The following is a 51892-nucleotide window of genomic DNA, read 5'->3' on the forward strand; positions in this document are numbered from 1 at the left end:
AATTAGACAAGATGGATGGAGCAAAGAAGTGCAGGCCAACAGGAACCGGATGTAGATCTCTCCTGAGAGACACAACCAGAATACAGCAAATACAGAGGCGAATGCCAGCAGCAAACCACTGAACTGAGAACGGGACCCGCGTTGAAGGAATCAGAGAAAGGACTGGAAGAACTTGAAGGGGCTTGAGACCCCATATGAACAACAATGCCAAGCAACCAGAGCTTCCAGGGACTAAGCCACTACCTAAAGACTATACATGGACTGACCCTGGGCTCCGACCTCATAGGTAGCAATGAATAGCCTAGTAAGAGCACCAGTGGAAGGGGAAGCCCTTGGTCCAGCCAAGGCTGGACCCCCCCCCCCCCAGCGAACGGGATTGTTGGGGGGAAGGGCAATAGTGGGGGGGAGGATGGGGAGGGGAACACCCGTAAAGAAGGGGAGGGGGGTAAGGGGATGTTGGCCTGGAAACCGGGAAAGGGAATAACAATTGAAATGTAAATAAGAAATAGCCAAGTTAATAAAGATGGAGGGGGAAAAAAGAGTAAAAACAAATGGCCAATGGAAGGCTTCATAGCCTTCAAAAATGAACAGTATGCTGTGGGCCCTATCGGTCCAGTTCAACTGCTGTGTCCGTTTCTTTTCTCTGAGCATCTTCAAAGTCCTCAGATCCCTTTTGGGTGTTGGAGATAGCAATTTGAAGCCAGATTGCTCTATAGTGGGACCAGCTATGGAGTCCCCAAGTCCTTCGGGTGTCTGGTTGCAGTTCCCTAGGTTGGCCGCAGGGGGCGAAATCTGCGGCGGCCTGGCAGGCGGGCGGGGGCGGGAGGCGCCGCTCTCTCTCGGGTCAGACTCTCTCCTCCCGGCTCCCCAGCTCCCCGGCTGGCTCCCAGGCTCCCGGGCTCCCGGGCTCCCAGGCTCCCCGCGCCCAGCGGCGCCGGAGCTCTTCCTCTCCGCCTAGGCAAGGCGGGCGGGCGGGCGGCAGGCCGCAGGAGGCGGTGTCGTGGAATCCGCTGGCAGTCCGCAGCCCCGCAGAGCCTGGAGGCCGCCCTGATGGAGCCGCGGCTCCCGATCGGAGCTCAGCCCCTGGCAGTATCCGTCTGAGAGAAGGGGGGAAGGGGAAGGGAGGCCATACAGGCGTGGGGCGCGGGTTGGGGTGCAGCATGTCCTGGGGCGAGCGGAGTAGGGAAAGGGGACCAGGTCGGGAGGGGAAGCTAGGGGAGCTAAGGAGGGCAGACGGTGTGAGCCTGTCCCCGCGTCACCCCTCTTTAGCTGCGTTTGCAAAAAAAAAAAAAAAAAAAAAATAGAGACCCTTGACCAGTGCCTGCATATGGTGGCGGGTTTGGAGATGAAGGGTCCTCTCCGGGAGCCCTGCGTCCTGACCCTAGCCCGGAGGAACGGGCAATATGAGTAAGTAACCTCCTGACTACCACGGAGGAGAGAGCCTTCTTCTATAAACCTCCTTGAGCCTGAAACCGCAGGGAGCCACCCACCTTGGCCAAGCGGGCAACAGGTTCACAGCTAGGTGTGGAGACTGAGCGAGCCCTGCCTGAACTGGGGCCTCCCACCCCCAACTTCTAAGCTGCTAGGTAACTCCAGGCCCTGAGGCTCAGTGGATGGACTCAATGGACAGGGAAGCAGGAAGCCTGGGTTCTTAGTTCCTTCACCCTGTAACTGACATGTGTTGTGTAACCAAGTTAATCAGGCTTTTCTGAGCCTTGGTTTCCTCTTGAGTTAAATAAAACCAAAAACTGTCTTATGGCTTTTGGAGATGAAACTGGGGGACTACACAGGCCAAAGTGGCTTACAAGTAAGAGTGCAATGGAAATACTATATTGCTAATGTCCCATTCGACTGGCTCTTCCAGTCCCCAGATCCTCTTTTTCATTTGCTTGAAGGTATATGCATTAATTCACTAATGTGTTGGCGCAGGGCAGTCACTGTCGCACTGGACCGGACTGTTGGAAAGCAAAGTTAATGAAATGTGTAGAAACAAAATGGCATTTGACATTTTATCAGTGCATGTCACCTCCAACTCTCCCTTGGATGATGGCAGCTCAGTAAATACTGTTGACTGATTGAGCAGAAGATTTTTTTTTTTGATAAACTATCGCCACAGCTGCTAGCCTTGTCCCCTTGCCACTAATGCTTCATCTTAAAAGTTTCCATGGTGACCATTTCATATCACAGTGCTCTATCGCTGTATCTGTACAAGCTCCTTCCCTTGGTTCACTGGTGTCTGGGAGTAGATTTTCCCCCCAGTTTAGCAGTTATTGATCACTTAAATCCTACCGTCTATTAACATTAGGTTCTGCATGAAAAATTGTTTGTCTCAGGGTCTACTTTTAAATCCTCTGTCTAAAGCTGTGTGATTCACAAAGAAGAAAAAGCCCACTAGCCTGGCCTGATCTTAGCTGAAGCTTTGGGTGCTATGATAACTGATTGTCACCTAGTTCAATGAAGTGGCTCTTTCCTAGATCCTGCTTGGTCAGTCATGTCGATGTAAGAAATTCATGTTATTTTCCCTAGACTTTATAAAATCTGGGAAGACTATTTTACTAACAGTACATTTAATAAAATAGTGAACTGAAAAATGCAATTCCACTACCATGTGGGAAAGGTAGAAATGTGTAGAAGTGTAATCTGCACAAACCAGTAAATTCTGTGTATCTTGGTTTCTTCTTGTATTAAAAACCCAAAGTTTTAATAATTGAACAGCATAGCTACACTGTTGAAATAACCACCACAGAGGAATTTGTTCCCCTGGTTGAGTGGGTTTAGAACTCTAGTAAGAGAGCCAACAGCTAGTCTTGGGAAAAGTAACTTGTTCTGTCTAAGCTCTTATACTAGAACTTATAAGCTTGGCAAGGGGAGGGCTCTTGCCTATTTCCCCACAGAGGAATTAAATCCCTGTGTTTTGAGTCCATGTAACTAATAAGGGTATAGTAACAAGTAACTCGGTGGCTTGATGACTGTCCCAAGCATGTGCCATGCCCCTTTACAGGTACAGACATTGAAGTTAAGTCACTTACTCAGAGTTACACAGCCACGTGGCTGAGATCCAAACCCAGGCGACATACTTAAGAATTCCACAGAGAAAATGTCTACTTTTGTTTTCGAAACAATGTTTCTCTGTGTAGCCATAGGTATCCTGGAACTGACATTGTAACCAGGCTGGTCTCAAATTTAGAGAACCGCCTGCCTCTGCCTCCAGAGCACTGGGATTAAAGGCGTGCACTAACATGCCCAGAGGAGAACTTCCTTTTGAGCATTCACTGGAGACCCCTAATATATAATACCACTTAAAAGCTCCACAGGGTTTTTTTTTTTCCTCTTAATGTCATCTCTGACCTAGATTTCCAGAACTTTTTAAATTTGGACTTTTGTCTTAGAAGTTGAAGCCTATCACCATGTTTGGCTCTGTGGTTCTGAATATAGAGACCAAAATGAAAAGGGGGAGGGTTGTTTTTGGAAACAATGAAATGTTAAAAGAGTATTTATTTCTCCAAGGAGTTTCATTGAAAAATTCACCTCTGTTTATGGTGTGATTAAAGTTGTTCACTTATTCAACCGGTTATCATTGAGTATCTGTTAAACTGTAGACAAAACTGAATAGGGTCTTCACTCTCAAGGAGTTCCAATATAATAAATATAAGTGCTGTTTCCATGTTCTATTAGAGGGCCAGGCTAAGGGGATAAGACTGCTGCTTCCTCTTGGGAATATTTGGAGAAAGCTTCACTGAGGAGGTGGGTGTAGGGAAGAAAAGATGTGTTATTGATTTAAAAAAAAAAAACCTCACTTGAATAGTGCTTGAAGTGGAGAAGCCAGTTAATGTTTAGAATGTCTGTTTACCAATTAAGATATACCTTGATTCTGGCCCACTAGAAAGTAAAAAAACAATTCCCAACATGATAGTGTGCATCTGTAATCCATGCAATTTGGAGTCTGGGCAGGAAGATCATATATTTGAGATCAGCCTAAGCTATATAGTGAGTTATAGGCCAGCCTGAACTACAATACTGGAAACCTATCTCAAACATTAATGTTTAAGGAGTGAGTAGAAGTGAATTTTGGAGTCTTGCATTTCATACTTGGGAGCCAAATTCATTTGTATTTACGTAAAAATACCAGCTTAAAGTTAGACAGCAGAGGACATGCACAAAGGGTGTCAAGGCAACCCATTCAGGAATTTTGCTACATCCTCAGCTGCTAGTGTTCTTTTGACTGGCCCAGGAGTGACTCTTCTTGTTCCTTAGTAACTTACATGTGTGTGTGAAAGTGGCAGCACCCATCTTTGGTCAAAGACATGCAACTGAACCTGAAAAGCTAATGAATGAGTTGTCTGATTCATTGATTCATTGCACACCAGTGTCTTAGATATGCCAGGCTCTACACTAAGCATTAGAATTACTATGACAGAAAGATAGCCACAGTCCCTGCCGTCAACAAGTTCACTTAAGCTGTAGGTTCTTCAGTCTAATGGTCATACAGTGAAGGTATGTAAGTGCATGCTCTTAAGCCTGTGCTTAGGACATAGACTATTATACGCTCTTTATGCATGTAAGGCAGTTTGGATGTTCAGGTATTGATCACCTTTTAGCCCTTGAACAACGTCTAGTAATCATGATGCTCAGATCAGGTGGACTCACTGCTGCTCGTTTAATAAACACAGATTATATTTGTGTAGCAAGACAGCAGTGCTTTGTTGCTAAAGATTAGTCATGTTCGGCAGCTATTTGTTGATATATTCTTCTGTGTTCTAGGTTAATAATCCAGTTGCATGGGAAGGAACAGCATGTTCAAGATATCATTCCTATAAATAGCCACTTCAGATGTGTTCAAGGTACTTGCTTTAATAACTTAGCTAGTTTTATAAGGCTTCTCCTTGGCCATTAATGCAGAGTATAATGTCGTACATATTCAAATTTGTCACTGCTTATAAAGTGAAATATATTACGCTTCACAGAAAAGTTAGCACTTCTAGCCTACCATTGAAAAGTGTTGTGGTTAAAAATGCCGAAGAATTATGTTTTAAAATACAAATGTATTTATCACCTGTTTCCCTGAGGAGAGCTGAAGATTTCTGTAAGTAATCTTTGATGCTGATTGACATACATGTGGATTTAAAGTACTATCTTGGGCTTAACCAACATTCTATCTGTTATAAAGGATTCACACACATTCAGCACATTGTTTCCAAAGTACTAGATTTAAGACACCTTGGCACCATGAAGTATCAGATTGTGCTGGCGCACAGTCAGTTATGTTGGTTCTTAGGCCTTGACATTTGTGAATCATAGCTCTGGGAAAGAAGTACTTGACTTTCTGTCCTTACATTTGAGGACTGAACATAGAAAAATCATGTTTCATTTGCTACATTCAAAAACTGGGAGAGCTATGTGGGAGGTACTGCTTCTGCGACCTCACTTTGTTCTAGAAAGGAAGCTGGACTCATCCTATATAACATTTTTCTCTCGCCCACTTGCTACTGTGTTATGAGTGTTTGCTGTGTGCCAGTGGCTGTACGCCCTTCCATTTTATGAATGGCTCATAATCTAATTATTCCCTCTGGTTGACATTTGGTTTACTGTTCAGTGGTATAAATAGTAATGGGATGAACATCTCTGTACATAAATCTTCCCACATATCTGTTATTTGCTCAGGATTTAGCCCTCTGAGTGAATAGAGTCAGTGTGCATGAGTTTTAAGACAGCATGCTGAAAAGAAAACACTGTATGTATTAAGAACTAAAACTACTGAGCTGGCCAGAGCGGCTCACACCTATTATCCCAGAAAGCCGAAGCAGAGAAATGGGGAAAGAGCAGGAGGAAGAGGAGGGGGCATATTGAAATGCCTACAAGGAATAGTGTCTATAGGATATGGATCAGCAAGTCAGCTATTGAGTCTCCCCTGTGTGGGAGAGAGATACTAAACAAGGCACCCAGTGCCACAGTAGGTTACTGCACTCAGTGACTTTGCAAGTGGAAGCCTTCCACAAAAGAGCCAAAGGCTTTGCTGTTCTAGCATGTATTTCTAATTTGCTACTACGTCTGGGGTCTCACTTCTATTGTTTTTTAATAAGAAGGAGATGGCCAGTTGCTAGACTCCAGTGGAAAACAAGTACACGATCGTTTCCACCATGACAAATTGAAATGTTATGCCCTTGAGTTTTCACTTCCTTTCCATTTCCTGACTTGCGTATCTATTTGGAAAGCTAATCACTCAGAGTTTCCCAGAGCTAAAGAGTACCACAGCAGAGCAGTGGATATAGACTGTGTTCACAGCCCAGTTACTTCACCCTGCAGTGGATAGTAGTGAGACTCCATTCTGCTAGTAGACGACGACGACGACGTAGTGCCTTACTCCTTATTTCTTTTGTACCTGACTAATAGAACCTGTGGTAGAATCTCATGTGCTGAGGGAGCAAGAGAAGTGTGCAACTTCCCATCTCATCAACAGAGATCCTGGTGATTCCAGCACAGAATCAAGAGTCAGACGTTAGGCTGTGCTCAAATCTGGGGAAGTCGGAAAGGAAAAGATAGGTTGAGTTCAGATACTTGGGGCAGAAAAAAAAAAAAAGGAAGTCCAGGAAGACCAATGTGAAAAAAAAAGAGAACTCTAAGCTTGCAAACTGCTTTGTGCTGTCTTCTGTCTTCTCTTTTTTCCATTGACACATAACATTTGTATGTATTAAGGAGTACAGTGTACCAATTTGAAACATGTAATGATCCAGTTGAGATAATAACATTTCTTTGTATTGGGAGCCATCCAACTCATCTAGTTCTTTTAAGATCTGTAAATGGGTGATATACCTTAGTTACCCTGCTATGCAGAAAAACACTAGAAACGTAGTCCTCCTAGCTAACGGTACTTAACTATCCATTCCTCCCTCCCCCTCCATACCTACTACTTCCTACTAGTCTCTGGTGCTTCTTTTCACTCTGAGCTTCCACATGTAAGTGAGAGCATGCAATATTTGTCCTTCCATGATTGATTTATTTCACTCAGCATAGTGTTCTCCAGTTCCATGCATACGGCCAGCAGGACCTGATTTCATTCTTCTTGTCCTTCAGTAGTACTCCTCTATGTATTCTATACTATATCGTCTTTATTCATCGTCATCACTTCAGTTAGCGACTCTCAGGAATAGTGCTCCAATTAAGACGGAGCTTCATGCTGGGTAGGAAACCTCTTAGACCCACAGGCACTCGCTGAAGCCTAAGAGCCAAGAACTTAAGTATACTCCATTCTTAGGGCAAAAGTCCAGATCAGGAGATCATTGACAAACTTTCAGAGACTGTATCTGAGTTGAAAGATAAGTCAGTGAGAATAAGTCTGCTTGGAGGCTTTTACTCACTTCCCTGGCTTTCTAAGATCTGAAGAACACCGAGAGCTAAGCTTTCCTTCACGTGCATGAACATGTTCCCTACTATTAAGTCACCATCCCTTGCTTTTCTTTGAGGAGCCCCACTTGGGTCCTTGATCGGTTTCTTTCTCTTTCCGTTTGTTGTTCTTGTTGATGATGATGATGTTGTTTTGTTTTATTATGTTTTTAAGTTGAATTGCACATACTCTTTATAGCCTGGGGCTTTTAAAATCCTTTTCTTAAAAAAGCGTGCCCAACAAAAACAAAGGATTCTTTAATGAGATCTAAGACTCGGGGTAACTGAGTAATGCTGTTACTTCGTTATGAAATACTGTTTCTGTGGTAATGAGTGGTTTTCTCCACTGTGATTCTGTTGTGTTTTTCCTCCTTTCAGAAGCAGAAGAAACTCTTTTGATTGATATTGCTTCAAACAGTGAGTATCTTTCAGAATGGCGCTGGTTTTCATTCTACAAATATTGACTTTATTAATACTTTACATTTAAGAGACTTTCAGGGGTGTATTGTGTATTTTGCCATCTCATCCCAAAGTCACCATTTTTCTTAGAGCAGCCCTAAAAATTATCCCAAATCTCTCAAAGCCATTCCAGCTGAGCCTAAGGAAACACAGGTGGCTGTTAAGAACCTCTCCAAAGCTGAGTGCGATAAGCTTTGCTGAGGAGCTGGAAACTACTTGAAGCTGCAAACATTGTCTATGCCAATCATTTCGTTGCTGTAGGACGGATTAATACGAAGAACTAGGGAAATGCTTAAAGTGCTTGAGGTTTATGGGTCATTCGTTTCTATATTAGTTTGTGTGTGTGTGTGTGTGTGTGTGTGTGTGTGTGTGTGTGTGTATGTATGTATGCAGACAAGCATGTGCATTCATGAATGAGTGTCCATGTATATGTGTGTCCATGTACATGTGTGTACTACAATAGGTAGTATTTTTAGGCGGAGTGCACCTTTGGTAGCTCATCAATTAGGCTATGCTGGCTGGCCAGTAAAACACCAGGAACCATCTATCTACCTGTTTCTGCTTCCTCAACTCAGATTACAAGTGTGTACCGTTTCCAGCTTCTTTACATAGGTTCTGAAGGTAAAACTCAGGTCCTCCTGTTTAAATGCCAAGCACTTCACTGACTAAGCTATCTACAGACATATTAGGGTTTTTAAAATGTGTATACATAATGTATATGAATATATATTTAAAATAAAAATATAAATACATTCTTTTCCTCCTTCCCTATCCTGCCACCTCAGCCCCTCTAAAGGTCACTCCTTCCCAGCTTGCTTCATGACCCCGCCTCAAATGGATAGCCTCTTTTTTAATTATTATTGTTATATATTAGTGTACATGCATGCATGCATAACTATATAAATACAGCCTACTGAAGGTTTCAGTTTGTGTGTATATGGTTTCAGAGCTGAGCACTTTCTATTGGATAATGTATTAGAGGCTCATCTCCCACCAGAGGCAGATTCTCCCTCTCTCAATACTCACTATTTGCCTATTCTGTGGTGGTTGCTGCTGCTGTTGCTGCTGCTGCTGTTGTTAACAGTATACAAAGTAATAGGTTCCATCATGGCCTCTTCCAGCATATCTTTTTTTTTTGGATTCTCGTCCCATACCAGCCTACCTCCTTCCTTCTGACCCCCTTCTTCTCACTGTTCCACCTTCTGCCTACATATCACATAGTTCTTTTACCCTGATTTCCCTCTCCTCAGCCTTCCCTTAAGCTATCTTTTCTTCTCTCATGGCCCCTTTCCTAGCCTTATGACCGTACCCCCCTACACATATATACACACACATTCACCCATATACACATTAAAATGTAGGCTCTGCATATGAAAAGAAAACATGCAGCATTTGCCTTTCCATATCTGAGATACTTTGCTAACAGTGTCATTATAATTTCCAGTTACACCCATTTTCTTGCAGGTGTCACGATTCTGTTTATCTTTGTGGCTGAATAAATGTTATCTTCCGACTATTATATTCTAGAGTCTACTCCCACCTTGTTTTTATGTTTTTGTGTGAATTAACAATGTTTTCATCTATTCCTTACATTATTTTGAAAGGCACAGACTCCATTAAATTGCTTGTTCTTTTATTTCTTTTCCTTTTTGAAATAATTTGTGCCCTACTTAAGCCCTGTTCCCTCAAGGCTTCCATTCATCAGAGGGAACATGGTCTTCTTTTTGCTGTTTCTGTCCCTTTTTTATGCATTTAATGCAAATCACTGACTTTCTGTGCAAGACGTTCTTTGTTTATCATCGAATTGTACTGTTCTCTGGAGAGGAGAAAATGGGCACTTGATTGCTACTGCGGCTACTGTTCGGTTGCTATGGAAAGTGTATCTGACCATACAAATCTAAATCAAATGGTTTACCTTATCTCTTGCTTGATCCTTGGATAAGCAGAACCTGCCATTTATCTTGGGGCTACAGGTTGCATATAATTTTGTTTGGAGATGGTCTCTGCCCTTAGCACTATTAATGTGTACTAAATGGTTTTCTAGTTTGGGTGTATTATTCCTCTCTTAATCATAGAATATGGAAATCTTAATGACTGCTCCTAAACTGTTATGTAAAGTAGCTGCTAATTCTGTTGCAGGTAGCTAAGAGAGAAAATAACTTAGAATCTGTGTTGTTTTGTACTTAGACAAAAGACAGAACCAGCAGCAGGCTGGAGACATGATTAGGTTGATTTGATAGAGTATTTGCCTCGCATCCAAAAAGCCATGGTTCCATCCCAGCACTCTATAAACTGGGTGTGGGAGCACACATCGGTAACCTCAGTGCAGTGCAGGCAGAAAGATCAGGAATTCAGGTCTATCCTTACATTACACAGTGTGTTCCAAGCTAGCCTGGGCTATATAAAGTACCCCCTGTCTCCAAACATGTTTCTGTTTTTGTTTTAAGGAACATAGGGTCAGGGAGAAATTTCCGTGAGTAAAAGCACTCGTTGCACAAGACTGACAACAATCTGAAATCTAGAAAACGGTACCCTTTATTAATGGGCAAGACTGATTTTAATATAAATATATATTGTCTAGATACTAGTGGTGAACATCTTGAAAGTAGTTTTCCTAGTTCTAAAGTTAATGCATCTTAATTATGTATAATTGTGACAGAAAGTCTTGAAGTATCAAATTAAAATTATTATGTAGAATGGGAGAGATGGCTCAGCAATTATGAACAAGTATTGCACTTGCAGAGAACCCAACTTCGTGTTCCAGCATCTGATTCAGATGGTGCACAACTGCCTATATACCTCCAGCTCCAGGGGACCCAACACCCTCTTCTGGACTCTGCAGACACCTGCACTCTTGTGCATGTATGTTCATGCACACACACACATGTGTGCATGTACATACACAAATACAGTCTTTGAAATTTAGCATATAATCTTGAGGTTATACTGTAGCTAACATTTATATGTATTTCCTATTGTGTTAGTTTGTATTTCATATCATTGGAGTCCTTCTACATAGATTTTGTGGGAGGGTTATAAGGCCAAGAATTGAACCCAGAGGCCTGGTACCTGGCAAACATCTGTTCTACAGCTGAGGTATATCCCTACTGCTTTTTTTTTTAATAGTTTTTATCATAGATTTTCACTTAGCACTTTACCATGACATTTCCCCTATGACATTTAAAATCATTTTAAACATAATTTTGTGGTTGTTGTTTGAGACAGGGTTCTATCTCTCATAGGCTAGCCTCAAACTCTCTATGTAGCCAAAGATGACATTGAACACTTGATCCTCCCTCTACCTCCCTGGTGCTGGGATTGTTTTGTTCCACCATGCCTGTTTGTTCAAACATTATTTTTAATAACCAGTATTTTACCATAGCTATTTTGTCATAGTGTTAGTTTCTTTGTAAAATTATCTTGAGGGAACATAATGCAAGTCTTTATTTCCTATCTTACAGTTCTCAGTAAAATTTTGTAGTTTCTTTTATACATCAAAATTTTAGGTTGAGAATTTCATGGTGGATGTGATTTGCTACTGGTGTGAAATTTTTTTCTGTTTTCTTCTGCTTACTTACTACTATCATATAGAACAACTAATAAATCTTGGATATTTTATCCAGTCACTTTACTTATTTTTAATGTTTTTGCTATATTTTCCGACTTTGGCAGATCTATAGCCTTAATTATCTTCAAATAACTATTCCGCCTTGTTTCTAATAGCTAAAGCCATTGGCTTTGTTTCAGTTCTTACTGTACCAATGAGAATTTGAGGACCAATATTAAATGATGGTATTAATCCTTATGTGGCTGTGGGTTTCACTGGGGATGCTTCAACTGTATTTCCCAGTTAAAGACATATTTCTCTGATGAATTGCTGATTCTTAAAAAAAATAATAAATTCTATTTAAACCAGACATGGCATGTGCCTGTAGTAGTCTGGATAACTGGCAGACTTAGGCAAGATGATTGTGAATTCAAGGCCAGGGCTATAACAAGTTCAAGACCAGCCTGAGCCACATAGCAAGACTATGTCACAGACAAAAAGAACAAAACCACAAAAAAAACTAAGTTTTTGCTGTTTCTTGAAAATGTACACATATACTGAATTTTATTAATTTTTCTCCATTTTTCATAGAAATGAATTTATTTTCCTTTTTCTTTCTTTTATCTCTTTATGACCTTTAGATGAACTCTGTTATGCTGATTTTTAAATAGTACCTACATAGTTTATTCATTATTCTGCAAATATTTGTTGAGTGCCTTCTATTTGTCAGACCTGATGGTAAATCCTACCGAATCATCAGAGCACAGCAGAGATAAGATTCCTGCTTCCGCTTTCCTTTTTCCTTCCGTGCTTTTTGTTGCCAGAGCCACAGACATGCCTATAATTGATAAGTGTGTTCCATAAACATCTGAATACATTTTGAATACTGTGCACTGTGCTAAGCTCTAAAAATGCAAGAGAAAGCAACACACTCTTGGTGGATCATGTATTTTAATGGACAAAAGTGACCTTTAGAAGGATTAGATGCTTACATAAATGTGGATTTAATAAATACTAACAAGAAAAAGTGCAAAGAGTTTACATGAGGGGTCACTAAATTAGGCAGTGTACTCGGGCAAGGCATTTCCAAAGAAGAGACATTTATATTGGGAACAGAGGGCCTAAGACACAGGCAACAACTGAAGAAAAATGAATATTCCAGATAAAGGGGGTTATGAGACTCCAAACTTAGAAGTACCCTGGCAGTTTCTGGGAAATAAAAGGCCTTGAGCACTGAGACAAGAGAGGCTATGAAATCTTGTAAGCCACAGTGTTGAATCTGCATTTTTAGACTTTAAAATGAGAAGTGGAGGATTTTTATGCTGATATAGCATCATTTGCCTGGAAGCAGAAAGACTACTTACGAGGCTGCTTTGGTAGTTTATGCTAGAGTATGGTTGTGAGAGAAATGGAGAAAAGTGAGCAGATTTGATAAAGGAAGCTGGAGGTAAGGCCAAGAAGAATCAGCTTGGGTGGGAGGGATGGGAGGAAGAGAAATATCAAGGATGAAGACAAGGTTCCCAAGGAACGTAGATGATGATACCATTTGCATAAAAATCTTGAAGACGGGCTGCATTTCCCTGAGGGGACCATCAAACATTCATGTTTTAAAATATAAGTTATTGTTTGTGGATACATTTTTATCATTTTACTTACTGCTGAGCATGGAGTCATCCACTGCAGAGTAACTGACCTATCAGAAGCTACACCCTTAGGGAAAACTGACTGTCTCTCCCCTTGAAGCCACCAGCTGTCCATAGCTCCTCAGTAATAGGAGACTCATGAACCCCTTTACACTTGATGCTAAAATGTTGACTGGCTGATTATTATAGGTCCTCTGCACATAGCCACAGTCGCAGTGAATGCAGTTTTGGTCCTGTTTGAGACTTCTTTGAGACAGTTGTGTGTGGATGACAAATTGGCAGCCAAAAAAATATGTCACTCAGGAGTAAAGCTAATTCACTAGCATGTGAATGATACCCAAACCATGAGAGATGATGCCATTGTGTTGAGAGCTCCGTTGTTTCACACAGTGGTGTCTAATGCATATACCTGATTACATGAATTAGAAGTAAAATTCACAATTCAGTGGCTCCATTTCAGTAATCACATTTCAAGAGCTCACTAGCCAGACACTGGGCAGCCCAGTTACAGAGTGTGCTCAGCATCACAGAAAACTCAAGACAGTGCTATATGGAATGAAAAATAATTTTGGATAATTCAATGAATTCTGGGGTTGGTTGGTTTGTTTGTTGCTGTTTTGTTTGGGTTTTGGTTTTTTATTTGTTTGTTTTGGGGTTTTTTGGGTTTTTTGTTGTTGTTGTTTTGTTGTTTTGTTGTTTTGTTTTGTTTTGTTTTGTTTTAGTTACATATAGGAGAAGCCACTACAAAAAGTAGAAAAAAACAAAAACAAAAACTAGGCATGGTGGCACACAGCCAAAGACCAACCTCAGTTTGGAGAGGGGTTCTGAGGAAGGAATGTTTGGGAGCTAATGGAAGAAACAACTCGAAGTCAGTTTGTGGGTACAAGATGACAACAGTGTTAATAACAGAATGTCCAATGTCTGGGATCCACTCACCATCTTCTGGGCTCTTCCAAAGGGCTTGGGTCACTTCTCCAGCTCTGTCCTCTGTAGCCCACACAGCTTGTCTTCTAAGCTAGGGCAGGCTCCACTCCACAGCTGCCGATGTTCTTAGTAGTCATCCCAGGTACTCGCAGCTCCAAAATTCTAGTTTTCTGCTGCATCTGGACTCCACTTCATCAATAGCACTTCCTGACTTCTCACAGTGTCAAGCCTTCAGCTGCTCTCCTTGACCCTTCATGCCTTCAAAACCACTTCCTGGGTAACTCTTACACTGCCAAGTTCGGCTGCCAGCACAAGGTACAACCTTGGCTGCCTCTGGAACACAGCTTCTGTGTGTTGACTCTGAGGAAACACTTCCCGAGAGATTTCCTCTCAATAATGCTCGTCTTAATCACTGCTGAATGTTCAGCTCCAGCTGACCAGCATTGAATATCCCAGCCAAGGAAAGGTTTCATTTTTGTAGTTTTGGTTATCTTTGTAATCATAGGTGATTCTTCAGCCTCTACCAATCAGAAACACAGAAATGTAATCAAAAATAACAAATAGCCCCCTAGAGGTTTTAAGTTTCCCTCTGAAACTCCATAAGCCAGGCCTCCATCTTCTGCACTGCTCTCTTAGCTTCTAAGCTCCCTCAGAGCAGCCCATTGAGCTCTCAGCACTCAATGGCTTTCCTAGTTTAAAGTTTCAAAATCCTTTCAAAATCCTCCCCCAAACATGATCAGCTCTGTCACAGCAATACCCTACTACATTGATACCAACTTGTCTTAGTTAGGGTCACTCTTGCCACAATGAAACACCAAACCAGAAAACGTGAGGAAGAAAGGGTTGGTTTGGCTTACACTTCCTCATCGCAGTCCATCACTGAATGAAATTGGGACAAAAACTCAAAGAGAGCAGGAACCTGGAGGCAGGAGCTGACACAGAGGCCATGGAGGGGTGCTGCTTACGGACTAGCTCCCTATGGCTTGCTCAGTCTGGTTATAGAACCCAGCACCACCAGCCCAAGTGGCACCGCCTACAGTGGGCTGGGCCCTCCTGCATCAGTCACTAGTTAAGAAAACGCTTTACAGGTTTGCCTACAGCCCGATCTTTTTGGAGGCATTTTCTCAATTGAGGTTATGTCAAGGCAACATCTCGGACCATAGAACCAGCACGATACGTGTGTACTTGTGTGCTTATTTCCTCTGCTTGCTCTGGTGGAAGTATGGAGAAGGCACTTAGTTGGACTCTTGCGGGTTGGAGGTTAGCCAAATAGATGCTGTGGGAGACCAGAGGTAAGACAATTGTGGATTTCTGCAACAGACAATGATGATGACATCTGTTTGAGAAAAAGGGAAGTGAAAGCAAGAAGGGTTCCAGGTATAGCAAATGAGATTACTGGGGCTAGTAGGATTAATGGGGCTAAGGTTCCACAAGGTCAAAAACAATTACAGAAAAGATAAGGAGCCAGTGACTAATAGTCACGGTGAGATGTTTGATTTATGTTGCATGTTAGGGGATGGTGCTTCTGTGGTGGAAAATCTAGGATATTTTTGAGGGAGTCACCACAGGGAGTGAGGCAATGGGGGCTGAGGCCAAATGGGAAGGCCACTGGGTGAAGAACGTGAAGGTGGTAACTGGATTTTCTGTGTCAGTTTTTAAGCAAGACTGAATAATGGCAGGCAATTGAGTGGAAGTAAAGTCTTATGTAGCAGGCATTGGATTCTGAATTCCGAGGTTTGTACAGAGTGGTGGTCTTGTAGAGGAAGAAGGAGAAGGTGGTATAGCCCAGTGAATGGACCTCAGGAGAAAGCAGTTTCCAGACAGAGATGGAGAGGGAGTCGTCTATAGGTGGTATTTAAGCCAGGCATGATAGTGCTTGTCTATAGTCTCAGGTACATGAGAAACTGAGGCAAGGGCATCACATGAGAAACTGAGGCAAGGGCATCACTTGAGACCAGGAATTAAAATCCAATCTGTGGAAGACGTAATCTGCTTGGACACCAGTCAGTTCCAAGTTGCATTTGCCTCCGATTTATAATGTAATTATATGTTGGACTCCCTAAGAAGTATTTTTCTTAAATAACCAGTGGAGTCAGGTGTGGTGGCAGGTGCCTATAATTCCAGCATTTAGGAGCCTGAGGCAGGATCAATGTTTTGAAAGGAGCCTGGGCTACATAGTGAGACATTTCTGGAATTCCTCCCCAGATAGTCTGTGTTTATTGTCCTGAGGTGGGGCACACTATCAGTATGCCCTACAAAACACTTTTGGGGCTGTAGAGGTGGCTTGGTTGGTAAAATGCTCTTTTGTCCAAGCATGAGGACAAGTTTGATCCCTAGAACCCATGTTTGAAAGAAAAAAAAGGTAGTGGTAAGCATATGGCTAATTCCTCATTGTGGAGACAGAGGCAGGTTGATCCCTGAGGCTCACTGGTCAGCTACCCTATACCTCCCTACAGGTCAATGAAAGACCCTGTGTATTTTTAAAAAACCCAAGTGGATGGATCCTGAGGCCTAACAAGAAACTAGCCTCTGTCCTCCACCCGTGCATGCACATATGTGTAGGCACACACACATGCACACAAATGGGAACTTCTAGTAATGTCATGAAGCCATGGTTAAGAACTACCAAAGGATAAAAAGCATGTCAGGTGGAGTGAAAGATGTTGGAATGCTTGCTGCCCACAGAGGACTGAGAGTTGGGGCAGGGTGGAAGAAAGGGGAAAAGAAGACTGGGTGATGGAAAAATTTGTACTTTTGAGCAACATTTAAGAAAGCACCCAATGATAACTTGCTAGCAATTTCTGGAATCTTCTGGCCGTTGAATAGAAGTATTTTATGTTTGCTAAAGTATATTCAAGAACCATAGAAAAGAGAGGAAATATCCTTGTACTAAATTTGTATCAGATGGAGATGGCTTTGTCTCACCTATTTTGATTATAACTGACATGAGAAAGTGAGGCATCAGATCCTAAAGCTTTCCCAAGTATTTTAATGCTGCTCCAAACTAACACTTGTCTCCCTGCCTTCATTCTCGTCTCTACAGTGGATCCCCTATTAAGTAACTTAACTCTAGTCTTTTTGTTGTCTTTCATTTTTCTCCATTTTCTCCATTTTTATTATTCTGACCAGTAACCTTATTTTTTTTTTTAAAAAAAGTGTTCTATAAAGATGGAAACAAAAGAGATAGAAAAAAGAAAAAATAATCAAAATTCAGAACTAGATTATCAACATAAACTAGGATTTTTAATTCTATTTCCCCTTCTTTAGTATTTACAAGTGTAAAAGTGTCCCGTTCCACAGCCATTTATTAAATGCCTTCTAGCTCTGAAGTCTGCCGTCACTGTCACCAGGAGATTGACCAGCTAACCCAGGACTTTCTCCATCCTGATATAAAAAGTCTTGAATCATACATGGAAAGCCCCTCAACCTCTGACAGCCATTGGCTACTCTAGACTGTAGAGAGCATTGGGTAATGTGTATGTGTGTCTCATCCGTCCCTTGACTGAGCTTATAACTTTGGGAACACAGGAAAAGCAGTATATATAATCAACCAACTAGAATAAGAATATAAATAAATACATAATTTTCTAAGTAGTTGAGTCAGATGATAATTTTAGGGCATCAGAAAATAGGAGAGAATGTGTTGTACTCTTAAAAAGGCTAAGCCTGGGGCTAGAGAGATGCCTTAGCTGTTCTTCCAGAGAACCTGGCTTCAATTCCCAGACCCTCATGTTAGCTCCAGTTCTAGAGGGACCCAATGCCTCTTCTGGCCACCAGGTGTACCAGGCACACATGTGGTGCACAGACATACATGCAGGCAAAAGTAAAATGAAAAGAGTATTTTAATAATTGAAGAACTCTAAACCCTTGATAAATTTGCTTTGCTTTTTAAAAGGTATTACTATTTTGAATGTGTATAGGTGTTTGCTTGCATTATATATATATGCACCATATACATGCTTAGTGCCCATGAGGCCAGAAGAGGGCATTGGATACCTGAGAACTGGAGTTAAAATTCCAGTCATCTGCATCAAATGTTCTCAACTGCTGAGCCATCTCTCCAGCCCCAATAACCCGCCCTAGTACATTTGCTTCTAATTCTCTTCTTTCTCAATTGACTGTTCTTAAACCAACTAACTCTAGGATAGATTTACAAGATTATTCAAGATACCTGGTATTTTTCACTTGTGTTAATAAGGTATAGGTATGTCTTCTCAGAACACATCAAGCCAATCCCACTTTTTAAAAGTTAACTTGTAAATTTAATTTACTCTGAACCTGGCCATGTGACTTGCTATAGTACCTTCATGCTTTAGAATATTATGCAATCCGAACTTAAATGGTAGGAATTTCTAGTGTGGGGATAGAAAGAGGGTGATATGTGAATTTATCTTTTGCTAGAGCTTAGAAATCCCTACATTGACATCTGAGAGACTGGGACATAGGAAGCTATGATTTAGTGCTTAGTGTATTGCTAGTCTGCTCATAGATACAGTTCATCAGCAGTGAGTACTCTTCCTGTAGGGTTTCTTCTCTGCTTCATCCCCTCCAGCACTACAGTACTGGAGCCCCTGCTCTTCAGCATGTGCTCCTTAGGACAGGTCTGGACTATTTGTAATCTGGACCTCCTTCTTACCAGAAACTTTGAGAATATTATCACAATAAAGTATTAATAAAGCATTGTATCCCATAGCTAGGGATCTGTGGGTTTCATTCTTTTTAAAGGTGGCTGCAAAATTCGGGTACAGGGAGACTGGACCAGAGAGCGCCACTTTGAAATTCCTGATGAAGAACGCTGTTTGAAGTTCCTCTCAGAGGTCCTTGCTGCTCAGGAAGGTAACTCAAAATTCAACAATTTCCTTCCCACAATTTCAATGGGAGTAAAATGCTCACATGCTGATTCAGAAGCAGGTAGCCATTAGCAAAGCGCCACTTCATCCCCCCACCCCCCACCCTGCCCCTTGAGCTCTGATAGCTCTTTTTTTTTTCTTCAGGAATGAACCCAGGGATAGATTAAGGAACAAGTCTTAAAACGATAAACTCAATGGCATGGCATGTAGTTTACTTCAGCCTGCAGTCCCCCTCCTTCTGCCCAGAATGACTCAGAGCTGTTGGTATTTCCTTAGTGTCTTCTATTCCTTTTCAGAATCCTGCTGACTATGCATTCAAGGACTCTGAATAAATGGATAGCTATGGGTTGTAGTTTAGTGATGGTCTTCCCAGTTTCTGACCTAAATCTTGTCTTTCCAGCTCAGTCACAGCTTCTTGTTCCAGAACAAAAAGACTCATCTAACTGGTACCAGAAATTAGACACTAAGGATAAACCTGCTTATTCAGGTATCGGAAAGACTCTTCATCTCTGGGTGCTATGACCATTTTTGAGCCAGTAGATAGTATTAGTTCAGAGGAATTGGTTGTGTGGGGTAACCATTGACTCCATGGCCATGCACAAATGCTTCCCTCCTGGTTTGCTCTGTGGTGTGGTAGCTCTTTCTGACAAGTACAGACTTCACAGCCAGACAACCTAGGCTTGAATGCCAAGTCTGAAACTTACTAATTATGTCATATTGTTTGAGTAACTCACCTCTGAGCTTCTGTTTCCTTCTCTACAATGTAGAAAAAATGTTAATGGTACCTACCTGATGACGTTGTTGAAATGTAAGGAAGGCAAGTGATATATAATCCCCTCTATAAATGTTGCCTTGTGTTATTCAGGTTCCAGATCGGTATAACTTTCTTACAGTTAGTATGTCAGTGCTTCTGGGATGAATATGAGTCTTACCCTAATATAAATGATTCCTACACCTTTGATACCTTGATTCAATCATAAGCAAATAAAAACCTCACCTACCCTGGCTATGTTGGACGGTCTCTTTATCTTCACTTTTTCTTTGGGTCTTGTGTCCTTCAGGACTGCTTGGATTTGAAGATAATTTTTCATCTATGAATTTAGATAAAAAAATGAATACACAAAATCCCCCCACAGGGATTCATCGGGAACCACCCCCTCCACCTTCTTCAAATAGAATGTGAGTCCCCTGTTGAACATACTTCCCCCTCTAAGAGGCTTACATTTTAGCCAATTTGACTTTTGAATCCATGGTTTCTTTTCTAGGCTTCCACGTGAAAAGGAAGCTTTAAACAAAGAACAGCCCAAAGTGACCAATACCATGCGGAAGCTGTTCGCACCAAACAGCCAATCTGGCCAGCGAGAGGGTCTCATCAAACACATCCTTGCAAAGCGAGAGAAAGAGTATGTCAACATCCAGTCTTTCAGGTTTGTCTGTTTTCTACTCACTGAGGCTAATCTTTTAGGCACAACCGTCCTGACTTGTAACAATGTTAGCTTCGTTAAGAATGAAAGCACTCTATACAGAAGTGATTATCTGACTTGGGCTCCTGCCTCTGCTTGCTTAAAAACATAAATATCTAAAATCATGCATAAGCTATAGCTTCCCTTCAATTTCCTAACTGCTAATGATATGATGTCTACTAATATTTCTATCCATGCTTAGAGGAATAAGTCAAACTTCTATATAATGGGCAAAGTCATATATAATTGGAAAATGGCCTGTAATACCTTCGATAAATAAGTATTTGTCTCATCTGGCCAGCTGAAGCTTGTCCAGCCAGTATTGAAAAATTAAAGTCTACCACTACTACATATATAAATTTACTGCTTTGATAAATCAACTAAAATCTGCCCCAATCCTCTGGACAGTCTGTCCTGAATTCTTTTCTATTAGTTTTCCTTTCACCTTTGCTCATTAATATCCCCTTTCTGGACCCTGATATATTTGGTAGAAAGGGGAGGTGATGAGGCATGGCATGTATCCCCAGTGTGCTATTCCTAGACAGAATGTCCCATCTAATCCAAGATACCCATATGGTATTCTGCCATGCATCACTTCCTCGAATTCAAACACAACTGCACTTCCTCAAGTTCTACACACTGCTCGTGTCTCCTCCCTTCTGCTTTCCCACTTCATCCATTATCTGCCTCATCAATATTCCCCACAGTCGTCCTCATGATCCTTGAGAAGTGAGGGGTTTTTGTTGTTGTTTAGCTATAGCTCCTTACAGAAGAGCTAGCCGCATGAGACCATGTCTTCTAGCACCAAGATACCTCTTTCCCACCCTAACCTGAAGCTCTCTCTTAATGAATTTGGATGGAGTATAATTGAAAGGAAATTTGGCAAAAACAGTTGTGTTTGTTTAAAACATAGACCTAGTTCCTTTTAGTTGATTTGCTCGTTGTAAAATGGAGAAAAAATAAAGTCATGCCTTTATACTATATGTTCAAGAGTTCTTTTTTATTAATCATTTTATTCATTTACATTTCAAATTATATCCCCCTTCCCAGTTATCCCTCTACCAATCCCCCCTTCCCATCCGTTCTCACCCTCCTCCCCTTTCCCTCAATGAGGGTGCTCCTCCACCCACTCACCGCTCTAGCATCCCCACTGGGGCATCAAGCGTCCCTCCCCTCCCATTGATGTCAGAAAAGTCCATCCTCTGCTACATATGTATCTGGAGTCCTGGCTTCCAAGAGTTCTTTTGTTAGGTATCTGGCAAAACACTTTTAAAAGTTATGTTAATCAAAATACCCATTCATAAAAGTGATAAAAGCAACATTGTGTTTGTTTCAACTTGATCTTTGTTTTTGAATTATCTTTTTTGCTGTAATGTTATTAGATTTTTTGTTGGAACTTGGAATGTGAATGGCCAGTCTCCAGACAGCAGCTTAGAACCTTGGCTGAACTGTGATCCAAATCCTCCTGATATTTACTGCATTGGGTAAGGAGCGCTTCTGGACCTTCCTTTTCCTATATTTGGTGTTACCGTAACCTGACTGTGGCCCCCCTCTCATCTGTGTGTGTGTTTGTGTGTGTACACATGTGGGTGTGTGCATGTGACCCCACAGGTTATCAGGTGTCTTGCTCAATCACTCTCCATCTTATTTCCTTTCCATTTCTTTAATTCTTTAAACATTTAACTTATACATATATGATTAATTTTAGTTGTTTGCACCCCTGTTACCTTCTTCTCAAAAAACTCCCTCCTACACTCATGTCTTCTTTATATGTACAACCCACTGTGTTTAGTTGGAGTTTCTTTTGTGAACATGGATGGGATGTTATTTACTAGAGCAACTCATCGGTGGCTTTCCCACCAAAGAAAGTGATACCCCTTCCACCAGCAACGGTTAACTGCCCACTGTCCCTTAAAAAGGGGTAGGGCCTCATGGGCCCCTCCCCCATTCATGATGAAATGATGACGGGCCCAATCTGTGCAGGACTTAGTCAGACAACCACAGCTGTACTGAGTTGAGGGGAACCATGGTGATGTCATCCACGTGATGTCCTTTTGCTGTACATGTCCCCATCTTCTGACTCTTACATTCTTGCCACACCCTCTTTCCAGTGTCCCTGAGCCTTGGATTGTGTGATGTAAATGTCCCATAGTGGCAGAGCCCTCTGCCATCATGAATTCTTAGCACTTTGGCGAGTTATGAGTCCCTCCTGTAGCTGCCACCTACTTCTATGATAAAAGCTTTATCTACCTTATTTTTTTAGATGGGGTCTCTCATTGAACCAGGAGTTTGCCTAGAGATAGCTCCTCCCCTGGCTTCCTCCCCAGTGTGGGCATTACAGACACATGCCTGCACAGACAGCTTCTCTGCATGGATGCTGAGGTTTGAACTCACATCCTCACACTTGTACAGCAAGCACTTTACTGACTGGAACATTTCCCCAGCCTTGAGCTTCATATTTTTTCTAAAGCTTGATTGATAAAAGAAATCTTGCTGTGCACTATATGTGAGGGTTAATTTGTGGGTCAAAAGAAAACATGAATGAAACCGTTAACAGGGAACCACTCATCGTAGAAACGGATGAGATCAATTCTCAAAGTGATTATTCAAAGGTTGTAAAAGACAAGTTTCACTATGAGAGTTTTGATATTGTTCAGTTTTTGTATAACCTATGAATGTACTGGTGGGGATTCTCTAGAAAATCTATGTGCCTTTTGTAAAATTTATCTCATACTCTTTTTTTTCTTTACTCTAATGTCTCAGCAAATGGGAAAGGATGTAGCTAAGGAAAGTTGTGGCTGTGTATAGTGCCTGCATCTCTTTTCCCCTCAGATTCCAAGAGCTGGACTTGAGCACAGAAGCCTTTTTCTACTTTGAGTCTGTAAAAGAGCAAGAATGGGCCATGGCTGTGGAAAGGGGTCTGCCTTCGAAGGCCAAGTATAAAAAGGTAAGCTGCGCTGGGTTCTCGCTTTTAGCAGATGATTAAGTAGAACTCACTGGGAGTCATCCATTAACTGAACCTCTTCCAAAAGGCTTAAATAATTGACTTCTTCCCCGTATGAAATACTGCGTGCGCCATATGAGACTAATCTACTGGAGTTACTTCTGAGAAAAAATTCGTAAGCTTTCTGATCATACATTTTCATCATTTAGTTTTTTAGAATAAATCAATATATTGCTTTTACATTAATAATCCAAATAGTTACATATAAGCTAACTGATCTGTCTGTGTAAAAATATATAAGATTGTCCTCCAACATGGCCAGAATGAAATGCCTACAAAAAGAGCAGTATGGGGGTTGGGGATTTAGCTCAGTGGCAGAGCGCTTGCCTAGCAAGCGCAAGGCCCTGGGTTCGATCCCCAGCTCCAAAAAAAGAAAAGAAAAAAAAAAAAAGAAGAGCAGTATGAAGTATATGGGGCGCAGAGAGGATGCTTTCAATTCAGAACAAGAATAGCAGTATTGTGGGATTTAAGCACATTCTGAACTTCTTTGTCAGTCAAGAATTGACTTGAGCAAAGTGGTCCAATTTGTTAGTCTTTAGAAGATATCTGCTAGGAGCATTTAGCTACTAGGAGTTATGTTCATCTTAAGACTACTGTCCCACCCCATATGAACAACAATGCCAAGCAACCAGAGCTTCCAGGGACTAAGCCACTACCCAAAGACTATACATGGACTGACCCTGGACTCTGACCTCATAGGTAGCAATGAATATCCTAGTAAGAGCACCAGTGGAAGGGGAAGCCCTGGGTCCTGCTAAGACTGAACCCCCAGTGAACTAGATTGTTGGGGGGAGGGCGGCAATGGGGGGAGGGTGGGGAGGGGAACACCCATAAGGAAGGGGAGGGGTTAGGGGGATGTTGACCTGGAAACCAGGAAAGGGAATAACAATTGAAATGTAAATAAGAAATACTCAATAAAGATGGAGGGGGAAAAAAAGAAAGAAAACAAATAACTCTAACCAATAAAAAGAAAGGAAAAAGAAAAAACACAGCATGCCATTTTCTATGCTGCTTGTTGAACCATTAAAATTCAGTCTTGATCATGTAAATTAAGTGTGGATCTGTGAAGAACTGTATAATTTGGATAGAGCTGGATTAAATGTATTTCTGATTTGGAAAAGAAAAAGACTACTGTCCCAAACTCAAACAAAGTCATCTATGGTTTTGAACAGTTTACGTAGTGACCATTTGAACTTTTAATATGCTCTCAACGGGCTACAGAGTGATGGGTATGGCTCAGTGGGAGATAGCTGCATGACATGCTCAGCGTTCTCCATTTGACCCTCAGCACTGATAAATAGAAGCAGAGAGACAGAGGCATACACAGAGAGAGGCAGACAGACACAGAAAGACAGACACATACACTCACAGAGAGACAGAGAAAGAGAGAGAGAAACAGACTTATGCACTGTCCCTCAAGGCTTTTAACTCTTATTAATCAAAGCCAGACTAGAGCTTCCACAGAGAATCTTAGTTTCCAATTTATGGGGTCTGATTGGAAATTAGAGGATGCAGATCTAGATTTGAACATTAGTAATCATCTCATTGGACATCCTAGGAAGTTAGCTATGTAGCAGAGAGTGATGCTTATTTTAGCCCTTAGTAACTCTCTGGAATTCATAGGTTCAACTGGTCCGCCTTGTGGGGATGATGCTTCTCGTATTTGCCAAAAAAGATCAGTGTCAATATATCCGAGATATTGCTACAGAAACAGTCGGAACAGGAATCATGGGGAAAATGGTGAGTTCCTTTGGCAGTTAATTTGACTATTACTTATATCTATGCAAAATTCAATTGCTGCTCATGTTAATTAACTTTATATATATACTTACTTTGTCTAACAGGGAAACAAAGGTGGAGTAGCTATGAGATTTGTGTTCCACAACACCACTTTCTGCATTGTCAATTCCCACCTGGCTGCCCACGTGGAAGAGTTTGAACGAAGGAACCAGGATTATAAAGACATCTGTGCGAGAATGAGCTTTTCAGTCCCCAATCAGACTCTCCCACAAGTGAACATCATGAAGCATGAGTAAGCAGTTACCTCTCTGTGGCCTTTGGATAAAGCTAGAACAGCGATTAAATAGGGTAAAAAGCTATAGAGCTATGAAGAGTGAGAGATTACCATTTGGGGATTTGGGTCACAAAGAAGAGAAAGTTATTTAGAAATAACAGGTTCATTGAGGCAGAGAAATAAGGTTTGGCACTGGGAGAAAAAAGGGTTTATATTAGTGTAGGTTCTAAAATAACACTGAAGAAATCTGCAAATTAGAGTCATCTTTTTTAATTCAAATAAAAATGTTCACTGTAAGTATAATAACAAAAGATAAAATGAATATATATGATTTTAAATCCTTTATTTATCTTCTGTTCTCTCCAGCCAGTCCCTCTCTCAAAGGAGACTGTCTTTGGGTGTCGTTTGGGTGTGAACCTTTCTAGAGCTGTGCTGTCTGATATGATAGCCAGCATCTGGCTGTTGGGTATTTGAAAGTCATTAGTCAAACTGAGAGATCTGTAAGCAAAAACTATATTGGATTTTGAAGGTTGCAAGGGGAAAATGTGGGAAACCTTAATTTGCAAAATATGAATCACACATTAATGATTTGGGTGTATTGGGCTAAATAAAATTTACTTTTACTTTTATATTTTAAGTGCATCTAGTAGAAACATTAAAAGGATATGGAGACATGTATGTATCATTTCACTGAACAGTGAAAATCTTCTAGACTTTTCTCCATACATATACAGACATACATACTTGTTGTATGAGAACATCTTACCCTATTTATCTCTTTCCAACTCTGTGTCCACATATCTACATTATTCTTTTTAATGGTTGTGGTGATTAAAAAGAGGGGTGGCAATGATGGGTCTGTAAAAAACGAGAGTTGATACGGACAGAAGTAGAGGGCCATTGAAGAATGGGTTGGGTGGGGATAGAAGTGGATATTGGTCTTTGAAGTTCTGAGAGGATGATATGGAAGACACAGTGTGAGGTGACAATTATAGTAAATCAAAAGATAATTTAGGAGTATTCGAAGTAGTGATTATTCGCAGAATTAAGAAAAGAATGGGTACAATGGTGGTGTTTGAGTGAGCCCGTATTGTCACAAAAACTGGAATCACAGAGTTCTCTTTCATGGGGGCAGAGTCAAGGTCTTGAAATACATGACCATGAAGACCCCAGTGATTCATAAATTTATTCCCCAAGAATCCAAACCTTTCCTGTTGCCTTTGAGAACTTGCAGTGGCTTAGAAGGGACCCATTTTGATGTGGTCATTTCAGTGTCTTCTCAGCATATCTCAAGTACTCGTGCTAGGACTGAGGACTTAGGTCCAGTTTCCTTCTTTCGGACAATTTGAACTTTAGGTCTTGAACAGGTATTGTCAGGCTGGCTACAGTGGAGATCTAGGATTGAATTTTCCTGGTGGGCTCTGTCAGTCATTCCCACCATGCAAACCCTAACAGAGAGGCTACAAAAACCTCAGGGCTCTGGGAAGCAAAATGCATTAAGATTCTCTTCGCCTGGAGATCTGGCAGGCAGCCAGACAAAATTCTGAAGCTAATCCAGCGAGTAAACTGCATGCTTCTCAGTCCATTAACTCCTTGGCTTCCAAATCCCATATGTATACTGTAGTCCCCCATTTTCATTTGGTTTTATGTGGTGGTGCCTATTTTCCCAGATATTCTATAATCTCTTGTCTTTCTTAGGCCTTGGCAGTACTCGCCCCTAAAGAATTAATTACAGCTTTAAGTCCCTTGTCAGTGATAAATAGATCCTTAAAAGTAATCTACCCATTTTCTTCTCTCTCGGTTCCCCATCTGATTGACTTTAATCTTAATTACTGCTAGTCTAATCTATTTCTAGTCTGTACTAATCTATTTCTTGGTCCTCAGTGTTGTCATTTGGTTGGGAGACTTGAACTACAGACTTTGCATGCCTGATGCCAATGAGGTGAAAAGTCTTATTAATAAAAATGAGCTTCAGAAGCTGTTGAAATTCGACCAGGTAAGTGAAGTAAGAGTGGCAGAGATTGGTAGGATTACGAGATCAACACATGGTAGACATGGTTTATACTAGGAAGCAGTGGCAGGTTCGTACTGTCTTGTAAGATATTGTGGCTGGGGATATAGAGCTTTGGAGTGCCTTGATTAGGTGCTAAGATTAAATGGAGATAATGTTGGTGACAAAAAGCAAATGTAAGCTCTATTTAGTAAGTCATTATCAGCAGAAATTTTAGAGATCTGTATCCATGGGCTGGAGAATGGGTGAAGTTAGCTAGAGAATACTTCCTAGAGAAACGGGCCTTCCGCTGGGCTAATATAGTTTAGCAAATGGGATGGAGAAAATTGTTCTATGATGGCTTGGCAGGCTGGACAACAGCTTGGAGATAAAAGAGGGAAAGAGGTCCTGTAAGAGAGACTAGAAAACTGGCATAAGTTTGTTTGGATTGAATGGCACATGCTATAATCTAAGAGGAACTGATTGATGGCATTAACTGCTATTCAGCTGTTGATCTTAAACCCAGTGTAAAGGGCTGAGAATGTGGCTCCTTGGATATAGTCATTGCTGCACAAACATCAGGACTTGAGTTAGGATCCTAGGATCCCATGTAAAAGCCAAACTCAGTAGCGTATGTCCGTAACCTGAGCTCTGGGGCATGCAGGCAGGGGTAGTCAAGGACTTAACCACCCTTGTGAGCTCCTTGTTCAATGAGAGGGCCTGTCTCAAAATATAAGGTAGAGACACAATTGAAGAAAACATCCTGATATTACCCTCTGATGTCTGCACATTCCCACATGGACACCCACTCACATATACACAAAGAAGAACAACAAAACCGGAAAACCATCAGTTATGTAGCGCAGCATGCAAGAAACAAGTGTCTATGTATATAAGCCACTATGTTGGTATGTGAACCTGGTAAATGGGTTGAATTTTTATTTTCATACATTTATCTTTTCTTTCTGTGCTAGAGTGTCACTATAAAGCCTATCCCAGATTAGAACTAGCTGTATAGTCTAGGGCTGGCCTTGAATTTATGGGGCTCCTGCCATTGCTTCCTAAATGCTGGCACTGCTAGTAGGTATCAACACACCTTGATCATAAAAATCATTGTACTGGCCAATAAAAGTGAATGTTCCTTCATGTCCTTTCATATTGAGTTAATACATAGTAATTGCACACAGTCATTGTGTTTCTTGTGATATTGAAGAAATTATTCAAGTATATTCAGAATACAATAATCAACTCCAGCTTCTTGGGGCTGGGGAATGTTGCTCAGTGGTGGAACATTTGCATAATCCATGTAACTCTGTGGGGAGAGCTACAGTGCCATAATAATCAAACAGCTTGTTTTTATGCAACCTTCCCCCACATCCTTCTGATGATCATTGTTCTACATTCAGATTGATTTCTTTTGGTTTTCACACCTGAGAGGTAAAACGTAACATTTGCCTTTCTGTGTCTGGCTTATTTCATTTAACATTCATTTTGTCTAGCCCATCCATTTAGCTGCAAATGACAGTATTTTGTTCATTATGACTGAATAATATATGTGTGTCACATTCTCCTTATCTAGTCACCATTAGCAGGCATTCCTCTTGGTTCCTTCTATTTGGCTATTATGAATAGTGCCACAGTAAATGTGTGTATACATATCTCTTTGATATGCTGATTTCAATGGACCCGGAACATCGTGCTACTGCAATGAAAGTAAATGCTTCTTAATGAGGAAAGAATGGTTTGACTTGGTTTAAATGTCTCCTCGTGAGAGTTTAAGCATTAGAGACTGTAAGAATTCAGGAGTTTTGCAGTACAGCAGTTTTTATAGCGAGCCTTCCTTAGATAGCCACCTTCACACTAAAGTTGAGCAACTACGTTGTTTGTATTTCCTTTTTCTTGCACGCAGAAAGGGTACAGTTGGGTACCGTCTCATAGAAATCGGTGAAATATCTGAGTGAGGATAACTTTTACAAACACCGGGCTGTAGGGGTGGAGAGGTGATACTTTCCCTGCAAGCATGAGGACCTGAGTTTGGATCCTAGCCTCCACACAGAAAAACAAGTGCGACCCTATGCAGCCATAACTCCAGCATTAACAGGGAGAGGTAGAGACAGGAGGATCACTCTGTATATGTGTCTGTGAGTATGGATCTGTATATGTGAGTGCAGTACCCATGGAGGCCAGAAGGCAGTTATGGGGCCACTGGAGCTCAAGTTATAGGTAGTTGTGAGCCATCCGACAAATATGGGCCCTCTGAAAGAGCAGGACACTCTCTCTCTCTCTCTCTCTCTCTCTCTCTCTCTTTTTATTAACTTGAGTATTTCTTATATACATTTCGAGTGTTATTCCCTTTCCCGGTTTCCAGGCAAACATCCCCCTCCCCTTCTTTATGGGTGTTCCCCTCCCCATCCTCCCCCCATTGCTGCCCTCCCCCCAACAATCTAGTTCACTGGGGGTTCAGTCTTAGCAGGATCCAGGGCTTCCCCTTCCACTGGTGCTCTTACTAGGATATTCATTGCTACCTATGAGGTCAGAGTCCAGGGTCAGTCCATGTATAGTCTTTGGGTAGTGGCTTAGTCCCTGGAAGCTCTGGTTGCTTGGCATTGTTGTACATATGGGGTCTCGAGCCCCTTCAAGCTCTTCCAGTTCTTTCTCTGATTGCAGGACGCTCTCTTAACCACAGAGCCATCTCTATATCCCCAACTCACCCATTAAGAAAAAACCATTACTTGCTGAAATTGCTTTCAAAATTATCCTTTCAAGGTTTGTGTGCTTTTAGTTGTAGTGATAATGATGCTAGATCATTCCTGCCCAGTCCTATGTAATGTGGGTTTATTCTGAATTCTTGTTTCCATGATTTTACCCTGGCCACAAAACTGGGAATAAAATAGCGGTGTGCTAATAAGTGTTGTTAGAAGGTGAGTTCAGATGCTATGGCAATGTTGACATTGAATTCAAAAGATAAGAAATCTTGTCTGTGTGTTTTTTCATGGTTGAAAAGGCTGCAGAACTGAATACCTAGAACGGAAACAGTGGCCAGTCAATCTATCACATAGGTTGATATGGTGTTGCTATGCTTATGTGGTGTTTCTTTCTGTCTGTAGTTAAACATTCAGCGCACACAGAAAAAAGCTTTTGTGGATTTCAATGAAGGGGAAATCAAGTTTATTCCCACTTACAAGTATGATTCTAAAACTGACAGATGGGATTCCAGGTAAAGTGATGAGAATGTTCTCACAGAAAGGCTAAAGCTTGATCTTTTTTCTGTGTCCTTCCATGTCCCTCCTGCCAGGCTAGGCACTGTGTTTATATGACTCCATACACAGAGAGGATGACTCCTTGGGGTCCCTTTGATTTCCTCATTTCCCCAGAAAAGTAGTGAGTGACCCAGTCAGTAAGTCCATCTTACCTGCCTGTCTACCACATCTGTTTGTTTTTCCTAGTTTCCTAGGTGGGTCAGGAACTTGAAAGACAAAAGAATCCATGGACAGACTCAGCTGCTGCAGACTCTAAGATCATTACATGGGATATGGGTGATGGGTAGGGGAATTGGCAGTAGGAGTGGGGGTTGTCCTGTGTACCCAGGGACCCAGTCCACAATAGAAGAAGGACACTGAGGGACCTTGTTTACTTTGCTTGGTTTTTGCCACTGAAGGTCAAGCTCCAGAGCTCTGATAAAGAATATTTGAGTCACCTACTAGATCGAGTGTACACAGCTTTTCTAGTTTGAATGAATGATGAATAAGTTTTCCTTGCCATCAGTATTCTGAGGACTGTTCTGTGCTCAGGCTCGCATGTATGCGTGTTAGTTCTAGCAAAGAAGCTAGATGTGTCCATGAAAGCTCAGGTTTAGAAGAGAAAGCTCTGTTCTTATCCAGAGATTAAACCCACTCTAGGAACAGAGGATTGTAGTTTTCTACTCCATTAGTTATCTATTAGGAAGCACCACTGCAGTCAGGTAGGGCCAAGGAAGAAAAAATGTTCAGAATGGAACCTTGACCTTATAAGGCCATTTTAAGAAGGTATTGTTCCACTTTCACCTATGGTGACATTGTTTAAGATGCAGACCTACATTTAGGGAAAGCATCTATTCAGTCTTTAGATACTACTAGGCACATACTCTATACTGGGCAGTATTGCTAGGAGTTCAGTGGCTGGCAAGCAGACACAGGCTGTTATCAGTGCTTGCAGTGTAGGAAAGATGATAGGAGTCCTCTGGGAAGAAATGTGTGGTTCCCTGGGAGCACATACAAAGAGGCTGAATGTGATTCTAAACTAATGCGTGCTATTACCCTTGTGTGGTATGTTATTTGTGACCCCTTCCTTTATTTACAGTGGGAAATGCCGAGTCCCAGCCTGGTGTGACCGAATTCTTTGGAGAGGAATAAATGTTAATCAACTTCATTACCGGAGTCACATGGAACTCAAAACTAGTGACCACAAACCTGTTAGCGCCCTGTTCCATATTGGGGTAAACAGTTGATGGCTCATTCATTTGCTCGTGTGTTAAGTAACCATTTCCAGAGCACTGTATACATATAGAGTGGATTCAGAAGCCAGCATGGCATAAATGATCTCTACACAAATCATCATTTACAGAGTTGAGTGGTTAGCACTCCCTCACCAGGCTCAAATACTACCCTCAAATATCGCAACAGTCCAGTCTTTTTACTGATGTATGGCTATGTTATGCTGTGTCGGCAAAGGCTGATCAGAATAGGATCAGATCTACTCATAAGAGATATAGTCCTGTCTGCTACACTGACATCTTCCTCTCAAACAGTATACGTTTCATATTGCTTTGAACTTGGTTATATCTTGAGTTGAATTTATAACCAGTTATTTAATGTTTTGCCTCTATTATAAATGCATTGTCTCATTTTTTTTTTTCCGGAGCTGAGGACCAAACCCAGGGCCTTGCGCTTGCTAGGCAAGCGCTCTCCCACTGAGCTAAATCCCCAACCCCGCATTGTCTCATTTTTAGATGTATTATGAGTGTACAAATTATCTTACAAGCTTGCTGACTTATACTTTATTTCTTGTGGGTTTTCCACACATGTGGTCTTGTAACCTATCAGGATATAACCAGTGTGGGTCTTACTAGGATGACCTGATAGTCTGCTACGTGCTTTTGCATTCCAGGTCAACCACTTTGTAATTGTGGGACTACAGACAATTTATTTAATATCCTCATGTATCAGTCTCTTCCTCTACAAAGTATGTTGGTAATGAGACCAACTCATGTGGATTCATGCATGCAAAGAGCATAATAGGACAGATTTTTTTTATGTCAGTTTCAAGGACTGCTGACATACATAATCACCCATGTGTCTTATGGTAACTTTTGTCCTGAGTCCGCTTTTTTAAAAAATTATTTACTTGTTTTTATTTTATATGCACTGGTGTTTTGCCTAAGTGTATGTCCGTGTGAGGGTGTCAGATCCCCTGGAATTGGAGTCGCAGAGAGCTGGAAGCTGCCATGTGGGTGCTAGGAATTGAACTCAGATTTTCTGTAAGAGAAGCCAGTGCTCCTAACTACTGAGCCATCCCTTCAGCACACAGCGCGCGCGCGCGCGCGCGCGCGCGCACACACACACACACACACACACAGAAACACTCTGCACAGTCCTCTTTTTAAAAGATTTTAGGGCATTTCCTTGGGAAACAAAATTAGTTTTTGGTATTAGACCATATTTAAATTATTTTCAAGACAACCAATAACATTTTTGTCCACTTTTGCAGTTATTATTTTTGTTTATTATATGATTATTGAAGGGCATGTACTGTGGGATGTATGAAGGTTAGATGACAACTTGGCAAGAGGTTATCTTCCTCTACTCTCTGTAGTTGTTTTTAATGTGATGCTAGGAATCAAACGTGGGGCTTTGTGCCTTCTAAATACATGTGGAATCACTGAATTCTACTCACATCCCCTTTCCACCCCACTTTGAAATCTTAACATAAGAATAACACTAGCCCTGTGTTTAATCCTACATTCTAACTGTGTGCTAGAAATGGTGCCGGGTTCTTTGTGCATGTTGGTTATTTCCTGCAACAGTGGTCACTTAAATACTTGCCATTTCACAGAGGAGCAAATAAAAACCCAAAGACTTTAAAAATCACTTCCTTGAGAGTGTTCAACTAGGAAGAGAGCTGAGATTCAAATCTTCAGGCTGTTTAACTCCTGTATCTGTGTTCTTTCCGCTACCACACAATGGTTTCATAATTCTAATATCCTGATAAAACATGCCTTCAAAAGCCACATTTAACCCATCCAAGTCCAGTTTGTTTGTCTAGGATGTCCACTTGTCCTCACATGTACCCCCTAATCCATTTAAGGAAGGTATTTCTTCCCAAACACTAGCCTCCTTGGATTTCTTTGCTGTGTTTCCTTGGAATATTTTCATATTACACCCCAATCCAAAACCCCACTTAAATATTTAAACATTTTCAAGTCTTTAGGTAAAAAAGGAAACTGATGTCTCAAATATGACAATGACATGTTACATTATTTGTACTAAATTTTAATGTTAATTTGCATAAGGTTTTAATATTTTAAAAAATACAGCTATGTGAGGACATTGGAAGTTCTGTGTCATCTGAAAACTTTCTTAACCCATTTGTTAGTCCAAATGACTTGTCTGTTGTCATGGTTTTGTTCTAGGACATTTCGTGGTGGCTTTTTTCTAAAGTGGCCGCTAGCTGCACTTACTAACACCATGCCAGTCTATTATGTAATCTAAACAATTACCTGATTCCTGAAAATGTCCATGGCAACTAATGGACTTAAATGCTTTAATCTTATTTTTCTGCAGTTTTACTATTTCATGCCTGTTAAAAAAATAGCAGTGGGTGTATTTTAGCTGTCATTTTACACACTGCAAGAAATCACTTTTACTCCAATTATCCCATTTTCTCCACAGTCAGATAATTAACAATGGAGCTACAAAAATTTCTCACCAAATATGTACTATTATCATGCTTCTTACAAATTGGACTTTTCCAGAAATATAAGCAATTAACCTTACCTTTCCCCCAAGTGTATTTTTTATAATGCCTATTATCTATATAGTGCCTATTACTTTAGGGGTTTTTTTAGTGACTTTTAAAATTTGCTAGAGACAGCTAGGTGATGGTGGTCCATGCCTTTAATCCCCCCACTCAGGAGCTTTGAGTGAAAGGTATACTTATGAGTAAAGCAGACTAGTAAAGTATTTGAGGGCGTTGAACATACTATAGCATATTTTAAAGGTGTTCCCTTAGTGCCCAGTTTTAGATTATTAGATAATCCCTGATGGAGATGAGCTCCTAGCATGTGAAGCTGAAAACGGTGCCTTCATCCCCTTTAGGTGAAGGTTGTAGATGAACGGCGGTATCGGAAGGTCTTTGAAGATATTGTACGCATTATGGACAGAATGGAAAATGACTTCCTTCCTTCATTAGACCTTAGCAGGAGAGAGGTGAGCAAAACTACACAGGTTCCCGTCTCCTCTCCTTTGTAGATAACACTAAGGAAACCCCATTACTTTAAAGGGCATCAAGGTTAAAATCATCGTCACCAGTGTCAGACTGTCTGCGTCCTACTCTCACTTGCAGTTTGGTAGATGCAGGAGCACACGAAGGACCACAGCCTCTCAGAGATTCAGCTCCCCTTTCTGGAGCACGAGTTAAATAATGCATAATAGACTCATACAATAGCACCTAGCAGCTTGGAGGCCTTCAGATTAGTTACTCTTGTTTGGTGCTTACTTCACGTGTCTGGAGGAACAGAGCTCAGTCAGAGAATGAGCACCCTGAACCATGATCATGTCCCTCTCAGGATCCCTGGAACAATCAGAGGAACCTTGAACAGGGTCAGTGCCATCTCTGCTGGTGTGAGCTAAATAACGTCTGAGAGTCAATGATAGGAAGTTGTCTTGGTCTGTGAATACATGTGGTAGTTTTATAGCTGATTACCTTATTCTTGATTCATATTGTCTACCAATAATCCAACTTACTTCCCCTACTACGAATGCATGGTTGTGTCTGTGTGTTTGTTATTCCCCAGTTTATGTTTGAGAATGTGAAGTTTCGGCAGCTGCAAAAGGAGAAGTTCCAGATCAGCAACAATGGACAGGTTCCCTGCCATTTTTCTTTCATCCCTAAGCTTAATGACACCCAATACTGCAAGCCATGGCTTCGAGCTGAACCTTTTGAGGGCTACTTGGAGCCAAGTGAGTTTCCCCTTTACCACTGTCTGCCTGCTACATACCAACTCCTCAAGCCTCCCGCCACTCTGGCTTAACTTCTTGTTCTCTAATCACTTGTCTCTCACCTGCACTGTACCGGTGATACCTCTTTTGTGTGCCCCATCTCTTCCCTGTTGTTGCCTGGTGGTTCTGTGTTTCGTTTGGGAGGACAGTTGCTTTTCCACAGGAAAGATCTGTGCTCCAGTGCACCATCTCTTTCCTTTCAGACGAGACAATAGACATTTCCCTTGATGTATACGTCAGCAAAGACTCTGTAACCATCCTGAACTCTGGTGAAGATAAGATTGAAGATATTCTTGTCCTCCATTTGGATCGAGGAAAAGATTACTTCTTGACCATCAGTGGGAATTACCTTCCAAGTTGCTTTGGAACCTCATTGGAGGCTTTGTGCCGAATGAAAAGACCAATCCGAGAAGTTCCTGTCACCAAACTCATAGACTTGGTGAGACGCATCCTCAGCCATCAGCCTTCTTTACATTTAATTTGCATGTTTTGTCCCCATTATTTCTGTGCCTTCTCTCTTCCTCTGGGATCATGGGAACTGACAAATGATACAAAAGAATGTCACTTTATCTTAGCACTCCTTTGTTTAAAATAAGCCTAGGAGGGAAAAGGAGAAGACTCCTCGGTCGTTCTTTGGGGACTATAGTAGATAATGTATTGTACCTCCAAAATGAGATCAAAGACCCCCTCTCGCTAAGCTCGTCATACTTTTGAATAAATTGGCATGTATGCTAGGTGTGGTAAGTGCACCATGCAGTATTATCCTCATTGTGCTTACAAGAAAACTGAGGCCCAGAGGGATTCACTTGCCCATAGTCAGATAAATTAATGACAGATCTACTACCCAGATTTTCTGACATCCACTCCAGTATCCCTCTACAGTCTATCAGATCAAACTTGGCTGCTGCTGAGAGCAGAGGCTGTTATGGGTGCTTACAGAACCTGCATCATAGTCCCTAGGGGCGCTTACTAAAAGTAGAGGTTCCCACCCCCATTCACCACTGGTAATAGAGTCTTAAGATACAGAGCCTATGAATCAGCATTCTTTTCCTTTGGTAGCCCAGGCTAGACTTGAATTTCCTCTTCAACTGAGAATGAATTTAAACTCCTGATGTTCCTGCCTCCACCTCCCCAGTGTGGGTTCACAGGTATACTCCACCATATCTGGTTTATGCAGTGTTGGGGACCAAATCGAGGGCTACTTGCATATGACGCAGGCCCTCTGCCACCTGAAATATAAAGTCAGATGGGTATAACATATATTGAAGCTTCTTCACTTAATGTGATTCAAGGAAGAAATAAAAAGAATTATACCCGTCCTCTTTCCCAAGCCAAGTTATTATATAATGTCTCTATTCTTGTATGGAAAAAAGCATATTATTTTCAGTAAAAACATGATTTAATAGCAAGTCATCCTATTAAAATTTTTATCTGCTAAATGAACTATTGTTGGATTTGTGTACTGATTGGCACTTAGCATTTTTTTTCTCCAGATAGAAGGAAGGGAAGAGCCACGTGTTACCATTTGAATATAAAATCACATTGGTGCTGTGGCCTGGCAACAGCTCGTGATTGTTTGGTCCATCAGGAAGGGTTAGAGCAGCAGCAGCCTGCTGGCTTGTCTGAATGTAATCTGTGCCGTTGCCATGGAATCCTTGCACCTGTGACTCAGAGCGCATTCCGCCGTTGGAACGTCATTTGTTTCCATAGAGCTCTCATGATGGGAGGTGTTACCTGTGTTTGAAAGAAACCCTTTTGTACAGAATATCCTGTCTGTCTGCTGTTTCACGAAATTGTTTATCTTCTACCACCATATTTTTTGGTGGGAAAAAAAATTATACAATGGAGGCTGATCACGCTCACCCTCCCCCAGCTCTTCTGGGATCCTTTCCACCCTACCCAGTCACCTAACTCCACACCCTTTCTTTCTCTCTGTCTCTAGAAAGCAAACAAGTAGGCAAATAAAAACACCAGAATGTTTTAAAGGAGAAAGAAAACAAGAACACACACAAACAAAAACCATAAAACACAAGATGGGAAATCATAACATCCAGGTAAAAGACCGGTGGGATAAAGAAAATGCTCAAAGCAGTATGAGACAAAAGACTCATTTTTATCGTGTTTATCAAAGCAGTCTGAGACAAAAGGTGTATTTTTATCGAAGTAGCAGCACTATAGTACCCTGGCCGTAACTTTTCCATGTTCTGGGAATGACCAGGAGGCTCAACAAGCTTTAAAAGTTTTTCCTATAGAAAAAATATATTATCAGGTAATTCAACCATAAATAGAAAGTATCAAAATTATTAGAGGAATCGTGGCTCAGCATAGGGACCTTTTCCCTCGTCTAGGACATAATCGACTCGGGGTCAAAGACAGTGAGTGAACCTTGGTCATCTGTAATTACAGAATGGCTTTTTTATGAAATTATACACTCATGATCGTGTGCTCGTTTTGAAAGGTCCTATTTTGTGGGCTTCAGAGTTCTTGCTCTTTCCATGGCTTAGTGCCTCTCAGTGTTATTAAGTTAGTGTGTCTCGGGGTTGGGGATTTAGCTCAGTGGTAGAGCGCTTGCCTAGGAAGCGCAAGGCCCTGGGTTCGGTCCTCAGCTCCGAAAAAAAGAACCAAAAAAAAAAAAAAGTTAGTGTGTCTCATCAATGAGGAAGTTATCCATACTGTTTTGGAGCAGTAAACGGGCCCTAAAAGCTGAACAGCTTTCCTCTCATTTCAAGTCCAAAGTACTTCTTAAGGTCTCATGGTTTTTCCAGGACTTAACAGGATGTTTCAAACCCATGAGACAGTGCCACCAATATTGGTCCATGTCCTCTGTTTAGTGTGTGCTCTAAATTCATGATGGAGCCGGAAATGAGTTCAGTACCTGTGCTCTGTCTCCATGAACTGTTTCAGAAAGGTTTCTGTGTTCCATTTCCTTCCTACCAAATTAGAAATGAGAGCATTGGCATAAATCCTTTTGTTCCTCCAACCATTTTCAGTAAGAGAGATTCTACAGCTCCTAGGATAGTTGGAATTAGGCTCAGAGGAATGGAGGAGAATTATTGGCTGTTGTGACTATTTTTATTCTTTTTCAGAACAAAGGCTTAATTTTTCTGATTGACTAACATGTTAACAACCGGATAATCATCAATATTTATTACATGCTATAAAGTAGTGTGGAGATGATGTGAGTTTCTGCAATTTAGTGACCATGAAAGTATACTTACGTGCACTGTCTAACTAAATTCTAAGTCATGGTTAATAGAAGACTTCATTCATAGTTTGAACATTAATGATCTCCGTGGCTGATGTTCATTGTATTTGGTTAAGTCAATATTTTGGGAAATGATTTAAACTGAATGTTGTGGAGATTGTAATTTCTATTCACAATACTTGCCTTTCCAGCAGTTACTCAAGCCTTTGTGTGTTATAAAAGCTTACTGAGTCACCAGGCAATCTCTGTAAAATCAACCTCAGAATCTGTCCACTGTTATCTTGATGCTTGTAACATTAACATGATCTAGAAGTTCAGTACATATGAATAAAATAGATTAGAGAAGTGACTTGGATTGATCAGAGACATGTTTCCAGTCACGTCAGGGCACTTAAGAAGCAGACATCTATTTAGGTATTGAATGAATAAGTTCTTCCTGAAGTAAGGTGCACCTTGAATAAAGGATGTAAAGCAAGAGAAAATTCACCATGAGAAGATTATGAGATTTCTCTTGAAGGCAGGGTCAGATTATGATATGTGAGACTAGCTCTGGAGGATAGAGGCAGGCAGTGGTCTAGAAATCAAGAGATACACTTACGCATGGGCCAGAGATGATCTAGAACCTTCAGGAGACTTTGAGGGCTAATACAAAGTTGTAAATTGGCACATTAGAAGAAAACATTTGATGGTGCATATAGGATGAGCTAGTAGAAAATAGAACAGGCTTGAAGTGCCAGAAGTCGTTAAGGACTTTGGTTGCAAGTACAAACATGAAAAAGAAGGCTGGGTGAAGAATGTGCCAATGAGGAAAAGGATATAAAGTCCGAGATAAGAACTTGGTGATTCATCTGATGCCAGGGATCATTTCTCTCTGTTTACTTTCTCTTACCGATCTAAAAACTCCTTTCTTGTCCTCTTACATGTATGATTTGTTTCTTCTGTATATTTCATATCAAATTTCTTCTGAGAGCTTTGATTTTCATATAGTTATTCTTAAATTTGAACCCTCTAATTGGGTCTGGTGACATACACTTTTTATCCAGTTACTTAAAAGACAAAAGGGAGGAGGATTCCAAGATCAAGGCTAGTGAGGGAAATTTGACAAACTTTGTCTACTATAAATAGTTGAAAGTGGGCAGGGAAGCTGGAGATGCAGCTTAGTGGGAGAGCACTTTCCTAACATAGTCCAGGCCCTGGGTTTAGTCCTCACTACTATGAACTGAATCTTCTACTTACAAAGAACTCTCTTCTATTATTTATCTACGTTCACTACTGGGAACATTCTTCTTAGAGTAAATATTGGGCTAAGGAATGATTTGCATTATACTTATTATGTGTCATGTCACTCCAGGGCAGAATAACCTTTTTTTAGTGGAGGTTAACTGACTTTTCTGGCTCTAAAATTCAGGCCAGCATTGGTTTATGAGTAATTTTCATTTGTTTCCTTTATGCCTACATCCGGAGAAGTAAGCTCCCTGTACTTTTTTTTCCCTTTTACACTTTCAAACATATGTGACATACATGTACATTTGTGTGTGTGTGTGCATATGCATTCATGTGAAGCCTGTTCCTTGATGACGAGAATCACGTTCTATTTGTCCCCCACCTTATTGACTGAGACAGTTTCTCAGATAACCCCTGATCTCAGTGATATGGTTAATCTTCCTCCCCAGCTTACTCTGAGGATCTCTTATCTCCCTAACACTAGAAGAACAGCTGGGCCACCACATCCCCGGAGCTTTTTCTTGGGTTCTGGGGATGCAGACGCCATCACACTTGTGTGGCAAGTGAATTAACCACTGAGCTGTCATCGCAGCCACCTAAGAAAGAAACTCTGCATTTCAATTTGCTGTCTTTCTCTTAGCATTTTAGCAGTCCTTTGGATTCCTCTTTTACAGTGTCCTTTTTCCATTCCTCAGGTTTATGGTATTGGGGGTGGAACCCAGCGCCTCATTCATGCCAGACAAGCATTCTTCTACTAAAAGACACTGTCTGTCCACTAAGTTGAAATATCTATGGTGTGTTGGTCAGGACAACTCTTTGGGAGTTGCTTCTCTCCGTCCACCTTGTGGGATCTAAGGATTGAACTGGGTCTACATACATTCACCTCCATCAAGTGAGCCATCTCCCAGGCCCCAGATTAGTAATAAACTGATCCAGTGACTGATTTAGCTCACTTATGGAAGTTGGAGGACAATTTTGTGGGGTTGATTCTTTTACTCCACTATGTGAGTTCCAGAGATTTAACTTATGTCGTCCATCACGCTTGGAGGCAAACAGGCTAGCTGTTTCATGGGCCGCCATGTTAGTTTTAAGGTGTTTCTTTTCTCCTGCTTGACGGATGCTGATATCCATTTCATGTTTCCCTTTTTTCTGCACTTCATTTTTTCCCATTTAGGTCTGCTAGATTAAACATTCTGTAATACTGCTCAAGCGGGGGTGATTTTGTCCTTGCTCTTCAATGCCTGCTGCAGACAATGCAGACATATTAAGTTGTCACTCGGTGTCACATTTTGTTTCTCACTGTTCTCTCAACATTCTCTAGTTAGTTCAGCTTCCCGAAAACAAAGTGAGTAATTTCTTCTTAGTCACCTTGTCATTTAACGTTTCTGTGCATTTCTTTCTTTCTGCTTCGCCCACCTTTTCTTAGAGCATGGATCTTGCTATATTGTCCAGACTGGCCCAGAACTCAGCATTCCTGGGAACTTCCTGAGCAACTCCATAACGGGCCTACACCACTGTGCCTGGCTTACTTCCACTATCCTGTCCCCAAAATCCTGTGGATTAAGGCCTTAGATGTGGCTCAGTAGTAGACTGTTTACCCAGCATGCATTCAGCTCTGGGTCCTAACGCCAGCTTAAAAAAAAATCCTGTATTCTTTTTAAGGACTAGTAGCCATGTATTGGGAACTTTTACATATGAATTATAAGACTATCAGGTTGTAAATTCTAAGACTAAGGAGGAATCAGACTCAATTAGACACCAGGGTTAGGGACCAACCACATCTTTCTCCTTAATTTGTCCTTATCTGTCACTGCCCCCATCAGAACGCGTTTTGCATAGCCCTTTGTACCTGTAGATGCTTATCACTCAAAGGAAACTTCTTCAGGGCCTAGATTGACACAATAGCATGCAAACTCCCTGCTTTGTTTTGCTTGTTATATCGTGGGCATGTACTCATCAGAGGACAAATGTAATGTCTGTCAGATTTACTAACAAGTGTTTCTAAATGTAATAAAAGGTGCAGACTTTTGTTAAATTAGATTGTTGGTACTCAGAAATAACTTCACATTTAGAAGTATCAAAAGGATAGGATTATGCATACCTAGGACTCTGACATCTTTATTTCCTAAGGTATTTAAATGTAGGCAAACTCAAAAAATCAGGCTTAATTCATGATGTATCTAACAATACTAAAACCCCTAATTGCCTATGTAAGAACAGCTCAGGAAAATAGGTTGAGAATGTCACTTGGAATGTCAGGGAATACATATTCATTCCCACACCAGGTACTCTTGCTTCTCTGACACGAAGACTTGGATTTCTCCTTAGCCCTATCAGACTTGAGATGTGATTTCTACTTGATTTCTCATTGGTCTCTAATGGGATCAGGAAGAACCCAGTTGAGAGTCTCTGGGGTAGAGACTCCTCCTGGTTTCAGATTGCTTCACTGTCCCTAGGAGGAAAATATTTTACCAGCTTCAGAGACAAAGACACTGAGACAGTACAAAATTGGATAAATTGCCTGGGCTCCCTACCAAGTCAGTATGAGGCAGAAGGAAGACTTGTACCCAGGCCTGTCTATCATCAATACCTATACTCCTTGCATAAACCATGCTGCCTTGTGAATAACATTTCTCACTCTCCTTAGCTGATCTTAGAAGTACTCTCACAGCTTTTCCCTGCTCTCTATCTCGAAAGCACTTATGTTGTCCTCTCTGATTGTCTAAGAGAGTATGCTGATAATGAATGGGGTTAGTCAGACCTGGGTTCCAATCCTGATTCTGTCACTTATTACCTATGCGTGACCTTGGGCAAATAATTAACCTCTCAAAGCCTCAGTTTCTTCATCTTTAAAATGGGAATAATGTTTCACTTTGATGTGCAGATAAAGTGGCATTGTATATACACCCTTTGCTCGACTATGGTAGAGATTCCTCCTCTGGTGGTGGTGATCATGGCTGCTGCTCTCCCTCTCATTGGGTTGTAATGAGTGCAGAAATGACAAGTACAATGAAGGCACTATTGCTTCTGCTTCTCCTGTGTCTTTTATACCCACTAGGAAACTAGAGGAACTGGTGGATACCCTGAGCCACAAAGCTCTGAGATAAAGTCCATTTACATTTAGTTGGTCTTCAAATCTGGGGAGTCTAGACACTTTGGAGGAGGTGGGTGGCTAAAGGGTGAGAGAAAAAAACTCAAGGGGACTCTTGGAGACTTGGAAGGCTAGCTGAGATGAGAGTGGCGTGAAAGGAAGGAGTATATGGAAGTGAAAGTAGAAATAAACAAGAAGTATCCCTGCTTCTGAATATTCACTCTCAGACCTGAAGCTGAGTTATTCCATGGACGCAGCCTTAGGACAAGGTAAGAACTGCGCATGACAGTAGATGGGTGAACAGGGAGATGCAGCACCAGGCTTGGCTGGAGCCTCAGGCAGCTTCCTCCAGAGGGCACTGCCTATGGTCAAGGCCTGGAGAAGGATGTTTTGTTAGTGATAATCTCAGTGAACTGTTATGGACAGGAGGTGTGACAAAGAACTTTGCATGTGGGGAATGGGTTTCATTTTCAGTGTTCATTGTTTGAAGGACTCAGAGCTGTTAAGCGCCTTTGTGTCTAGCAAGCTAGCAAGACCTAATACTGAGCTGTTGCTAATACTGTGAATTAACTCTGATCATTGTCTATCTGCCAATGACTTTTCTCCTGCTCTGCTCTCAGGAAGAAGACAGCTTCCTAGAAAAGGTAATTCAATCCATTGGTGGTAATGAAGGTTTCCTTGTGCTTGCTTAACACTTAACTGTGGTCCCTGGAAGTTGTCCCTATGTATTCTCATATCAGAGGCCTGTGATTTGGTGAGAATTTCCTAATAACCACTGATGTCCTGCAAGGTGTCTTGAAGTATGTTCAAAATATAGGAACAATGTTGACATATCTGACAAGTTGTTAATATTCTGTATGTAAAAGAAATAAAACTCAAGAGTGCATTTTTTTTTCTTTTTGAAACAGGGTCTCATGTATTATAGGCTAGTCTCAAATTCATTAGGTAGCAAAGAGTGACCTTAATTTTTTTCATCCTCCTGTGTCCACCTCCCCAGTGCTGAGATTACAGCACCCCTCGTTTTATTCAGTCCTGGGAATCATACTTGGGCCTTGCGATAGAGGATAGATAAGCATTCTAACAATTGAGCTATATCCCTAGCCACTAGTGTATGCATGCACGTGTACATGTGTGTGCACACTAAAGTATGTCACAAGGGATGAAAATGCTATAAAAAGTTCCACTGCTCCTGAACACCACAATGTAAGGGCAGGTACTGTTTTCTGACTATCCAGGGGTACTGCCCTTCCGTAGTGCCTCATGACCTCTTTCATCCTCTACTGGAGAGGCCAGGCTCCCGTCAGGGCTGCCAAATGCAGAGGAAGAAACTGGACAGATATTCCACACAGCACTTTCATCGTGTTTCAGGGGCCTCTCCAATGGGTGGAGTTGAATGCTGCTTTAACCCTTAGCATTAAGATTACAAAGTGAAGGCTTATAAGGCAAAGAGTGCATCCTGTGAAAGAAGGCAGGGGTCTTGGTTTCCCTTTGAACATTAGGAGTTCACAATAATATACAGAACATGTTTTTGTAAATATTCTTTCCCCCATTTTCTTATTGTATCTTTTTCTAGACTTGAGAGCCACAAGTATGACATTTCCAATTATCACGCATGAATCTAGAAGTGGATACTAGATGCTGCGTATAACCTACTGACATTTTATTAACCTTTTAAACCACTAAGGCTTAAGACACCTTTGCTTCTTTGCTCCTCTCTGTTAAGGGCAGTCCTTGTTCTGTCTATTCAGCTTAAACAGTACCTTATGTTGTCTTGATGCCTTAGTACAGAAAAAACCAACAGTTGGATATCAGATTGTTTTAAAGTATATGAGTTAATGATGAATAACTTATATATGCTAAGTTCGGAGGCATCCGCGACAGAATCTGTACATGTGTTCTGTTTGGCCCAGCAAGTTAGTAGAATGCATTATGACGTGTTTGGGCTCAGGTATCAGGTGGATGCCTGCAGGATCCATACAGCCAGAATGAAATCAGGGAATGAGGCACCACTAGAAGTTACAGCAAGAATACAGAATGTGAATATCAAGACATAGCATCCCAGGGAAAGAAATGTGAAAATAGGTATGTAGAGAGATTTGAAATGGTAACCAGTGATCACTGCCCCCTTCTCTTTATTCCCTGAGAAGGGCACAACAACTTAGGAAATTCATCAGTGCTTCTTGAGGAGCACCATGTTAGGAGGACACCTGGGTGCCGCTGGGGTGCGCTGCCTCTGCAAGCATCGAGACCAGGGCTCGTTTTCCTTTCCCCTAAAGCTGCATGGCTGGAGGTTAGAGACTGAACAATGTCAGGCAAGACTTTCTGAAAGTTAACAATAAATACCGTATAACTTAGAGGTGGCAGAAGGAGGATGCTAAAACGTAACATGCCTTTCTCCACTGGGGCTTTTCTGGAGGCTGCCTTCAGATGATCTTTAACCTAGTTTAGATGGATTTTTTCATATTCTTTACATTTGAAACTCTAAACCTAAGGTAAATTAGCATATTTCTTTTTGAGTATTGGGAGAGGTTGAGTTTATTTTACACTTTGAATTTAGTTATTGGTCTGGTAGTGTCACTTCTGGATTTTTGTCTTGTATTCTTTCAAAAGACTCTAACAATAGAAAGGTACAAAAGGCTAATGATAGCCCCCGAAAAGTCTTTGTTGAGCTACTAATAGAACCAGTAACTTCTGATGCAGACTCTTGGATTTTCATGGTATTTTAGCTCTTTGGTTGTTCTAGTCCATGTTATTACTTTTAGATCTTGAGGCTTAATGATTAGAAACTTGAATCAAGCCTAAAGTATCAGTATATGTGCATCTAATGTGCAGAGTTCTCTTTCATTCCTAAGAGCCAAAGCAATTAGGTTAAAGGAGCAGTGAGAATGCTCAGAAGTACTTGTGATAAGGCCTGAAGGAAGAGTTAGTATAGAATAAACTGAAATCTAAGTATAAGTACAGTCCCTCAGGGTACTAGATTAACAAGTGTGATCTTGTGGTCTAGCTACTGGTTATGCATAGACTGTACTATGACCGTATGATATTCTCACTTCAGAATATGGAATGCTTCCACAGGATACACACCATAAGCACAGATGAAATGCTTACTAACTGAATAAAGCATTTTGGGAAGGAGATTGATTTAAGTACTGCCATTACTACTGAGTGTCTTCTGAACACGCATGTCTCTTGCGAGGAAAAAAAAAGGCAAAAGCTTAAGAGACAAAGATCACATTGTATCCACTTGAGAAGATTTTGAAGGAGATTTAACTCTTCATTCCGAGGCCCCTTTGATTCTTATCCCTTTTCATCTGTTAGGAGAAATCCCTTCTGCAGATGGTCCCCTTGGATGAAGGTACCAGTGAGCGACCCCTTCAAGTCCCCAAAGAGATCTGGCTTCTAGTAGATCACTTGTTCAAATATGCATGTCACCAGGTAAGTGAGAGAAAACCTTCCCTGCAACTGCAGCATGTGTGGGAATCATACAGCAAATGAGGCTTCATATCAGCATAGCGCATTTAACCATGCCAAGCAGCCTGCATGTGGCTACACCGGCAGACCACTAACGCATACAAGCTAAGCTAACTCCAAGTACTCTCTGAGTCTGAGGGCAGAGGCAAGACCAGAACTGAGACTGCCTATGGCTTGTTTATACGCTTTGTCCTGGATGACTGAGTACTCCAGTCTAATGCCTATTTTGGCTGCCCTGTAGCCAATTGCAAATTTTAAAATTGAAACAAATTTCAAGCCCATTTCTTTAACAGAACACTGAGTTTTCTTTCCAACCCTACACTAAAACCCTAGCTACTCACAACTCATTCCCTTAAAAAAAGAAAAAAAAAAACTTTCTTCGACCAAATTGGAGGGTAATGTTCTCAGATCTACTAAGAGCAATATAACTCAGAAACCAAGTTGTATCATGCACGTGCCATTCACACCTTTCCCTTCATCCAGTTCTGTCCACGTTTGTCAATGGCTGTACTTGTGCAGGCTACACCCTGTTTTCTAGAGGCTTCTCGTGGATTATAGAAATGCTAAAGGAAAGCAAAGCTACATCCCTGCTTCCTTCCCTAACTGTTAATACGTGCACCACCCTTCACTTTCTGTCCTGTTGCTCTCCCAGTTTCTGGGCAAGTTCAGAACTTGAGGGGAAGGCTACCTTACCTTGTTCCTTTTACTCGTACATCTTTGGTAGGAGGACTTGTTCCAAACCCCTGGAATGCAGGAGGAGTTACAGCAGATCATTGATTGTCTGGATACCAGCATTCCTGAGACAATCCGTATCCTTTCTACCCAAGGCTTGGGAATATGGACAGATCCTCGGCCAAAGTCTTTTCTCACCTGTCTTTGATGTGTGTTTCTACATTGATGTTTGCCATTGCCTTATTATAGGATAGTCAGTGACTATCTAATTGTTTCCTTTCAGGAACTTTTAGTCTCCCTTTGTCTGGAAACTCAGACTAAGAGGAATGAAGGGGTAACAACAACATCTAATGAGCGTGGGACACAGGAGCCAGTCCTGCTCTCCTTCAGGCAGTTGGCCCTTCCTGCTAACCTCCCCACCCAGGCTCTATCAGTAGGGCAGGAAGAAAAATGAGGGGAAACGCTGGCAACTACTTATAACCCATCCAATGGACCCTGTCACGGTGCAGGCTATGCTCACCAAGTCTCTTGGTAGAGTGAACCCTCCCAAGGGAATGGCAGATTCTCTACCAGCTCAGCTGCAGAGCATCTGGACCATTATCAAAACACGGTCAGGGGCAGTGTGTGCTGAGAGAGAAGAGAGAAGCCAGCCCTCTAGAGGCTTGAGGAAGGGCGTCAGTCAGGTCTCTGTGTGGCTTTGTTCTGGGATCCTCTTCCTTTAACTCAAGGTAATTCAGCTGGTAGTAACCATTCTGTGGCTGAAGCACTGCTCATTTTCCTGGAAGCCCTGCCAGAGCCAGTCATCTGTTATGAGCTGTATCAGCGATGTCTCGACTCTGCTCATGATCCTCGGATCTGCAAACAGGTGAGTTTTGGTGCTCTGAGGATGTGCTCAGTACAGGTTCTCTCATAGAGAAACGGCTAGTTTCACAAGCTATATGATAGAATGGGCCTGGGTCAGTTATTCATGATGGGACACCATAGTTCAAAGTTAAGATCCTTCAGGGAGCCAGTGAGATGGTTCAGTGGGTAAAGGTACTTGCCACCAAGCCTGTTGACCTAAGTTTGATCCGGAGAGCACAAGTAATGGAAGAAAAAAAATCAAATCGCAATAGTTGTTCTCTGATCTCCACATGTGCCCTACCCCTCCACCCACACACTAAGTAAAGTTGAATTTAGTTAGTATGATTTTTTTATTATATTCAAATGTTTTCTAGTTGGCCTATCTCTGTTATCAGAAAACTTAGCGAGGTGGATACCTCTCACCCTGGGGTGAGATTGGCAAAGCAAATTGTAAGTGCAGTTCTAGTTGTCATTACATGAAAGAGTATGTGACAGTTGGGATCTACCACCTCCTTTTTCTCCTCCTCCTCCTCCTTTCCTTCTTGATGTGTTTCTGATCTTGCAAAGATTTTGGTCCACAATGGCTGAGACTAGCTATGAATCACATTATTGAGTACTGGTAGGAGGTACCCATCATTGCCAAGTGGCATTGTGGAGAAAAGCAAGTTAACTGATGCCTTTGCTGTTGGGGGAAAAGGAAAAATAACAGAGGAACACTTTCCTTCTGGTGAGGCACTGTATGAATGTGACTCTGTGCTGACTTCATGGCCTGGTCCAGAGTTCTAATTTGCCAGGTAAAGTACTGCTCGTGAGCAATAGAGGGTAGTGATAGACAAATGGGGCCTATAACGGTTGGATTACAAGTTTTCCTATGGCAGCTATAGATTCTCCTTCCTTATGAGCCATTTGCCTTACTACACACTCCTCTCTAAAAAAACAGGTCATTTCCCAGCTTCCAAGGTGCCATAGAAATGTTTTCCGCTACTTGATGGCATTCCTTCGAGAACTCTTAAAATTCTCTGATTACAACAATGTCAGCACCAACATGATCGGTAAGGGTACTTCACGACAAAGCCTGTGTGTTGTGCTTTTTGAAAAGAATCAGTGTGCACTGTGCATAATGTATACCATATTTGATGTTTGGGAACATGGGAGTCCCTTCCCTCCTACTATTCTTGTTCCTGCACCCCGGAACAACCTTGTGGTTTTGCTAAGATCATGTCTGACAGTGGGCTTCCCCTGTTCTTTCTCCCAACCTTTAGCTACTCTGTTCACTAGCCTTCTCCTAAGGCCTCCACCAAACCTCATGGCAAGACAGACTCCAAGTGACCGCCAGCGCGCCATCCAGTTTCTTCTAGTCTTCCTGCTTGGGAGCGAGGAAGACTAAATCTTTTCCTATCTGAGATTCTAGAGGAGGAAGATCTTGGGCTCCGAGTAGTTCAGAATGATTTGAAAAGTCATGACACAAAAAGGGTCTATTGTAGGATCTTACATTCTGTTAATAATACAAAGGGAAGAGTTTCCTAATCCTTCCATACCATATCCTACACAGCAAAATCCTTTTAGACATATATTGCCAAGCCAAAGTTACCATATTTCGGTGTTTTTGTGTTTACTCTTTGTAAAGCAAAGAGGTCTGTATTTACACACCTTTTCTGGAGGTTTTCTGCCCTGCTTCCTAGTCCTCATGATTTAATACCCTAGGCCTGGATTGAGAGGCATTCCCATTCTAAGCCTACAAGCACTACTTGCTATATAGCCCAGACTTGTCTGCAGTCCTTTGTACACAATGCACTTTGGATCCACCCTCTCCTCATGTCACTACTTTGCACACTTCCTCCGTTAATGCTATCGCTTTGAAGGAAGCCTGGATGAGGTTAGTGACTCCGTGGGTATCCTGAACAGTGAAGTTCACTGTCTACATGTGATTGTTACATGCGTTCGTGCATTTCTACTACAATAATGTCTATGTGTCACTGTAATATTGGCCTTCTTGTGGAGCCACACTTGGTGGAACCATATTCCCTTGTCTCAGACCATGTTTAGTTATGTAATTTTATGGACTATTAGAGATGGCATCCCACTGATGTGAGAAACATCACAACAGCGAGGAAAGCACTGTGACTATGTCAGAGTGAAAATGTCCCTGCTTCCCATCCTCTTTCCCTGGTAATATCCACACTAGACATGAGGAGCAATCCTGCATGTCATGGTACCCATCTTCCCCACTAGAAACCCACTTCCAGAATAATGTTTGCATCACACTCAAAAGAGGAGTTTGTGCACCTCAAGTAAGGCCCAATGGAGCTTTCCTCACTCTCCAAAACAAGTATTGAGGGTAACCCTCAGAAGCCAGTCTCCTATCTTCAGAAGTATTGAGGGAACACATTGACCTCCTCAACAGGGCTGACTCTAAGCTCCACATCTGCCTCCTTCAAGCAAAGACTTCAAAGACTGCCCTTGGCTTGAGACACTATATCCAGTGCTGTGTATGAGAGACTGGTCCATGGGACCAGCCACACACATTACCTCTTCCACTTGAAACGACTCTAAGGTTTTCATTTTATTCAAGCGGTATGGGACAGACAAACTTTTTAAAAATCAACTTGTTGACTGACAAACCAGCTGCCAGCTTCTGGCTGCAAAAACTGCCTGGTGAAATTGACTTGCTCGGTTTCATTCACCAAACCAACCCAAGTCGTCTCATTCTTGCCTATGTACAATCTTGGGTACTGATTCCATCAGTAGCATCTTATACCATCCAAGGAGAGGGCCAGGGAAACAGCCACCATCAAATGGTTTTCCAGCTTCCCCGTCTCTTCAAAAATTGAGTTCTTGGGAGAACAAAAGGTATGTATCCTGCAATAGACCTGATAAGCCCTCAAATAAGTGGGAGTTGGGAAATCAGAGTCAAAGTATTGGTGCCAGCTCACTGAGGATCTGATTGGGTCAACAGTTGATTAACGGAAGACTGAGAGGAAAAGAAAGTTGTCATATCTATTAGGCCAGAAAGTAATCACTGAAGAAGCAGATGATGTGGAACAAGGTGGTCCACAGGGAAATGCCTCTCCTGGGCCCACTTTACAATACCTTGCCAAGCTTGGGTCTTCAGATGAGCAAGGATATGGTGAGTGGGGCCTCTGTGGAGCATGCACGTAGTGCCCTGTCTTCATCAGGCCAAAGCACCAAGTTGCTTCACTGCCTCAGCCTTTTGTCCAGCTTGGCCTGGGATTTATATAGAGCTGAGGGTTTTAGACAATCTCCAGGTAGGGGATACAAAACAGATCAGATGGAAGAAACCTGCTTCCCTATCCTGCCTATCCTGCACCTCAGCCTCTTAATTCCTAATTCCTCCAAGGTACTATTTCATAGTTGCTCTGAATTAAGGATTTCACATCCAACTGGTACGGAAAGACTCCGCACCTAGCATCTTTGGGAAGAAATGATTCCAATCTAATGGGTGATACTGCATTAGTTTCCCTTTCTGATTCTTAATCTGTAGGTCTTTGTTATACTTCACAAAAAGGAAAAATGTCTCGGTCACTACGCAAAGCTGCTAGTGGAATTCTGTATTTTGTGTCATCTTTTTTATTATAATTTATTGCAATTTTATGAATAAATATATGTTGTGTGAAAACTCATTGTGATCTGAGAAGGAACTAAAGAGGGGGGATTTAATGTCACTTGGTCACACTTGACTTTTGCAGTTCCGGTCCAGCCATACCCGCACCTGTCACTACGCAGCCTACAGAGAAATACCATTTAAAATTGTTGGGCTGGGGCTGAACCTCCATTCTAGAGTGCTGACTTAGCCTGCACAGTGCCAGGAGCACAAATGAATGTTTTCCTCGGCTGGC

At 41.6% G+C, this 51892-nt stretch overlaps 1 protein-coding gene across 3 annotated transcripts; it reads left to right on the top strand.

Annotated features, from left to right (window-relative positions):
- The first annotated feature begins 846 nt into the window (after positions 1-846).
- Ocrl (OCRL, inositol polyphosphate-5-phosphatase) lies at positions 847-51676 on the top strand. 3 transcript variants are annotated; one of them, XM_087600195.1, is made up of 24 exons: positions 847-1089; positions 1319-1407; positions 4762-4841; positions 7759-7797; positions 18679-18789; positions 19204-19290; positions 19865-19982; positions 20069-20230; positions 21649-21750; positions 23099-23213; positions 24894-25010; positions 25115-25302; positions 27169-27280; positions 30382-30491; positions 31613-31748; positions 34627-34737; positions 35325-35490; positions 35733-35968; positions 43670-43693; positions 46368-46484; positions 47245-47329; positions 47930-48057; positions 48976-49087; positions 49298-51672. In XM_087600195.1, the coding sequence occupies exons 1-24, from the start codon at positions 1051-1053 to the stop codon at positions 49420-49422; spliced, it is 2709 nt and encodes a 902-aa protein (XP_087456321.1). In that variant the 5' UTR covers positions 847-1050; the 3' UTR covers positions 49423-51672.
- Positions 51677-51892: the final 216 nt, after the last annotated feature.

The sequence above is a fragment of the Rattus norvegicus genome, chromosome X, assembly GCF_021556685.1.
Source record: "Rattus norvegicus strain SHRSP/BbbUtx chromosome X, alternate assembly SHRSP_T2T, whole genome shotgun sequence".
Lineage (NCBI taxonomy): Eukaryota > Metazoa > Chordata > Mammalia > Rodentia > Muridae > Rattus > Rattus norvegicus.

What these genes read in the sequence shown, in the direction of transcription:
- Ocrl (XM_087600195.1), top strand. Translation starts at nt 1,051, where the DNA reads ATGGAGCCGCGGCTCCCGATCGGAGCTCAGCCCCTGGCA. An exon ending in GTCAACATCCAGTCTTTCAG is followed by an intron (nt 20,231 to 21,648) that starts GTTTGTCTGTTT and finishes TAATGTTATTAG; the next exon opens with ATTTTTTGTTGGAACTTGGA. An exon ending in CCTGATATTTACTGCATTGG is followed by an intron (nt 21,751 to 23,098) that starts GTAAGGAGCGCT and finishes TTTTCCCCTCAG; the next exon opens with ATTCCAAGAGCTGGACTTGA.